General features: G+C 37.1%; 1 protein-coding gene across 3 annotated transcripts; it reads left to right on the top strand.

Annotated features, from left to right (window-relative positions):
• Positions 1–13,711: 13,711 nt before the first annotated feature.
• LOC100759383 (protein PPP4R3C) lies at positions 13,712–69,386 on the top strand. 3 transcript variants are annotated; one of them, XM_027432706.2, is made up of 6 exons: positions 13,712–20,098; positions 40,473–40,570; positions 41,835–42,035; positions 61,592–61,631; positions 64,002–67,751; positions 68,289–69,386. In XM_027432706.2, the coding sequence occupies exon 5, from the start codon at positions 64,060–64,062 to the stop codon at positions 66,433–66,435; it is 2,376 nt and encodes a 791-aa protein (XP_027288507.1). In that variant the 5' UTR covers positions 13,712–20,098; positions 40,473–40,570; positions 41,835–42,035; positions 61,592–61,631; positions 64,002–64,059; the 3' UTR covers positions 66,436–67,751; positions 68,289–69,386. The 3 variants fall into 3 exon arrangements, with proteins under 3 accessions (XP_027288507.1, XP_035305875.1, XP_027288508.1); XM_035449984.1 differs by lacking the exon at positions 13,712–20,098 and adding an exon at positions 22,818–23,825; XM_027432707.2 differs by lacking the exon at positions 13,712–20,098 and having other exon boundaries at positions 38,659–40,570; positions 41,910–42,035.
• The last annotated feature ends 2,703 nt before the right edge of the window (positions 69,387–72,089 follow it).

Raw genomic sequence — 72,089 nt, 5'->3', positions numbered from 1 at the left:
TTAGTTTTAATAAATCACTCTGTATTTTTCCTTCATTAGGCATGCTTAACTATGTAGCCCTTGCCTTTGATATGCTTCATAAATTATTCGAGTCTTTTGTAAAGACATTGAAATATATTATAAATCATACATGTACTAGAAGGAAACCTCAGTTTTAAATAAAACTATTAGCTGAAGTGAAAACAAAACAGAAAGGAAGTTGCTTAAACTCATGCTTAAAGCAAAGATTCCTAGAGGCTTGTAAAACTTAACTAAGTGGACTATATAATCAGTTTGTTTAGCATTATTCCTGGAAGGAATACTAGTCACTTGGTGATCCACTGCAACTATCAATGTTTTAAAAAAGCATTTCTCTCATCATTCCTTAGTTGTCTGAACTTCTTTGTTTAGAATGGAGGCTTCCTGAACTTTCCCATGTTGGAGTTAGCATATGTGTTGTTGTCTTTGTTTAACTCATGTTTTTTTTTTTTTTTTTTCAGGGCTGAGGACCGAACCCAGGGCCTTTCACTTGCTAGGCAAGTGCTCAGCCACTGAGCTAAATCCCCAAGCCCTGTTTAGCTCATGTTTAAGAAGACATGTTTGTTTGACTTTATGGGTGTAGCTTAAAAACCAGTAGGAGACACAGACCCACAGTCAACTCAGCGATCCTCTGAATCTTAGAACATTTCCACCATCTTTTCCTCTGTGATTCCTAAGCTTTAGTTGTGGGAGTTGTTTTGTAATTCATCCACTGAGACTGAGCTCCACAACTCTGAATTTGATTGCTTGTGTTTTTTTTCTTTTTTGTAATAATGAAACAAAAGGCCATGAATTTGTTTTTTTGATATTTTTTATTTGAATTAGAAACAGGATTGTTTTACATGACAATCCCAGTTCCCTTCTCCATCCTGTCCTCCCCTACCCCCATCCTCCCAACTAAAACCCTACCTATCACATATCCTTTCTGCTCCCCCTGGATGGTGAGGCCTTCCATAGGGTGTCATCAGATTCTATCATATCCTTTGGGATAGGGCTTAGGCCCACCCCTGTGTGTCTTGGCTCAGGGAGTATTCCTCTATATGGAATGGGCTCACAAAATCCACACCTATGCTAGGGATAAGTACTGAACTACTACAGGAGGTCCTGTAGATTTCCGAGGTTTCCTCAATGAAACACATGTTCCTGAGGTCTGGATCAGTCCCATGCTGGTATCTCAGCTATCAGTCTGGAGAGCAAGAATTCCCCGATGTTCAGGTCAGCTGTTTCTGTGGGTTTCACCAGCCTGGTCTGGACCCCTCTGCTCTAAACTCATCCTTCTCAGCATCTGGGTTCCAGTTCAGTTCGGTGATTAGTTGTGGGTGTCTGCTTCTACTTCCACCATCTGCTGGATGAGGGATATTGGGTGACATATAAAAGAGTCATCAATCTCATTATCCGGGGAAGGCATCTAAGGTAGCCTCTCCTCTGTTGCTTAGATTGTTAGTCGGTGTCATCTTTGTAGCTCTCCAGACCTTTTCCTAGTGCCTGAGTTCTCTGTAAGCCAAAAATATCTCCCTCTATTATGGTATCTCCATTCATGTTATCATCTATTCTTCCCCTGATTCAACCTTTCTGCTCCCTCATGTCCTCTGCATCTCTCCTCTTCTCCCCTTCTCATTCTCCTAGATCCCTCCCCCTCTTCCCATGCTCCCAATTAGCTCAGGGGATCTTGAATTTTTCCCCTTCTCCAGGGGACCATGTATGTCTCACTTAGGGTCATACTTGTTTACTAGCTTCTCTGGAAGTGTGGATTGTTGGCTGGTAATCTAAAATCTGCATATGAGTGAGTACATACCATGTTTCTTTTTTTGTGATTGGGTTACCTCGCTCAGAATGTTTTTTTTTCTAGTTCCATCCATTTTCCTGAAAATTTCAAGATTCCACTGTTTTTTTTTCGTTGAGTAGTACTCCATTGTGCAAATGTACCATATTTCTCTATCCATTGTTCAGTTGAGGGGCATCTAGGATACTTCCAGTTTCTGGCTATTACAAATAGTGCTGCTATGAACATCGTTGAACAAATGTCCTTGTTGTATGAATGTGCTTCTTTTGGGTATATGCCTAGGAGTGGAATATCTGGATCTTGTGGTAGACTCATTCCCATTTACTTGAGTAGTCATCATACTGATTTCCAAAGTGGCTGTACAAGTTGGCACTCCCACCAGCAGTGGAGAAGTGTTCTCCTTTCTCCACATCCTCTCCAGCATAAACTGTCATTGGTGTTTTTGATTTTGGCCATTGTGACAGGAGTAAGATGGTATCTCAGAGTTGTTTAGATTTTCATTTCCCTGATTGCTAAGGATGTTGAACATTTTCTTATGTGTCTTTCAGCCATTTTAGATTCCTCTATTGAGAATTGTCTATTTAGTTTTGTAACCCACTTTTCAATTGGATTGATTGGTGTTTTGGAGACTAGCTTCTTGAGTTCTCTGTATATTTTGGAGATCATCCCTCTGTCTGATGTGGGATTGGTGAATATCTTTTCCCAGTCTGCGTGCTGACATTTTTCCTTGCAAACTGTGTCCTTTGCCTTACAGAAGCTTCTCAGTTTCATGGGGTCCCATTTATCAATTGTTGATCTCAGTGTTTGTGCTACTGGTGTAATGTTCAGGAAGCGGTCTCCTCTACCAATTAATTCAAGGGTATTTCCCACTTTGTCTTCTAATAGGTTCAGTGTAGCTGGGTTTATGTTGAGATCTTTGATCCATTTTGAGTTAAGATTTGTGCAAGTCTATAGGCTTGGGTCTATCTGCAGTCTTCTACATGTCCACAAACAGTTATGCCAGCATCATTTGTTGAAGATATTCTCTTTGTTCCATGGTATAAATTTGGATTATTTGTCAAAAATCAGGTGTTCATAGGTGTGTGGGTTAATATCAGGGTTTTCAACTCTATTCCATTTTTGTGCTGATACCTAGCTGTTTTCAGGACTATAGCTCTGTAATAGAGCTTGAGAGTCAGGGATGGTGATGCCTCCAGAAGTTCCTTTATTGTACAGGGTTGTTTTGGCTATCCTGGGTCTTTTGTTTCTCCATATAAAGTTGAGAATTGTTCTTTCAAGGTCTGTGAAGAATTGTGTTGGGATTTTGATGGGGATTGCACTGAATCTGTAAATTGCTTTTTGCAAGATTGTCATTTTTATTATGTTGATCCTACCTGTCCAAGAGCATGGGAGATGTTTTCATTTTCTGGTATCTTCTTTAATTTCTTTCTTTAGAGACTCAAATTTCTTATGGTACAGTTCTTTCACTTTTTTGGTTACTGTTACCTCAAGGTATTTTATGTTGTTTGTGGCAATTGTAAAGGGTGATGTTTCTCTGATTTCATTCTCCACCAATATGTCATCAGTATATAGTAGGGCTACAGATTTTTTTAGTTAATCTTGTATCCTAAGGCCATGAATTTGAAAGAGTACAAGAAGGGAGGAATGGGAATGGGGAAAGTTTTATAATTCCATTATAATCCTAAAAAATAGAACAAAATAATTTAAAAAGCTTCATCATTTAAAAATATCCTACCCTGTCTGGGGAGTGGTAGCTGGATGGGGTAGGGGGTAGGTTTGTGGTGGGGAGGAGAGAGGGGTGAGGGGAAGGAGAGGGAGAAGGGACTTACATGTGAAACAAGCTTATTCCCTAACTTGAACTAATAAAAAAAATCATTGCTGTACTTAAGGCCAGATAATGTTGATTTTAAAGTTTGTTGTTTATTGGCCTTATAAAAAAGATAATGTGTTACAAAATGTGTTTTGTAGGACCTTAATGAAGTACCTAAAAGCATGTGGGTGTGTGATCATTCTTTATCATTCCTTTTTTGATTGCTGATATTTTGTTTCACCATATTACTTAATCCTATTGATTTTACTAAAAATATCTTCCATGTGTCCTATTTGTCCCCTTCTCACCTCTTTCAGTCTAATTTAATGTATCATCAACTTTAAAGTAACTGCCACAATGAATTTAAATAAGGCTTCTCTGCAGTATATCTTCTGTACTAGAAACAGCAGTTTTAAAATGCAAATTTGATATTGTTCTTCTAAAAACATCCTAATAGTTTTCCATGAAAATTCTTACAGAATATAGACTACATATCTTAACATGTTTCATATGACCTTTCACAGTTTCATCTTGGCTATATATGCATCATTTACTCCACTTCTCTCTAAGTTTCACTGTTACTATCTTTTTATTAGTTTTTAAAATGCATTAAACTGGATGTCTTGCATTCTTTCTTTCTTGCTTGCTCATTCTAGCTAACTCCTTCTTCTGTCATCTATCATATCACTTTATTCAACTCTTCAGAATGTATAATACTTCTTATTATATCACTTTGTAGCATATACATAATTTATAATTTTCATATTTTTTATGTGATGGTATAATTAAGATCTGCGATATCATATTAATTGTGGATATAGATTAGAAATGAATACTAGTTTTTTGATTATCACATCTAATAAACATGAAACAATATCTGTAATATTTCAAGTTCATATAAATATTGGCTTAATAGAGTAATATTTCTAAATCTTAAAGTGACTTTGAGGGTATATAAAATTTAGGATATATGTCATCATTAGATAAAAATGACAAATGGTAAACTATTTTCCTGGAATATTATTCAATCACTACAAAGCTAAAATTATTGCAAAATTTTTAAATCTTAATTTCTCCAAGTTGTCTGTCCAAGGTATGTGATTTCTTTAGCAGTAAGGTTTTAACTTTCTAGTTCTAGAAGGAAGACATGGACAAAGGCAATATACTATATTCTTTTTGGAGTCTCTTGGACTCTTCTGTTCAATAAGTAAAAGGGAGGTTTCCCATGTTTGATTCAGAGAGGGAGCATTATCATCACAAGTGGAATAACTTCATTTAAATATGTATACACATGTACTTATTTATTACATATATTTTTAAATAGCATAAAATTATGTGCTTATCTATGGCTTTTTCAAACATCCTTTAGTGTTCTTTGGCTTCCATTCCAATTGGTCATCACATAACACATGTTCATGCTATCAACAGTAAAGTAGATTCATCAACTTGTATGTATCTATGATGGGGAATGTACTGTGTATGTTTATCTTATTGGTTGTTAAATAAAATACTGTTTGGCCAATGAGACAGCAAGTAGACAGTCAAAGAGGATTCTGGGAAATGTAGTAGAGAAGTGCTGATCCAGGCAGGAAGTGACATAGCAAGAAGACTCATATTTAAGTGAATGAGAAACAGGAAGGGCCCTCTTTTCCCCTTCCTCCTCCAGCGGCAGAATGTGAGCCACCAGCAAAGAGGGACGACAATAAGGTGTCCGATAAGATAAGTCTTATAAAATATATAAATTTATGATAATTAAGACTACGCTGACAGATGAGAAGTCCTAGTCATTGGCCAAACAGCTTTAAAACTAATACAATTTTCTGTATATTCATTTGGACCTAAATCAGGCGGGCGGCTGGCTTAAAGCTCACATGTGGCGGTGGGACTCAGTCGTCTTTTGGTGGAAAGATTTATCATAACACATCTACATATACATGTGTGTATGTATGTGTAAGAATAATAATTTATGAAAATGTAATGCAGTCAAAAGTTAGTAGGCAGAAATGGAGGAGTCAGAGGGAAGAAAGTGTAGGTTGAAATGTTGTAAATAGACTACTCATATATGAATTATTAAAAAGAATACAATTTATAAATCTCACCTATTTATTGATAACCACTATGCTCCAAATCTTAAATCAATATGAATAATTGACATATTTACTTCTAATTTCATTGTTTGTTAAGTGTGGAATAAAAAAAAATCAATCTGCAAATGAACATTTCCTTAATAGCCTCAAGGTCAGTTAAGGCTGTACATTGAATGTGCATTTGCTTGTCTGATAGAAAGACAATTAAATGCTTAAGTATTGCTTTAAGGCACAATAGAAATGCAAAGTTAGTTTAAAATTATCAGTATGCTATCCCACAAGAAATTAATGCAACGTTTTAAAAGACAGATTATATTGTAAGGAACAAGAAAATGTCTAAATATGTGACATTAATCCAATACTGAAATCTGTCTTCAAATGAACCAAATGTATGATTGTAAGTTCTTATAGTAAAATGGGATGAGTTTGCTCAGCATTTGACTCTAGAATTAAAACTTAAATGACTTCAGGTTCTAGAAGTTAGGATATTAAAGTAATTTTGTTGGGATTAAATAATGCATTTTTGTTGTTTTATGTGTGTGTTTACCTGCATGTATGCATGTGTTCCATATGTGTGTATAGTGCCTATGTAAGTCCAAAAAGAGTGTTACAGCCCTTGAAACAGGTGTAATAGACAATAATCCTTCATATGGGAACTGGGTACAAATCCTGGTTTATCTATAAGAGTGAGAAGTGCTCTGAACTTCTAAGCCATCTCTCCAGGTCCATCTTCTTTGGTTTGGCTTTTTGTTTGGTTGTTTGCAGTTGCCTCTGTTTGTTTGTGCTCCATAATGAGGGTCCATCTGTGGGAACCTGTTTTTTGACTCGCCGTAGTCAAATCCAGCCGACTTGCCTGGTTCATACCTGAGAGGGGGAGTGTGGATTGATAAGTGGAAGGTAAAGATACTAAGGAGAAGACAGAGACACGGAATAGAATGAGGAGGGCAAGCCAGTGAATACTGAACATCCTACGTTTACTCTTCAACATTCTAATATACCCAAACCAAAAAAGGAAAAATGACAAAAGACTTAAGCCTGATACAAGGAATAAAAAGAGTTTCTTCTTTAACTCTCAAACATTTAGTAACAGCACCTTAGATTAAATCTCTCATTTATCTGATCCTGAGAGTTAACAGTAACTACACATTAGACCAAGTCTATTGTTATTTAGATAAGAAATTCAGACCTTAGTTCAAACATCCTACAGTAGCCACACCTTAGACCTTTAGATCTTATGACTTAAACCTTGGAAAAGTCAGGATAGTTTTGAACTCTCTGACCTTAAGCCAAGATGAAGTGAAGCCATTTTTTATGGACCGTGACATTTGCTTTGTTTTGTTTTTTACAGCGCAGTTTAGAGTTATAATGATTGCAACTTTGTGATGTCTATTTTTCATTAAACAGCAAGATTGGGGAATTGTTACTTTGTTTTCATTGTATATTGTTGTCCTTAAGGAATAGAAATTCAAATCCTGCATTAAAATAAATATAAAAAGTGTAACATCAATATTTTCTGTTATTCTTATTTTTTTGTAATTTGAAAAGAATTATTAAATGAGAAGCATTTAATAACAAATAAATATAGAGATTAATATACTACAGTGAATGACTTAGTTTCTACATATTACTTTTCAAAATGATGTGCATCATGAGATTAGTAGTAATCTCATATTAAATGTACATGTTTTTAACATGTCCACACATATTCCCTAAAATTGAAGAAAGCATAGTGAATACATAAGGTAGCAATTTTATTTTAAACATTACTTATAACAAATACCACAGAATAATCTACATTTAGCAGAGTCATATTATCCTACTAGCTTTGTGACTTCCCAGCCTCTGGCCTAAATTGTTCAAATCAGTGATCTTTTGATTATTCTTTTGCTTGATCTCTTGCTAACAGAGGCCATAGCATTCTATATTTTCAATCTTTCCAATCAGTTTAAGCTGAGTGGACATTACCTTTGAGTCACATTCATTGTTTAAGCTGAGAGGATGTTACCTTTGAGTCAAATCCCTTGATCATACATTAATGTTGCATTTTTTTCTGTCCAGTATATTGTACTGGCTAGTTTTTTTTAAAGGAAATGTCTGTTTTATTTTACTTTTTTGGTTTTTTTGAGACAGGGTTTATCTGTGTAGCTTTGGAGCCTATCCTGGCACTCTCCCTGGAGACCAGGCTGGCCTCGAACTCACAGAGATCTGCCTGCTTCTGCCTCCCGAGTGCTGGGATTAAAGGCATGTGCCACCAACGCCCTGCTGGAAATATCTTTTTTTATAGACCTAATTGACTTTTATTTGCAATTCATGAATAGAGGAGTCTCCATTAAACAAAACAGAATAAGATCTCCCTGGTAACAAGAGGACAGAAGTCTTTGTATGAAGAAAACAAAGAAACAAAGAAATGGGAGAAAAGAAAAACAGAAAAAGAAAAAACATTCTGATGCAGGTTGACTGGAATTTTGTATTTTCAGGAAAAAATAGTTTTCTTTGCAGGGGTCTGTATGCATTCTTAAAATTTGTGTTTAATTGGTATATAGCATGAAGAAGTCCATTATTGTTTTTTATATGTATATTCAAATTCTTGGTTTTTTTTGAGTGGAAATGTCTTTTTTTTAAGATTTATTTATTTAAACAGTGTTCTACCTGCATATTAGCCTGCATGCCCGAAGAGAGCACCAGATCTCATAGACAGTTGTGAGTCACCATGTGGTTGCTGGGAATTGAACTCAAGACCTCTGGAAGAACAGCCAGTGCTCTTCACCTTTGAACCATCTCCAGCCTACACAGGCTAGTTTTTATTGTCAACTTAACACAGCTAGAGACACCATGGAAGAGAGAATCCCAATAGACTAATTGCACAGATCAAAGCAAACTGTGGTCATGTCTGTGAAAAATCATAATGATTAATGAATAATGTAGGAAGCCTCAACCCATTGTGATACTATCCTTAGGCGGGTGTGTATGCCATATATAAGAAAACTAGTTGAGCATGTGGCAGAGACTGAGAAAGCACCAGAAGATCTCCATAGTTTCTGTTCTAGTTTCTTGCTTTGAGTTCCTGCCCTGACTTTCCTCAGTGATAGACTTTGAAATGTAGTTTCCTCCCAACAAGTTGCCCGGGTCATGGTGTTTGTCACAGCAACTTAATGCAAAATAGGAAATACATTCATTAAGTAACCATTGTCTAGCACTTTTAAAAACACTATAATACTTTTCCATTATTTGATTCTTGAAAATAACCTCCAAGTATCTTTATAAGTTGATATTTTTCGTGCTTTTGCATTTCATTTGTAATCCATGTCATGATTATACACTAAAATTTTCACTATACAAAATTAGCCATCAGTAAAATGTAATCTATGAATTATGCAAATCATATGAGAAAATTCTAAATATACCTACATCACTATTGTTAATGTTCCAGATGTTATTAAAAATGTACTTATTTTGAGAGGAGTCTAAAACCTTTGTATGTTTCTAAGTGAAGCCAATCCTACAGTCCTGAGATCATACTTTTCAAGTAAAATTTTCAATTCTAAACATTTATCAAACATAAAACAGCCTCAAAGCTAAAATCAAATAAATGCTATCAAAGTAATTACAACATTTAAACCACAGGGCAATAGTTACCAGTAAATAAATTACCTATGTATTCATGGAGTATAGGGTTTGGGGTGAGTTGTGTATATAATGCAAAATACAGAATGGTCTCCTAAATATTAATAGTGAGTCTAAAAATAAGTACTGCTCTTGAAGAAGACAAGAATTAAGTTTTCAGCATTCAAGTTGGGCAGCACACAAACAATTGTTGCAAGGTATCAATTGTGCTCACTTGGTCTCCAGAGGCAACTATACTCATGTCCACATAGCCCTTATAGACATGCATGCACAGATACATTTTTAATTTTTTATTTTAATTAGAAAGAAAATTATTTTACATGTAAATCCCAGGTCCCTCTCCCTCCCCTCCTCCACTGCCTGCCCCCAACTAACACCCTACCTATCCCATACTCTTCCTGTTCCCCAGAGAGGGAGAGGCCTTCCACAGGGGGGTCTTCAAAGTCTGTCATATTCTTTGAGATAGGGCCTAAGACAACCCCCTTGTGTCTCGGCTGAGAGAATATCCCTCTATATGGGATAGGCTCCCAAAGTCTATTCCTATGCTAGGAATAAGTATTGATCCACTACAAGAGGTCCCATAGATTTCCAAGGTCTCCTTACTGACACCCACATTCAGGGGGTCTGGATCTGACCCATGATGGTTTCCCAGCTATAAGTCTGGGGACGAAGAGCTCTCTCTTGCTCAGGGCAGCTGTTGCTGTGGGTTTCACCAGCCTGGTATGGACCCCTATGCTCTTCAGTCCTCCTTCTCTGCAACTGGATTTCAGTTCAGTTCAAGGTTTAGCTGTGGGTGTCTGCTTCTAATTCCACCAGCTGCTGAATGAAGGCTATAGGATGGCATATGAATTAGTCACCAATCTCATTATCAGGAGAGGGCATCTAAGGTAGCCTTTCCTCTGTTGCTTAGATTTTTAGTTGGTGTCATCTCTGTAGCTCTCCAGACATTTCCCTAGTGCCTGATTTCTCTTTAAATCTACAATGACTTCCTCTATTATATTATCTATTATCTTGCTCTCTTCTGTTCTTCACCCAAATCAATCTCCCTGCCCCATCATGTCATTCTCACCACTCCTCTTCTTCTCTTCTCATTCTCTTAGTTCCCTCTCCCCTCTCCCCATGCTCCCAATTTGCTCAAGAGATCTTGTCCCTTTCCCTTTCTCCAGAGGACCATGTATGTCTCTCTTAGGTTTCTTCCTTGTTTTCTAGCTTCTCTGGCAGTGTAGATTCTAGGCTGATTATCCTTTACTCTATGTCTAAAATCCACATATGAGTGAGTACATACCATGTTTGTCTTTTTGTGACTGGGTTACCTTGCTCAGAATGGTTTCTTCTAGTTCCATCCATTTGCCTGTGAATTTCAAGATTCCACCCCCCTCCCCCCCGCTGAGTAGTACTCTATTGTGTAAATGTACTACATTTTCTCTATCCATTCTTCAGTTGAGGGGTATCTAGGTTGTTTACAGGTTCTGACTATTACAAATAATGTTGTGATGAACATCACTAAACAGATGTCCTTGTTGTACTAATGTGCTTCTTTTGGGTATATGCCTAAGAGTGGAATTGCTGGAATTTGTGGTAGACTGATTCCCATTTTCCTGAGGAATTATCATATTGATTTCCAAAGTGGCTGTATGACTTGGCACTCCCACCAGAAGTGGAGGACTGTTTCCCTTTCTCCACATCCTTTCCAGCATAAACTGCCATTGGTGTTTTTGATTTTAGCCATTCTGACAGGTGTAAGATGGTATCTCAGATTTGTTTTGATTTGCATTTCCTTGATGGCTAAGGATGTTGAACACTTTCTTATGTGTCTTTCATCCATATTAGATTCCTCTATTGAGAATTGTCTATTTAGTTCTGTATCCCTCTTTTTAACTGGATTATTTGATGTTTTGGAGATGAGCTTCTTGAGTTCTTTTTAAATTTCGGAGATCAGTCCTCTGTCAGCTGTGGGGTTGGTGAATATATTTTCACAATCCATGGGCTGTCATTTTGTCTTGTTGACTGTGTCTTTTGCCTTACAGAAGCTTCTCCATTTCAGGAGGTCCAAGTTATTAATTGTTGATCTCAGTGTCTGTGCTACTGGTGTTATATCCAGGAAGCAGTCTCCTGTACCAATTCGTTCAAGGGTATTTTCCTTCTTTCTTTCTTTTTCCTTTCTTTCTTTCTTTCTTTCTTTCTTTCTTTCTTTCTTTCTTTCTTCTCCTTCTCCTTCTCCTTCTCCTTCTCCTTCTCCTTCTCCTTCTCCTTCTCCTTCTTCTTCTTCTTCTTCTTCTTCTTCTTCTTCTTCTTCTTCTTCTTCTTCTGCTTCTTCTTCATCAGTTCAAATTAGGAACAAGCTTGTTTCACATGTCAATCCCTTCTCCCTCTCACTCCCCTCATCCGCACCCCTCCCACCCCACCCTGACCTACCCCCCACCCCATCCACCTTCATTCCCCATGCAAGGTAGGGCCCTCCACAGGGACTCTGCAAAGTCCACCACATCATCCTGGGTTGGGCCTAGGCCCTTCCCCATGTGTCCAGAGCAAGAGTGCTTCCCTTCACTTGGGATGGGCTCTCAAAGTCCCTTCTTACACCAGGGAAAAATACTAATCCACCACCAGGGGCCCCCTAGAGTGCAGAGGCCTCCTCATTGACATCCATGTTCAGGGGTCTGGATCAGTCCTGTACTGGCCTCGCAGACCTCATCTGGGGTTGATTTGTTCCCCTTGTTCAGGCCAGCTCTTTCTGTTGGTTTCCCTAGTCTGGTACCGACCCCTTTGCTCTTCATTCCTCCCTCTCTGCAACTAAGTTCCAGAGTTCAGTTCAATGTATATCTGTGGATGTCTGTTTCTGCTTCCATTAGCTGCTGGATGAAGGCTCTAGGATGGCATAAAAAAGTAGTCATCAATCTCATTTTAGGGGAAGGGCGTTTTGGTTATCCTCTCCACCATTGCCTGGATTGTCCATTTGTGTCATCCTTATAGGTCTCTGGAAATCTCCCTAGTGCCAAATCTCTCCTTGGACCTAAAATAGCTCCCTCTAATATGGTATCTCTCATCCTGCTTTCCTCTGTTCTTCCCCCAATTCAATATTTTTGCTCCTCCATTTCCTCCTCTCCTCTCCTCTTCTCCTGCTCTCATTCTGGCAGCTCCATTTAAGGGTATTTTCTACTTTCTCTTCTAATAAGTTCAGTGTTGCTGGGTTTAAGTTGAGGCCTTTGATCTGTTTGGACTTAAGTTTTGTGCATGGCAATAGACATGAATCAATCTGCAGTCTTCTACATGCCACCATCCATTTATTGCAGCACCATTTGTTGAAGATGCTTTCTTTATTCCATTGTATAGCTTTAGCTACTTTGTTCAAAATCAGGTATTTATAGGTGTGGAGGTTAATATCAGGGTTTTCAAATCTATTCCATTGGTCTACCTGTCTATTTGTGTGCTAATACCAAGCCATTTTCATGACTATATCTCTATAATAGAGCTTGATGCACAGACACATTTAAAACTAAAAATAATAGTTAAAGGAAAACAGTTGTGGAGAAATGGAATATCAATATAGAAAATAATGATTATAAGGCTAAGGCCCAATAGTAAAATAAATGCTTAACTTGTGTGGAACCTGAGTTCAATGTATACTTGACTTTTATTTTATTTTTTATTTTTTAAAAATTTTTTGCAGATTTTTTTTATTTGAGTTAGAAACAAGATTGTTTTACATGTCAATCCCAGTTACTTATCCCTCCCTCCTCCCCTTCCCCCCCAACTAAAACCCTACCTATCACATATCCTTTCTGCTCCCCAAGGAGGGTGACACCTTCCATAGGGGGTCATCAGAGTCTATCATATACTTTGGGATAGAGCCTAGGCCCACCCCCATGTTTCTTGGCTCAGGGAGTATCCCTTTATGTGGAATGGGCTCCCAAAGTCCACACCTATGCTAGGGATAAGTCCTATTCTACTACAGGAGGCCCCATAGATTTCCGAGTTCTCCTCACTGAAACCCGTGTTCCTGGGGTCTGGATCAGTCCCATGCTGGTTTCCCAGCTATCAGTCTGGGGATAAAGAACTCCTTGATGTTCAGGTCAGCTATTTCTGTGGTTTCACCAGTTGGGTCTGGACCTCTTTTCTAATCTCTCATCCTTCTCTGCAACTGGATTCCAGTTCAATGAGAATGCGGTCACAACATACCCAGACTTATGGGACACTCTGAAAACAGTGCTAAGAGGAAAGTTCATAGTGCTAAGTGCTCACATGTTGAAACAGGAGAATAATGACAGTAGAGAATTAACAGCACAACTGAAAGCTCTAGAACACAAAGAAGCCAATACTCCCTGTAGGAGTAGACACCAGGAAATAATCAAATTGAGGGCTGAAATTAATAAGGTGGAAACTAGGAGAACAATACAAAAAATCAATATAATGAAGAGTTGGTTCTTCAAGAAAATCAACAAGATAGACAAACCTTTATACAAACTTACCAAACTGCAGAGAGTGAACATACAAATTAATAATATCAGGAATGAAATTGGGGACATGACTATTTGAATTTTTTATTTAACAAAGTATGATATTGAACCATTGAAACATTCATTTTAAATTTCATATTAAAGACCTAACCAAATGAATTTGTTTTTAATGACTTTTTTGATATGCAGATATCTTACTATATATTCATTATATATGTTTGCCAGTATAGCTAACAAAGATTGTTCAATATATATGAGGCATGCAAGAAAATATGTAAATATATAAATAACACAGTGATAAAATGGAAGATTGGTAACTTGTATCATATATATGTTATTGCTTCATATTACTTTTAGAATTTCTCCCCTCTATTTCGCATAATATACTGAGTGCACCTAACTGAATATCAAAATGTTAGGTCGAGAAAGTTGTCTTTTCACCTTACTGTGAGATATTCCCTTTATCAGAGTGACCTTGTCAGGCAAAGACTTACTTTCACAGATGCAAAACTTGCCTTTGGAGTCTTAAGAATAATGCCATTCTGTTTTTTTCAACCACTGTGTCACCTAGATTAAAAGGTTTTACACATATGCCTGATGAAGTTCTCATTTTCCTTAAAATTTTCTCTTGAGTATATTGGGATATTTGTTTACAACAAAACAATTTCTGGAGTCCATTCCACATGAGTTGGTTCAGACTTTCCAGGTAAGGTTGGAAATCTGTGCTGCTCTTCTGACACAAGTATCTTGTGAGGTGCAGAATGAGATTTATTTTAAACTGCAATTCCTTGAATGTAACAAATTTTGTGAATGATAACAAAAGGCACATTTTGTAGTTATATGTATAATCATAAATATTTGTTTATTTCATTGTATGTTTGTGGAATCTTCAACATTTATAATCTCACCATAAACTTAATGAAAATTGGCAATTATTAAATACATACACTGCAACTGAATTTGCAGTTCATATAATCTTAATTAGTTGTTATCTACACTGAATAAATTTACTTGAAATTTATATACTGATTTCAGTTTATTTCAACTGCCTCATTTATGCTATTCATGTTTTTATTAAAATCTATTTGATTATAAATTCCTAGATTCATGTGCATGGAAATTGATAAATATGCACCTGATGGTATTAATATTTAAGTTTATTTATCTAATTTGTAAAGTCAATGCTTATTGCTTACAAAGAGCATGTGCATTTTTAATATAGAAGCGGAGATTTTAAAGACTAAATTACTTTATAATTCTAATGCCATTAAAGTGTATTTTAATTTCCAGAAAAAAATTGTTCTCAATCCAGTATTGTATGAACTCGTATACTGTTTATTTTATGCAATGTTTGACATATTTGGTCATTGTGAGTGTAAGTATGAAAACAAATTCAATTTTCACTTTTATCTTAGATAATTTATCTTCTTAAATGCTTGCATTATATAAGGCTAGAGAATTCAAAGACTTGCTTCCCCAAATGACTTTAGTAAATAACAATCTTAAATTTATACAATGACAAGGGGACAATATATACACTAGAAACAGGAGATTCTTGACATCTATGTTAGCTGATTTAAAGATACAAAATGGTATGGCAATCAATGGACTCTTTGGTAAAGAGATTCAGAAATCCAACTCTTTAATTCTTTATATTTTCTTGATTAGCTTTTGTCTGGAAACATTTTTCTTTTCATCTTGTTTTTAATAATTTACAGCACTAGATACTAAGCAAATCAACCTTAAAAGCAATGATGAAGATATTTGTGAGCATTATTAATGAAAATTCAGATTCGTTTTATTAAACATCCAAACTAAATATATTTTCATGATTTGAAATACAATTCAGATATTATGTCTTAGAGATTTTTGGTAGTTTTCTGTCATATTTTTCAGAAAGTGCTTCAATATATCCAAAGTTCAAAATTATTAAAGTCATAGAATCTGTATCTAAAAAGTGAAATCCACAAATATAAAAGCATTTATGATTTAAATTTTGGTAGGAAAAGAGAGTACTAAATTACTTATCTAAAATAATTACAAACAGCATAATGCACAGCTTAAGAACTATGTTTACCATGTATGTTATTAAGTATTACTGATTATTCTTTTCCATAAAATCTCTTCCACTTGCATGTGTAATACTAGGCTTTCTCAATTCTCTCCTGGATTCCTTAGATAAAGGCAATATAAAGATGAGAGACACTGAATACAGGGAAAGGGAGAACATGTTCAAATGTAAGGCAATCAGACTCCTGCAGACACACTATCAAAAAATAACCCAGAGCCATTCATTTAAAGAATTTAAGATTCACTGTTATGTACTTCTGTGAAGACTCTCTCAGATCAAAGACAAGAATGATACATTAAAAGGCGAAATCCAAAAGGGTTTTCAAGGAAAAAAGGCTGGTAATTTATATAAATCATTGGCATTTATCAAACCCTTACTGCTGAGCTTCAAATCTATGTGTTGAATGGAGATAAGATAGTCACCAGCTCACAGAAAATGCTTTGCTTTTAAGAATAGTTCACCTTTCTACTAAGGTCTTAAATGTTTGCTTTATGAAACTTTCTGAATTTGGAGCATGTAGCAGTAAAATCCCTGTCTTTGTTCAAGGCTCAGTGCAAATTTCCAGAAGTCAATTCATATTACCACCTTTCAGAGAAAGGAGCACGTCCAAGTCTGTTTTCCTTCTTTTAAAAACTCTTCCCAGAAGTACAAATAATCCTTCTTTATGTAGCCCAATTGTCATGTCTTAAGTAGATCACCAGTCCTGGCTGGAAATTAAACTGGGATGTTGCCTCACTATTTAAAAATGAATTAATTAAATCAAGTTGTTTTTTTGTTTGTTTTTTTTTTTTTGAGACAGGGCTTCTCTAAATCAAGTTTTTGTGAGAGACGAAGGTGTAAATCATCATAAGTGTGAAAATTCAGTTTCTTCTATGAGTTCATATAAAAACAATTATATTGCCAATCAATCAGAGTTCATTTATTATTTCATGGATGTGGCACTGTAGACATAATGAGGCTTTTTGATCTTTAAGTGTGTCTCAATAAGATATTTAGTGATGCTATATTATCAGATTTAACACAAAACTATTTAATATCTGTTTCTGAAGAGCATAAAGGAAGACAAATTTTAAATCATGGACAAAATGGAAATACTGCATTTTTTTTTTTTTACAAAACCTGGTTTTCCATCAGCCAACTAATACTACTAATTATGGAAATGTTTAAAAGTCTGTACTTGAATTCAGGTGTGTGGCTTATGCACCTGGGAGGTTAAAGCAGGAAGATTGCTGTTAGTTGAAGTCCAGCATGAGCTATAAGAGTTCCAATCTAGCCTAGGATACAGGATAAAGCCCTGCCTCAATGCAGCAAACCAAACCAAACCAAACAAAGCAAAACCCGAGAAAGTACAAACAAATATCTATATGTGAATGCATTATTTTGTTAACTTTTACAAATATCCATGTTCCTTTATTTTCAGGCACATGGTGATGTAGAAGCTTTGGGTAAATACACAATTTATTTGGCAAAAAACATAAGAGAAGCAGTGTTGGTGAGCAATATTATTAGGTTTCTGTTTCTTACAGTTCCTAGAGCAACACATGAGGAATTACGCCTGCTTCAGCATGAATCCTTGAGTGCATATTCTCTACAGTGAACATGCAATGTGATCAATAAGGAACCACGATACTGTGTTGCTAACTTTGGTTGTTGGTTGTGATTACAAGATCACCAAGGCTTTAGCCTCTGATTTTCTTTCTCAGAGTAAATTGGGTTAATGTATCCCAAATCATTCTATTTTCTCTTCTCAAATTAGTCTTATTATATGTAAATTAGCTTATGTGTGCTACTAAAATATGATAGGAATTGTTATCATTCTAAATGATCCTATCTCTAAATTATAAAATAGATGATAGGATTTGTAGTCATTGAAAATTTTGCTGTGTGAAAATACAAAGCAGATACATAAGCAAGAACAGGTAACAAGTTTTTATTCTAGTCAGTTCCAGAGAAATTAGATGGCAGAGATTAGCATAAAGCCAGGTTTTACCCCAAATTATAGATTATTCAAGAAAGGAGCTTTCTGAAAATAATTTTTAAAGTATAATTTGTTCTTTTTTATTAGTAGTATTTAGTTATGTGGTCATTCAATGACTACACATTTGGTGCCATCTGAGCCACCCTTTATTACAGGAAAAACATAACATAACCATGAATAGGACCACTCACAGCCCTGGCCTTGCATACTCCATTACCAAGTAGAAGGAAAACACTACTCAGCTGTGTTAATGTCTGCTACTGTACAAACCATCATAGATTTGACATGATACCCTATATGGGAAAGGGTTTGATGAGTTAATAGAGGAACTGCTATTTAGTAAACTGAATTTAATAGAAAGGAGACAATTAGTAAGTAAGATGGTCATGTACTGTGCTCTTTTTGCCCACATTGTACTCTGTTGCTTTCACTTATTACATGAAAATTGGGATTTAAAGATATATGACAGCTTGATTTTCAGACAGTTAAGGGATCAGAAGTTTCCTACTAAGACAGGAAACAACATGAAAGGGGAAATAGCAGAAGCAACTGAGATAAGAAGGAAGGAAGATAAGAAGACAGGAAGTATAAAACTTTCATGTGGTCCTAGTATGGTTTTCTCTTGCTGTACTAGGTAAAATACTCTAAGCAAAAGCAACTTGGGAAGGAAAAGGTTTATTTAAACTTCCAGTAAGCATTCATCAAAGTGAAAACTCAAGAAGTAAAGCAGAAACCAAAGAGGAACATCGTTTACTTGTAAGCTCTCTGTCTTTCTGGTTTTCTTTCTGCTTTCTTATATGCCCAGGAACACCTGTGGAGGAATCGTGACATACAGTGTTCTGGGAACTCCCCTATCAATCATCAATCAAAACAATTCATCAGGGACAAAGTCGCAGGCCATTCTGATCTAGGCCATTCTTCAGTTGAGGTTCCCTCTTCCTTGGTGGCCCTCTTTTGTGTCATGTTAATAATAAAAACTAACCAAAGCACATGCGGAATCTAGATTAAGAGGATGACAGAAGAATGTAAATGCAGGCTGATGCTCAGTTGCAGTGGCTCTCATTCTGTTTTTTAAGCATTTCTCACAGATCTACAGTTTACATCATAAAGTATGCTTGGAGGCTTCATTGTTTATTATTTTATCTGAGTGGATTGATGAAGAGCCCAACAGAAATACTTCTATGAATGCTAATCTCTACTAACATATTACTGGTATGATTTGATTATTGTTTGGATGTGACCTCTCCAAACTTCACTTACTGGAATATAGGTCCTTAAGTGATGCTGGGGGATAGTAGATCACTTAGGAGATTTGGTGTCAAGGAATGAAGTCTTTGGTATAACTGCCGTGAGATTTGATATAGACTGCTTTTGTTTATTTTTCTTTTGAGAGTGTGTTGCTATAAAAGAACAAGACTGATCCCTTAAATCTTTTGGCACCGATCTCTCTACTTGTAATTTCCATTACAAGTATCCCCACACGTAATCATGAGATCTTCCTTAGAAACTAAGCAAATAGTCTCAAATTTTCAAGCGCACTGTAAGTGAAGCAAATAGTTTCTTTCAATTTATTTCCTAGCCTCAAATTTTTTAGAAGACTGAAAATAGAATTGTATACCCACAGAAAGGTGGATTCCAGCAAAACCTTCATTCTACTATACAGAATAACTAATGTCTATTGCAGCTAAGTTAACTGCAGGAAATCACAGCCCAGGTTTATATGCTACTTGTAAGCTTGACCTTCTTGTTATATATTAGGGATTCTTAATGTTTTAAAAGTATCATCAACTTCATTTGCAGTTTCTGGAAATCTGAGACTTCTAAATGCATAAAATATGTAAGGAATATAGGGAAACTAATATTGAAATATGTACTTCATTAGCAAAATTAATAAGATGATTAAATTTGAGGCCTACAAATTAATAAAGTTTGACACTGATGATGACCAGGAATATTATTGCAAGTTATCTTCAACAAATAAATTTTGATGTAAAAATTTGATATAAATATAAAGTTTGATATATTCTTTAGCCACAAAGTTAATCATAATGATTAAGAAATACTGTATTGATACTGAATATCAGTGAAAATAAAGAAGGACATTTCCCTATTCAAACTCAACAGTCCTATTATTGGGCTCCAGATTAAATGGAAAGTTCTTGTACTATTCTTCAGCATTTCAGAGGAATCACAGTGGGAAATTCAGCACAAGTACTGTTGTTATTGCCTTCACTGTGGTCATAGTCTACGAATTCCTGGATTTCTAGAATATGGTATGATTTAAAATTTTTGTCTTCTCATACTGTTTCTCATGAAATTTCTTATTGTTATTGTTGTATATCAACAAAAATCTCTGATTGTGCTTTTTATAAACAAGATGAGTTCATTGCTTATTTTGTAGTCTTAATAATACCAATCAGGAAAAAAGTAGCATTTTTTAAGGTAAATTATTTTCCAAATAATTTTGTGACTTTGAAATAGTCCTTATAGTAAATGATAGGCTTTATAAACACATCAATACAAAAACCCTAAGTTCTCAAGCTTTTCCTTACTTTACTTTTAGTTAGTAGCAGTCACTATTAATTCAGTTCCATGGTTTCCAGCATTGTCTGCGGTGGGAATAGCAGCTTTTTTTTTTTAAATTAACTTTCTTTTTATTTATTCTTTGTGTTTTTTACATTGTACATCTCAATTCCACGATTTTCCCTGTTCATTCATATTCATCCTCTGTCCTTGCAGTCCCCCACAAAATAAAATTTAAGAGAAAAATATTGGGAAAAATCAATCTCATAATGGAAGCTGTAGTGTGACATAGTTAATCATGCAGTAAACACTTTTATTCATCTATCTTTACTTACAAGTAATCATTGCAGAGAGTCATTGGTCTGGTTTGAGGCCCCTAGTTTCTGCTACACTCTATATGCTTTGCCCTCACTGGAACTTCTCTTGGATATCCTGTTGTTGTGTTGTTGTGGAGATCCTGCAGTTTTGGGTCTGCTGGACCAGCCCATTCATGTGCTCCAGCAGGTAACAGATGGGGTGAATGTTGGCACTGGGCCTGGATAGTTGCAGGCTTGGTCAGCCTGGCAGCTCTCCCTTGCTCTCACCTCCATGGTGAGCTTTCCAGGACTGCCCTGGTTAGTTCACCCCTTGCAGCAATGAGGAAGTAATGGGACCAGTTCTCCTGCATTCATGATCTTAGAGTTGGCATTCCCACACCTATACTGTCAGGGCCAGTATTACTGTGTTGCCTAGGTAAGGTGCTGCAGATGGCAAAGGGTAGGAACAACTCTCCCACCCATATGACCTTAGGGCCAGCTCTCCCACCTGCCATAGGTGGCCAGGGCAGGGGGAGAGTGGGAGGAGGGCAACTCACCCCTGCCCACACCACCATTTGGCAGATGAGGGGCGGGGCCAGATCTCCCCCAACCCTTAAAGGGTCAGCTCTACTGTGATGCCAAGGCCAGGTGCAGGACCTACATTCCTGAGTGCTATGGCTGGTAAGGGGGAGGATTATCTCCCTAGTTCACAACAGGTGGTAGAGGCAAGAGCTGAGGCACATTTTGTTTAATAGAACTTAAAGAACATTTTTTAGGTTTACAGGGGAAAAAAGGAGAAGTGCAGAAATCCCATGCACTCTTTGTGCTCAGAAAAGCACAGCATGTACTAGTATCCACATCCTGCACCACAGACATACATTTATCACAACTGGTGGAACTATAGTGAAGCATATTTATCATCTGGAGACAATAGTTTACTTCAAGAATTTCTTTTGTTTTTGTAAAGTCATTCCATTTGGGTTTTGATAAATATATAGTGATAGGTTTCAACTGCTATAATAACTCTGCTCTTTCATTTCTAAAATGTCACAGAATTGGAGTCATGTGTTACGATAAATCTTTCTGCCAAAAGCAGCTGAGCCCCACCGCCATGTGTGAGCTTTACGCCAGCCGCCCGCCTGAGTTAGGCCCAAATAAATACATAGAAACTTGTATTAGTTTTAAAGCTGCTTGGCCAATGACTAGGATTCCTCATCTGTTAGCTCAGTCTTAACTGTTATAAGACTTATCTTATCGAACGCCTTATTGGCGTCCCTCCTTGTCGGTGGATAACATCCTGCTGCTGGAGGAGGAAGGGAAAAAAGGGACCCTTCCTGTTTCTCCTTCGCTTAAATATGAGTCTCCTTGCTATGTCACTTCCTGCCTGGATCAGCACTTCTCTACTACATTTCCCAGAATCCTCTTCGACTCCTGGTTCCGTCTAACTTGCTATCTCATTGGCCAAACAGTATTTTATTTAACAATCAATAAGATAAACATACACAGTAGTACATTCCCCATCATCTCCTCTTTTCTGTGTAAATAAAAAGAAGGATAACTTATCTTTTATAATAACTGAAGAAAACTATAACTGTAACTATTTGTCTTCAACTCTATCAAAGGCCACAGAAGGATAATATATAAACTCTAGAATTGACAGAGACATGTTGCTACCTGGACAGTCACCCAAAGTTCCTTTGTAACGTTGGGACATCCATCTTCAGCCCATAGGCCACAGTGTGTCTGGCACACTTCTCCATTTTAACAGGAACCCTTCAGTACTGTCTTGTTTTGTAAGTTCAGTAGTCACTTTCTTGTGGATCCTGTATGTCCAGTTTATACAGCAACAAACAGGCAGGAAGTGACATAGCAAGGAGACTCATATTTAAGCAAAGGAGAAACAGGAAGGGTCCCTTTTTCCCCTTCCTCCTCCAGCAGAAGAATGTTATCCACTGACAAGGAGGGATGCCAATAAGGCGTCCGATAAGATAAGTCTTATAAGATATATAGATTTATGATAGTTAAGACTGAGCTAAAAGATGAGGAATCCTAGTCATTGGCCAAGCAGCTTTGAACCTAATACAAGTTTCTGTGTATTCATTTGGGCCTAACTCAGGCAGGCGGCTGGCATAAAGCTCATACATGGCAGTGGGGCTCAGCTGCTTTTGGCAGAAAGATTTATCGTAACAGTCATGGACTGGGTATTGTTTGCAGGTTGATTCCTTACAATTCTCTGGCTTTAAGTTTCTTGTATATATGTCTTTCTCTGATTTGATAGCCTTTTGTTAGCAATCATAAATATATGGTAAGAACCTATTGCTGAAGACACTGCTCATTTTAGTCACATGAATATCAAATTGACTGAGAGAGACATTATCCTGTTGCTGGCTACCTTTCACATTACAAGCCACTGGGAAAGAAAAGTCCCAATTGATGGTTTTAATTAGCCAAGCACATTACACTAGAGTGTCATTATCAAAAGATGTCAATGGAAAGATATATAAATAAATATTATATTAATAATTTTTCTCATTGTGATGACAAAATACCCAAAAGAAATTGTTAATGAAAGAAAAGTTTATTGTGGCTCATGGTTTCAGAATGATTTTAGTTCTTTAAGCTGGAAGATGCCATAGATCCATTATATCTGTGGTGAAGGCACAAGTGGCCACATAATGCTAATCAAAAGGAAGAAGGGCAATCACAGTTTTGAAACAGACCAAAAAAAGCCTTCAAAAGTCTGTGCCTAACTCCTGTGGCTGTTAAGTGTTAACCTGAAGAATCCATATCCTTTAAAATAGTTCCATAAGCTGTGGAGTATTTAAAAGAGGAGTATGAGTAGGACATTTCAGTTCAAACTATAACAAATTTGTAGTTCTTTTCTATCCCCTGTAAGTTTTGCCTCCCTTACAAATGCTGAAATGTCCAATTATGTTCTCTACGACAATGACAATGTTACATCAAATCTAAAATTAGTTATCAAAGTCAAGTGTGTTTTATGATATGGAAAAATGTTATTCAAACTAACAGCCAAAAAGTCTATGAACAGAAGTGCAGAATAATTGACATGATATTACCTTTTAAGTAATGTGATTTTACAATATGCTATTTACAAAAACCAAACAGGAAATGAATATTTTTGTGGAAAAGATTTCTTTACATGGAAATAATCAACTCAGAGGTAAGGAAAAATTTGCTTTGTAATAAAGTGTTTGATTTTGTCTTTAAAAGATTGTTATTAAGCAAACAACATCTACCAGTTGACAACTTGTTAGGCATAGTGATGAGCAATGCTAATGGAAAAGTAATTTGTCTAATGTGATGAGTTCTGAATATATACCACCTTTCAAGGTAGGTAAATTCTTCAATTCTTTTCAGGTATGTAACCAATAATGCTAACAAAGTCTCATTTTAAGGTTTCAAAAAAGAAAAAATATGTAAAGATCATAAACTTATTGAAGAGAAGTTTTCAAAACAGGAAATTCTAGAACATTTTTCAGAGGAATATTTACTCAGCTCTAATTGGAGACCATTTGCTTCTGAGTCAGTGAATTCTGGTATTATTAATATTGTTAGATAATTTGGATTTCTAATTATTATTATAAAGTAAAAATTCTTGGAGCCTCCTGAGGCCTGGGGACTGTGAACTGGGGAACCCAAACCAGCAGTCCAGTCCAACCAGAGACTGTCAGCATCCTTCTGTGCATCCACCCATGGGAGGAGGTAGGTATGGGCCTGTTTCAGGCCCACCTTCCTATGCCCTGTTCAGAGCCTTCTGAGGCCTGGGGACTGCATACTGGGAAACCTGTCCCAGCAGGACAGCCCATCCAGGGTCTTACAACATCCTGGTACTAGTCCCACCTCCACCCACTGGAAGAGGAGAGCTATCAGAGTATTGGACCTGCTTGCACCCACTGGAAGGGAACCTAGGACATGTACCCACCAGGATAGGAAGAAACTCCACCTGCACCCACTAGAAGAAGGGATGGGAAGAAGACAATAAAAATCACATTCAACTACAGAAAAACCAATATGACACCACCAGAGTCTAGGGACTCTACACCAGCAAGACCTGAACATCCCAACGCAGATGAACCAGAAGAAAATGACCTTAAAATCATCTTCAAGAAAATTATAGAGGCTCTCAAAGAGGATATGAGAAAATCTCTTAAAGAAATGGAAAAAAATCAAGCCAAAAAATACAAGAAATCAACAAACCTCTTAAAGAAAGTCAAGAAAAAACAAAACAAAACAAAACAGATGAAAGAAACAAATCAGACAGTTCAAGACTTGAAAACTGAAATAGAGAAAATAAAGAAAACATACACTTAGGGAATGATGGAAATAGAAAAGCAGGGTAAACAATCAGGAAGTAGAGATGCAAGCATAACTACAAAATACAAGAGATGGAAGAGAGAATCTCAAGCATTGAAGATATACTGGGAGAAACAGATTCATCCACCAAAGAAAATTTTAATTGTAACAAATCCCAAACACAAAATATCCAGGAAATATGGGACACCGTGAAAATGGCAAACCTAAGAATAATAATTATAGAAGAAGGTGAAGAAATACAGTTCAAAGGTACAGAAAACATATTCAACAATATCATAGAAGAAAACTTACTGAATCTAAGGAAAGACATGAGAATGAAAGTAAAAGAAGTTTATAGAACAATAAATAGAGTAGACAACAAAAAAGTCCCTCAACACATAATAATCAAAACACCAAATATACAGAATAATGAAAGAATATTAAGTGCAGCAAAGAAAAAAATTGCCAAGTAACATATGAAAGCTAACATATCATAATTATACCTGACTTCTCCATGGAAACTCTAAAAGCCAGAAGGTCCTGGATAGATGTTCTGCCAACACTAAGAGCCTAGATATGCCAGGACAGCAAAACTCTCAATCACTATAGATGGAGAAAAAAAGATATTCCATGACAAAACTAGACTTAAACAATACATATCCACTAATCCAGCCCTACAGAGAGTTCTGGAAGGAAAACTTCAACCCACAGAAATGTAGGCAATAGATAATCCCACTTTACCAACAGCCAAAAGAAAAAGGATTGGAAATCGACACACAATACCACCACCTCCGCCAAATCCAAATCAAACTAGAATGAGCAAACAATGGTCATTAATATACCTCAATATTAATGGTCTTAACTTGCCTATAAAAAGCCATAGGCTAACAGAATGGATACAAAGACAGAAGGAGGTCATTTCATATTCATCACAGGAGAAATGCATCAGGATGAAATCTCAATTCTGAATATCTATTCACCAAATACAAAGGCATCCACATTCATAAAATAAACATTACTAAAGCTCAAATAACACATAAAACCTCGCACACTTATAGTGAAAGACTTCAACACCTCACTCTCAGCACAAGAAAGAACCAACAGACAGAAACTTATCAAAGAAACAAAGGATCTAATAGAATTTTTGACCAAATTGGGTTTAACAGACATCTGTAGAACATTCCATCCAAACACAAAAGAATATAACTTCTCAGCACCACATGGAACCTTCTCTAAAACTGACCACATACTTGGCAACATAGCAAACCTCAACGAGTAAAAAAAAAATGAAATAACACCCTGTATCTTATCAGACCACCATATTTTAATGTTAGAATTCAACAACACAGAATGCAAAAACCCTACAAACCCATGGAAATTGAACAATGCTCAATTGCACCATTCCTGGGTAAAAGAAGAAATACAAGAAGAAATTATAGACTTCCAAGAATTCAATGAGAATGAAGACACATTTCTGGGACACTTTGAAACAGTGCTAAGAAGAAAGTTCATAGCACTACATACTCACATGAAGAAACTGGAGAATAGTCACATTAGTCATCCTAAAGGAAATGGACACTTTTCTGTATAGATTTCACTTACCAAATTTAAACCATGAAGAGATAAGAAACTTAAATAGACCTATAAATCTTAAAGAAATAGAAGCAGTCATTAAAAGTCTCCTAACCAAAAAAAAGCACAGGGCCAGATGGCTTCAGTGCAGAATTCTACCAGAAATTGAAAGAACATCTAATACCAATTCTCCTCAATGTATTTCACACAATAGAAGCAGAAAGGCCATTGCCAAACTCTTGGTTTCAATAACCTTGGTACCCAGGCCACACAAAGATACAACTAAGAAAGAGAACTGCAGACCAATATCCCTCATGATCATTGATGGAAAAATACTCAATAAAATACTGTCAAATGGAATCCAAGAACATGTCAGAGAAATCATCCACCATGATCAAGTAGGCTTCATCCCAGGGTTGCAGGGATTTTTCAATATACAAAAATCCATCATTGTAATCCACCACATAAACAAACTGAAAATGAAAAATTACATGATCACCCCACTGGATGCTGGAAAATTCTTTGACAAAATCCAACACACCTTTATGGTAAAGGTCTTGGATAGCATAAGACATAACAGGAACATACCTAAACATAATAAAAGCAATATTCACAAAACAACAGCCAACATCAAACTAAATGGAGAGAAACTCAATGTGATTCCTCTAAAATCAGGAACAAGACAAGGCTGTCCACTCTCTCCATACCTCTTCAATATTGTCCTTGAAGTTCTAGCTAGAGCAATAAGAAAAGAAAAGGTGATCAAAGGGATACAAAATGGAAAGGAAGAAGTCAAACTTTCACTATTTGCAGATGATATGAAAGTCTATGTAAGTGACCCGAAAACTCTACCATGAACTCCTACAGCTAATAAACAACTTCAGCAAAGTAGCAGGGTACAAAATTAACTAAAAAAACATCAGTAGCCCTACTATATACAGATGATAAATCTAATGAGAAAGAAATCAGAGAAACATGACTCTTCACAATATCCACAAGCAACATAAAATATCTTTGGGTAAAACTAAACAAAAAAGTGAAAGACCTGTACAGTAAGAACTTTGAGTTTTTAAAAAAAGAAATTGAAAAAGATACCAGAAAATGGAAAGATCTCCCATGCTCTTGGATAGGTAGGATCAACATAGTAAAAATGGCAATGTTGCCAAAAGCAATCTGTAGATTCAGTGCAATCCCCATCTAAATGCCAGCACAATTCTGCACAGACCTTGAAAGAACAATACTCAACTTAACATGTAAAAAATAAAAAACCTAGGATAGTTTCTGTTGTGTGGAACAATTAGAGGAGTATTTGTCTTAGCCCTTCTTTGAATTTCTGGTTGTATTCTGCACTGAAACCATCTGGCCCTGGGCTTTTATTGGTTGGGAGACTTTTGATGACTGCTTCTATTTCACTAGGTCTTATAGGTCTAATTAAATTGGTTATCTGTTCTTGATGACTACCTTATATGCTATCCTAGAACCTTCATCCAGTAGTTGATGGAAGCAGAAGTAGACACCCACAGCTAAACACTGAGATGGACTCCCAAAATCCAGTTGCAGAGAGGGAGGAGTGATGAGCAAAAGTGTCAAAACCAGGCTGGAGAGATCCTCAGAAACAGCTGACTTGAACAAGTAGGAGCTTATGGACCCCAGACTTATAGCTGGAAGCCAGCATAGACTGTTTGATACCCCCTGAATGTGGATGTCAGTTCGGAGGTATGGGCAATCTATGGGACTTCTGGCAGTATATCAGTATTTATCCCTAGTACATGAATGCACTTTGGGTGACCCCTCTACATAGAATGATACTCTGTCAGTCTAGACACATGGGGGAGAGTCTAGGTCCTCATGCAAATGATATGACAGACTTTGATGATCCTCCATGGAAGGCCTCACCCTAATTGGGGTGCAGAAAGGGGACAGGATAGGAGATAGGTAGGGGGCCGGGGAGAAGGGGAGGGAGAGGCAACTGGGATTGACATGTAAAACAAGCTTGTTTCTAATTTAAGTAAAAAGAAAACATCGTGTAATAGTGGAAATCCAGCAATATCCTGAGAAAAATTAAGTATGAAAATTAAAAAAGTAAAAATTCATGATTTTCTTAAAGTTGAAATTAGAATACCCTGAATCTGATATGGTTATTATTACACTAGCTATTTTCATCTTGTTTTTGTTTGTTGTTGTCAAGTATTGTCTATGCCATCATTTATCCTTTGTATTTCTTTCTTTTTTTTATTGAGACAAGGTTTCTCTGTGGCTTTGGAGGCTGTCCTGGAACTAGCTCTTGTAGACCAGGCTGGTTTGAACTCACAGAGATCCGCGCTTGCCCCTGCCTCCCAAGTGCTGGGATTAAAGGCGTGCGCCACCAACTCCCAGCCTGTCCTTTGTATTTTAATACAATATTTAACATGGATTTGTTTCAATTTCTATGAATAATCTGAGTGGGATATTGATTGGGATTGCTTTGAATATGTAAATTGTGTTTGGTTGATGTTTGTTTTCAACGTATTTATGGTAACAATCCATAATCATGGGAGATCTTTGCATCTTCTATCATGATGTTTAATTTCTTTTTTTAATCTTAATGTTTTTGCTATATTACTCTTTTACTGCCTTATTTAGATTCATTCAAAGACATTTGAAATTTTGAGGCTATTTTTTCCATTTTTTAATTTGAATTAGAAACAAGATTGTTTTGCATGTCAATCCCAGTTCCCTCTCCCTCCCCTCCTCCCCTACCGCTCCCCCCAAACTAAAACCCTACCTATCACATAACCTTTCTGCTCCCCAGGGATGGTGAAGCCTTCCATAGGGGGTCTTCAGGGTTTGCCATATCCTTTGGGATAGGGTCTAGGCCTACCCCCATGTGTCTTGGCTCAGGGAGTATCTCTCCATTTGAAATGGGCTCCCAAAGTCCATACCTATGCTAGGGATAAGTACTGATCTACTACAGGAGGCCCCATGGATTTATGAGGTCTCCTCACTGACACCCACATTCGTAGAGTCTGGATTATTCCCATTCTGGTTTCCCAGCTATCAGTCTGGGGACCAAGAGCTCCCCATTGTTCAGGTCAGCTGTTTCTGTATGTACCCCACTTTTTAACTGGATTATTTAGTGTTTTGGTGACTAGCTTCATTATTTCTTTGTATATTTTAGAAATCATACCTTTGTGTGAAATGGGGTTGGCGAATATCTTTTCCATTTCTGTGGGCTTCTGCTTTGTCTTGTCGACTGTGTCCTTTGTCTTACAGAATGTTCTCTATTTCAGGAGGTCCCATTTCTTTTTATTTATTTATTTATTTATTTATTTATTTATTTATTTCATTTGAATTAGAAACAAGATTGTTTTACATGTCAATCCCAGCTTCTACTCCCTCCCCTCCTCCCCTACTACCCCTCCTCCAACTAAACCCTACCTATCACATATCCTTTCTGCTCCCTATGGAGGGCCAAGTTGTACAGCCACTTTGGAAATCAGTATGGTGACTCCTCAAGAAAATGGGAATCAGTCTACCACAAGATCCAGCAATTCCACTCTTAGGCATATACCCAAAAGAAGCACATTCATACAACAAGGACATCTGTTCAATGATATTCATAGCAGCACTATTTGTAATAGCCAGAAACTGGAAGCAATGTAGATAACCCTCAACTGACGAATGGATAGAGAAAATGTGGTCCATTTACACCATGGAGTACTACTCAGCAGAAAAAAAAAAAACCAAAGAAATCTTGAAATTTTCTGGAAAATGGATGGAACTAGAAGACACCATTCTGAGCAAGGTAACCCAATCACAAAAAGACAAACATGGTATGTACTCATTCATATGTGGATTTTAGACATAGAGTAAAGGAATACCAGCTTACAATCCACACTGTCAGAGAAGATAGTAAACTAGGAGAACCCTAAAAGACATACATGGTCCCATGGAGAAGGGGAAAGGGACAAGATCTCTTGAGCAAATTGGGAGCAAGGGAGGAGGGGGAAGGGAGCTAGGAGAATGACAAGGGGAGAAGAGGAGGAGTGAGGAGGACATGAGGGAGCAGAAAGTTTGAGTCAGGGAAAGAATAGAAAAAAACAAGAAAGGAGATACCATAACAGAAGGAGACATTTTAGGTTTATAGAAAAATCAGGCACTAGGGAAAGGTCTGGAGATCTACAAAAATGACAGCAACTAACAATCTATGCAACAGAGGAGAGGCTACCTTAAATGCCCTCCCCTGATAATGAGATTGATGACTCTTTTATATGCCATCCTATAGCCTTCATCCAGCAACTGGTGGAAGTAGAAGCAGATACCCACAACTAATCACTGAACTCAACTGGAATCCAGTTGCAGAGAATGAGTGATGGGCAAAGATGTCCAGACCAGGCTGGTAAAACCCACAGAAACAGCTGACCTGAACAACGGGGAGCTCTTGGTCCCCAGACTGATAGCTGGGATATCAGCATGGGACAGATCCAGACCCCTGGAATGTGGATTTCCATGAGGAGACCTCAGAAATCTACAGGACCTACTGTAGTAGTTCAGTACTTATACCTAGCATAGGTGTGGACTTTGGGAGCCCAATCCACATACAGGGATACTCCCTGAACCAAGACACACAGGGGTGGGCCTAGGCCCTATCCCAAGGATATGAGAGCCTTTTTTAAGGCCAATTTGAATGGGATTGTTTGCTGACTTTTTTCTCAGTATGTTACTCATTTGTCTATAAGAAGGCTAATGATTTATGTATGATAATTTTGTGTCCTTCTAGTTTTTAAAATGTATTCTCTGATATATGAGTTTTTAGTGCAATCTTTAGGTCTTTGTTTCTTTTTTTACTTTTTATTTATTCTTCTCTCTTATAATATTTCCTGAGCACAGTTTCACTTCCCTTTATACCCTCAGCACCACCCCCCATCTTTTCTATCCCCTATTTCCACTGCTCCTCCATTTCCCTTAAGAAAAATGCAGGCTTCATAGGGCTATCCACCAAACATGAAATAATGAGATACAATAAGGCTAGGCACAAATCCTCACATTAAGACTGGCCTAGGCATTCCAGTACGGAGAAAAGTATCCCAAGAGCAGGCCAAAGTCTCATAGTTCGCCCCATCCCACTGTTAATTTTTGGAGTCCCACAAAAATACTAAGATAACAACCATAACATATTTGCAGAGGACCTACCCCAGATCCATGCATACTCCATGACTGACACTTTAGTCTCTGTGAAACCTGAGGAACCCTACTTAGTTGATTATGTTCTTTTGTCCTCCTGGTGTCCTTGAACCCTGGGGTTCTAACAATTCTTCCTCCAATATTCCTCACAATTTCTGAGCTCTAAGTGTGGGGGGAGCCCATGGAGATCTCTAGTTTGTGTTCCCTGTCCGCCTTATTTTTATCTGTGGGTCTCTACATTAGCTCCCATCAGTTGTGTGAGGAAGCCTCTCAGATGACAATTGGGCACCAATTTATGAGCATGGCAAAATATCACTATATGCCATCTTATTAACTTTTTAAAATGTTTTTTTCTATCCTCGCACACTGGCTGTCTGGCCTTTCATTCCTGGTCATCCAGGCAGTATCAAATATGGGTTCCTTCGTGAGGCAAGGGCCCCAGATTAGACCAGTAATTGGGCCACTAGCACAAGTTCTGTGCCTCCATTATCCCAGTACATCTTGCAGGCAGGATGTATTATAGGTCAAAGGTTTTGTGGCTTTGGTAACCCAGTCCCACCACTGTAAGTTTCTTGGTTACAGAAGACAGTTCAGCCTGTGTATCTACATTACTGGAAATCCTCAATAGGGTCACTTTCATACATTCCAGGGAGTTTCTACTGCACTAGTTTTCCACATTGTCCTCCAAATGCACTCAAGTTCCAGTCCTCTCTTCCCATACTCTCTTCCTCTATCACTCCCCATACCACCTGTTCCTCTAGTTCCCACCCCCAATCCACACACAAAATGTATTAGATTTCCCTTTCCCATTGAGATCTATATATCCCCCTTAGAGCTCTCTTTGTTACTTAACATTTCTGGATCTCTGGATTACAGTATGATTATCATTTACTTAACAGCTAATATCTACTTATAAGTGAGTACATATCATGTTTGTCTTTCTGCATGTGGGTTTTACCTAAATCAAGATGATTTTTATCTACGCCCATTATTTGAGTACAAATTTAATGATGACATTGTTTTTAAGAGCTGAATAATACTCTGTTGTGTAAATGTACCACATTTTGTATATCCAAACTTCAGTCGAGGGACATCTAGGTTGTTTTAAATTTCTGCATATTATGAATACAGCTGCCATGAACATAGTTGAGCAAGTGTCCTTGTAGTGTGATTGAGCATCTTTTGGGAAATACCATGCTCAGGAGTGGTATTTCTCACTCTTGAGGTAGATTGATTCCTAATTTTCTGAGGAACAACCATATTGATTTCCAAAGTGAGAAAAAGGCAAAAAAATTATACAAACTGAAGAGAAACTAGAGTGTGATTTTCAAAGTGGCTGTACAAGTTTGTGCTCACACCAGGAGTGTTCCCTTTGTTTTACATCCTCTCTAGTATGTGTTTTTTGTCTTAGACAATCCATAGAACCAGAAATGTTAAGTAAAATGGAGGATTCTAATGGAGACATATAGATCTCCATGGGAAAGGGAAATAAAATAGATTTTGTGTGTGGATTAGTGGTGGGAACTGGGGTATCTGGGGGAACAGGTGGGAGGGAGAGTGATAGAGGAAGAGAGTATGGGAAGAGAAGATTGGAACTGGAGTGCTTTTGGGGGACAATGTGGAAAACTAGTGCAGTAGAAAGAAATTTCCTGGTATCTATGAGAGTGACTCTAGAGAGGACTCCTAATAATGGAAGATATGCAGGCTGAACTGACTGTCTTCTGTTACCAGACAACTTCAAAACCTCTCCAACCTCAAAACCTTTGACCTACAATATGTGCTGCCTGCAAGTTGTGCTGGGGTAATGAGGCACAAAACTTGCACGAGTAGCCAACCAATTACTGGTCTAATCTAAGGCCCATGCTTAAAAATCTAGCCCATGCTTGACATTGTGTGGATGAACAGGAACCAGAGGCTGGGTAGCCCAGAACCCTAGGACAGAACCCAACATGACTGGCAAAAGAGTCAATGAAATGATTCCTAACGATTTTCTCCTGCCCAGGTAGTTCAGAGCCTAGCATAATTGTCAATACACAAGCTGAATCTAATAACTGATAGTATCAGATGCAGCAACCCACAACCAAAATTTTAGTAGAGCTTGAGGAATTCTGCAGAAACAGGGAGGAAGGTTTGTAGGAGTCAAGGGATTAAGAATACCACAAGAAAACCCAAAAAATCAACTAAGTAGGGGACATAGGGCCTGCGTGGGTCTGAGCTAAGTCCTCTGCTTATGTTATGTTTATACTCCTTGGTCTTACTAGGGTCCTCCTAACAGTGGGAATAGGGCTTTTTCTGACTCTTTCTTCTTACTGGGTTGCCTTGTCAACTTTTAATATGAGGTGATGTCCCTAGTCTTATTGCAATCTGATATGCCATGTTTGATTGACATCCTTGCTTGCCATGCCATTTTCTGAATGGAAATGAAGAGGAGTGGTTCTGGGGCAGAGGGGATGTGTGAGGGTACTGGCAGGAGAGGAGGGAGGGGAAACTGTGGCCAGAATATAATATATGAGAGAAGAATAAATAAATAAAATATAAAAAATACAAAACCAAAAGTATCTTCTATCTCAATTATAATTTATACTCTTTTATGTTTTTTGACAGGTCCAGCCATTGCATAACCAGAAAATATCCATTAAATCTCATGTATTCATATTAATTTGTGTCAGTGTTGAAATTTGCTGGTTCTTGGGTTTTCTGATTAAATATCTAACTGGAAGTAGTCATTGTTCATTTGTTTGCTAATTAAGCACTGTCCCTTCCCCCAGGCTGCTCTTCTGCTGTACTGATTATGAAAGAATAAAACTTTTCATCACCCAATAAACATTGATCAGTTTCTCCTCATTAACCCCTTTCACAAGATCCTGAGAAGCATTTACGTGCTTTTGCCTCCATGTATTTTCCCATCCTCCGTACTTCATATTGATGGAACTATACAATTTAGTTTTGAACATTATAGTTAATAGAATAGTCTTAATGTTGAGCCCTACAATATTTTAGTGTTTTCAAATTAATAGAAGTGGTTGGTCATTGGTGCAAGATTGCTGAATGAGTATAGGGTTTTATGTATGTTATGGTGATAAGAGTATTCTGTAATTTTGGAATTGTGTAACTTTTTGAATACTCTCAATGCCACAGAAGTGTATATTTTCAAATGGCTTAAAAAGGTTTTTTTTTTTTTTTCGTGTGTGCACTGGAAACTTATTCTTTTTTTCCTTTTTTATTTGAATTAGGAACAAGATTGTTTTACATGTCAAACCCAGTCACCACACCCTCCTCTCCTCCCATAATACCTCCCCAACTAACACCCTACCTATCACATATCCTTTCTGCTCCTCAGGGAGGATGAAGTCTTCCATAGGGGTGTCACAAGAGTCTATCATATATTTTGGGATAGGGCCTAGGCCCACCCCTGTGTATCTTAGCTCAGAGAGTATCCCTCTATGTGGATTGGGCTCCCAAGGTCCACACCTATGCTAGGGATAAGTTCTGAATTGCTACAGGAGGTCTTGTAGATTTCTGAGGTTTCCCCACTGAAACCCATGTTCCTGGGGTCTGAATCAGTCCCATGCCGGTATCTCAGCTATCAATCTGGGGAGCAAGAGCTCCCTGATGTTCAGGTCAGCTGTTTCTGTGGGTTTCACCAGCCTGGTCTTGACCCCTTTGCCCATCACTCATTCTTCTCTGCAACTGGATTCCAGTTCAGTTCAGTGATTAGTTGTGGGTGTCTGCTTCTACTTCCACCAGCTGCTGGATGAGGGCTATCGGGTGACATATAAGTTAGTCATTAATCTCATTATCAGGGGAAGGCATTTAAGGTAGCCTCTCCTCTGTTGCTTAGATTGTTAGCTGGTGTCATATGTTTAGATCTCCAGACATTTCCCTAGTGCCTGATTTCTCTGTAAACCTAAAATATCTCCCTCTGTTATGATATCTCCATTCTTGTTATATTCTATTCTTTTCCTGACTCAACCTTTCTGCTCTCTCATGTCCTCTGCGTCCCTCCTCTTATTCCCTTCTCATTCTCCTAGCTCCCTCTCCCCTCTTCCAATGCTCTTAATTTGCTCAGTGGATATTGACCCTTTCCCCTTCTCCAGGGGACAATGTTTCTCTCTTTTAGGGTCCTCCTTGTTTACTAGTTTCTCTGGCAGTGTGGATTGAATGCTGGTAATCCTTTACTGTATGTCTAAATTTCACATATGAGTGAGTACATATCATGTTTGTCTTTTTGTGATTGGGTTACTTTGCTCAGAATGTTCCTTGGATCAAAGACCTCAACATAAATCCTGCTACACTGAACCTATTAGAAGACAAAGTGGGAAATACTTTTGAATTAATTGCTACAGGAGATGGTCCTGAACATTACACCTGTAGCACAGACACTGAGATCAACAATTGATAAATGGGACCTCCTGAAACTGAGAAGCTTCTGTAAGACAAAGGACACAGTCAGCAAAAGGGCAGCCCACAGACTGGGAAAATATATTCACCAACCCCACATCTGACAGAGGTATGATCTCCAAAATATACAAAGAACTCAAAAGGCTAGTCTCCAAAACACCAAACAATCCAATTAAAAAGTGGGGTACAGAATTAAATAGACAATTCTCAATAGAGGAATCTAAAATGGCTGAAAGACACATAAGAAAATGTTCAACATCCTTAGCCATCAGGGCAATGCAAATCAAAACAACTCTGAGATACCATCTTATTCCTGTCAGAATGGCCAAAATCAAAAGCACCAATGACAGTTCATGCTGGAGAGGATGTGAAGAAATGGGAACTCTTCTCCACTGCTCGTGGGAGTGCTAACTTGTAATCCACTTTGGCAATCAGTATGGCAACTCCTCAAGAAAATGGGAATGAGTCTACCACAAGATCCAGCAATTCCACTTCTGGGCATATACCCAAAAGAATCACATTCATACAACAAGGACATCTGTTCAACGATGGTCATAGCAGCACTATTTGTAATAGCCAGAAATTGGAAGCAGCCTAGATGCCCCTCAACCAAAGAATGGATAGAGAAAATATGGTACATTTACACAATGGAGTATTATTCATGGGGAAAAACAATGGAATCTTGAAATTTCCAAGAAAATGAATGTAACTAGAAGAAACCATTCTGATCGAGGTAACCCAATCTCAAAAAGAGAAACATGGTATGTACTCACTCGTATGCAGATTTTAGACATAGAGTAAAGGATTAGCAGCCTGCAATCCACACTGCCAAGGAAGCTAGTAAACAAGGAGAACCCTAAGTGAGACATACATGATCCTGGAGAAGGGGAAAGGGTCAAGATTCCCTGAGTAAATTGGGAGCATGGGAAGAGAGGGAGGGAGCTAGGAGTATGAGAAGGGGAGAAGAGGATGGATGTAGAGGACATGAGGGAGCAGAAAGGTTGAGTCAGGGGAAGAATAGATGATAACAAGAATGGAGATACCATAACAGATGGAGACATTTTAGGTTTACAGAGAAATCAGGCACTAGGGAAATGTCTGGTTAGCTACAAAGATGACACCAGCCAACAATCTAAACAACAGAGGAGAGGCTACCTTAAATGCCCTCCCCTGATAATGAGATTGATTACTAACTTATATGCCATCCTATAGCCTTCATCCAGCAGCTGGTGGAAGTAGAAGCAGACACCCACAACTAATCACCGAACTGAACTGGAACCCAGATGTAGAGAAAGACAAATGAAGAACAATGGGGTCCAGACCAGGCTGCTGAAATCGACAGAAACAGCTGACCTGAACATCGGGGAACTCTTGCTCCCCAGACTGATAGCTGATTCCAACATGGAAGTGTTCCAGACCCTAGGCACATGGGTTTCTGTGTGAAAAACTCAAAAATCTATGGGACCTCCTGTAGTAGTTCAGTACTTATCCCTAGCATAGGTGTGGACTTTGGGATCCTATTCTATTTGGAGGAGTACTTCCTGAGCCAAGACACATGGGGGTGGGCCTAGGTCCTATCCCAAAGGATATGATAGACTCTGATGACACCATTTGAAAGGCCTCACCATCCAGGGGGTGCTGAAAGGTTATGTGATAGATAGGGTTTTAGTTGGGGGGCTAGTAGGGGAGGACAGGATGGAGAACGGAACCAGGATTGTCATGTAAAAGTATCCTGTTTATCATTCAAATAAAAAAGAAGAAAAACATGTCATTTCAAGAAATAGAACTTAAGTTTATCGTGTTAAGTGAAATGAACAACTCCACACAAACAAATATCACATGTTTTCTCTCAATTGTTCAAGTTGGAGGGTGGGGAATAACAAGAAAAGAAATGAGGAAGTGTAGAGAATGTAGAAGTTGGGAACAAAAAGGAAGAATTAGAAGGAAATAAAGAATGATGGGGGAAATATAAATTAAATACTATGATGCATACATGGAGCTTTCATAATGTAGCACATTACATTATCTTAATCAATGCATGCTAATAAAACTAGATTTCAGAAATATATTATGTATTGGGGGATTTCTCGGTGTATCAAGTAATTGCAGCAGAATCACTAAGACCTAAATATGTCTCCCTAAAACACACATAGAACTTAGCACAGTGCCTCCCACTGGTAACCTCAGTCGTAGACAAAGGGAGACAAAGTTCCCTGGGGCTTGCTGGCCAGCCAGTAAAGTCAAAACAGCATGATCCAACTTCAATGAGAGATCACATCTCAGAAAATAATGTAAAGAGCAACAAAGAAATTTACCCAATATTGCTCTATGACCACAAAAAATGGGTTCATATGTATACTGACGTATTCACACACATACTCCACACTATACACCTGTGTGTGTGTGTGTGTGTGTGTGTGTGTGTGTGTGTGTGTGTGTGTGTGTGTATGTATCTCTGTCTCTGTTTCTCTGTATATCTGTCTCTCTGTTGCTCTCTGTTTCACACACATACAAACTTTTTGTGTTTTGTTTGTTTGTTTGCTTGTTTTTGAGGTAGTGTCTTCTTGGCTGTCCTGGAAATCACTCTGTAGACCAGAGATCCACCTTCCTCTGCCTCCTAAGTGCTGGGATTAAAGGCCTCTGCCACTAACTCCTGGCACACACAAACATCTTATTTTATTATTTGTGTTATAGGTCTGTGGTAGAATGGTTGTTGACCATGCTTGAGGCCCTGGTTCCAATCCCTAGTACTTTGAAATTGTCTTAATTTTTTTAGTTACAACAAACATGTTTCAAAATTTTATGATGCCTCTGTTATGTTGTATATCTTTACATAATAACTGATTTCACTTTTGCTTTTTAAAAGCACATAGTATTATAAGTTATATTTAATTCACGTGTTAGTCTGAAAAACTATTTAGTTTATTGACACTAAAAATTGATTAAAAGAAATGAAGCTAGTTTTCAAATGTATTGAATTAACATATATCACATTAATTCTGTTTATATACCACCCCTCCAAAAATGAAATTCTAGAGTATAAAATAATGAGATTTTTAAGAATCTCATCTAGTCTTATGTTGGAATCATTGTATCCCAGCACTTTGTTATTGCTTTGCTGTTACTATGGTTTAGTGAGAAATTTTATTTTCCTACTTTATCAGTTAATATCTGACAACAAACATTTATTTATTGCCAACTTTGTACTAAGTATTGTAATACTGTATACAAATTTAAATAACTATCTCAGTCTTTAAGTTGCTAACAATGAATTTATCCTTAAGTATAAGCAAAGATATATACTAGTTTTGGAGAAATGCTATTGTGAATGAACAGAGAAATATGGGAGCAAACTGAAGATATCCTGCTTTTGCTGTGGCTTTCTATGTATTAGTTCCCAATTTTACAGCTTGAAAATCATATAATGATTATTTGGTTGTCTCTGTGATTTGCAACTCCAGACATAATTTGAATAGATAAAACAAAACTGTTTAAAGTCTCAATTTGTCAATGAGAGAGAGATGGACACCATTCATCTACAAAGCTCTATTCAGAAAAGAAAAGGCAGAAGAAACAAATGAACATTGATATTGCAGTATTGATTAAAAGATTTTTTTCATTTCTACTAGATGGACATAATTTCTGAGGAATCAGGACACTAAGTACACAAAGTAAAATGCAGCTTTAGCCCTATGGGTTCAAAGTTCAGGTTTCTAAACAGACATAGTGGTTTTGTCACTTCTTTCATAAAAGCCCTTGTTCCCAGAAGAGTAGATGATTTACTGATGTGCTAAAATGTATTTATTTCAGGCATTCATTTCCTTGGCATACACAATTAATGATAGTAATATAAGTGTTTATATTGGGGATTAACAGAGAGATAGGACTAATGCTGTATTGATGGGTAGTGCTTTTATATGTATGTGGTGTGTCCCCCACAGTACTTTATTCTGGAAACTTCTTCATCAGCACTGCTATGTTGACATGCTAGGGGCTTTAAAGAAATGGACATAGTTAGGGGCTGGAAACAATTTCTTGTAACTCCAGCTTAAGGATATCCAACACATTTTAATTGTCTGTGGACATTGCATTCACATGTGCACAATCACTCCCCACCACATATACACGTATAATTAAAATTCGATCTTCAGAAAAAAAAATGGACCTAATGAAAAGTTCTTAGAGAATTATGGGTGCAACTCTCAGAAGAGTACACTGGTCTCCTAGTATGGGTTCTCAAGAGAGAAAACTGCTATGAATACCTGAGTCTGAACGTAGTCTGTTATTGGATTGTTTATTCTCTCTGATGTTCCCATGCTTTCACTCTTTCGCACTTGCGAACTTACTGTTTGAGATTCTATCCTTTGGTTCCAAGCAGGTTACTACCATGACAACAGGAAATGATGCAACAATGCTTTAAGTGTTCTTACCAGAACAGAGTATATGTTGGTGCCATGTACTTGAGCCTCCAGTACGGTGAGTAAAACAAACTGTCTCATAAGAATACTGCTTCAGGCATAACAATAAAATCTATACATATGATTGATAGATAGATAGATATAGATAGATGATAGACAGATATCAGAAGAACTTGTCATATAACTATGAAGACTAATAAATTCCACAGTTGGCCAAATGAAAGATTGAGGCCTTTGAATACTGACAGCATGGCTGTTGAAATCAGAGGCTTAGTTAGACCAGTAAAATCAGTAATGTAGCACTCAGTCCCAAGCTGTAAGCCTGAAAACCTGGTAGGAAGGTACTGTAGTACAAAGGCCAGAAAACCTTGTGTTCTGACAGTTACAAGCAGGAGAAGGCTATCCCAGCTCTGTGACAGGGGTTGGAGGTGAGGGAAGGAAAGTATTTTCCTATTCTTATTTTATCTGGCCTCTTCGACTCATTGAATATTATTCACATTGAGGCAATATTTTTCCACTCAGTAAACTAACTCAAATGCTAATCCTTTCTGGAAACATTGTCATAGAAAGACCCAGAAAATTTACTGTATTAGTCAAATGGATGCCCAAAATTAACCATCAGAGTGGTCCAACAACATTGGATTCATATATAAATTTGATTTAATGTTTGCTAGTTTCACTAAACACTTTTCTGTCACTAGATTATAAATGTTAAATAGGTGTAAACAATGATACATTTAGTTTTCCTACTAAGAAAACACATCTCCAAATAATTTTCACATGATAAATCCAAGTATAGGTTTTGTTTTGTTACTGGTGGATTTTAATACACTAAAATTGCTCTGCCTTCACTATGTAAGTTCCTTCACACTTAGAATTTTATTTATATGTAATCTGAATAACTTCTTTCATATAAACTATTTGAATCAATTCATGAATCTCCAATTTATGATATTACTAAATATCCTTCCTCAAATTCCAAGGTTTATCTTTAGTATTGATATACAAATCTTCTTTTTTTAAATCTTTTGCTACTATTTTATGCAGTAGTACTAACATTTGTAAGTCAAAATTCTATCTTCACATTTTTTAGCTTAAAGAGTGCAAGCCCAACAGACTTTTAACATCTAGTCTTTCTGTCAGTAACAACCCTTAGTGAATTTTTTTCTTTGATTTCACAATGATTTATGGAAGGTTCACAGAACCTGATAGGAGTTTTCATAGCAAGAGACATATATGCTTGGAACTATTCTACTCAATGAACTCACTTGCTTCCTAGGCTTTTCTCACTATAGTTGACTGCCTTTTGATATTTTCCACAGGGAATGAATGTGCTGGTCTGGTTGAACTGACTCTCTAGTCAGGTGGACATTCGATTTCTCATGGTAAATTAACAGGTCGGTGTTCAGGTGTACTCGGAAACATCCTGGGAATTTCATACATGGACTAACATCTCTGAATCTGACGGCAGGGAAACGGAAAATATTGAGTTTCCAGATCTGCATCATGATCAATATCCCTAGGTGAGAGCCCTTTGCAAGCCATACGTCTAGTAATGTATGTATATATAAGAATGTAATTTATCATTTTTATAATTTTCTACAAAATATCCACAGCTGGGCAGGAGTCAGGCGGTAGCAGAGGGGACACTCATCTCAGCAGAGGTCAGGGTGGGTGGTGGAGTGGGAAGGAAGAGTGAGGTGTTTCTGGAGTCAGGGAGAACCTCCCTGTCTGGGCAGGTCCATTCTATGCCAGGTTCCTGCCAGAAAGATCCAAGGGGTGATGTGCTGTTTTTGTATTGTTGATTGTTGATATTTACTATGATGAAATTTGTGAGTTATATATTTTTCCTTAACCTACATATTTCTTTATACCAAAATATTTGCCTTTCAAAATGCACACAAAATTAAGTGAGCAGTTTTTTTTAGCATATTATCTCAAGTATCATAAGCATCAAAGAGCTCTCACTGGCAAGGGACACTTTATCCATCCCTGATTCCTGAAACACAGCATCTGTTCCTATGTGTGTTCCTTAGATAAATGTACCTATTTGCTAATATGGTTTTAAAGTTCAAGAGTTACTGAAAATGTAAACACTTAGATTCACTGAAGTCTGGAGATTGACTGGTTTTCAACCATGTTCTGTCTTCTGGCATCAAAGATTCAATTTAAATATTTTAATGAATGTTTCTGAGTAACAAATCCCTGTGCCCTGCACATGCTTTCCCAATCATGAAAGACACCTGTTTTTTATTTACAAACATGTAAATTGAAATTTTGTCTGAATCTGTGTCTTGCTGTTCTGTGTTGACTTAATCTCATGTCTGTGACTCTGTAAGAATGGTTTTATATGTCTTAGTCAGGACACTTTTTTTTTTCTCATCAAAATATTCGTGGATAGACAGAGACAATAATAATATGACTGGAACAACAAGAAAATTCACAGCAAATAGTCCTTGCCCTGTGTGTGTGTGTGTGTGTGTGTGTGTGTGTGTGTGTGTGTGTGTACTTATAAATCTGATTTTTCATTTTCATACATTTTAAAAAAAGGGAAATCAATATAAATACCAATCTCAGTTTTTAGAACAAAAGTTAAATAGTTTTATATTAATATTTTCTGATGGTGAATATGTATTTGTGGTTACACTTACATAACTTAGAATATTTCTTCCAAAGAGTTGAATCCATAGGAACCAAAACTTTATTTCTTTTCTTTTTTTTCTTTTATTTTATTAGTTCAAATTAGGAACAAGCTTGCTTCACATGTCAATCCCTTCTCTCTTTCCCTCCCCTACCCCCAACCCTCCTCTAATCCCCCAACTGCCCACTACCCCATCCACCCTCCACTCCACAGGCAGGGTAGGGCCCTTGACGGTGGCTCCCCAAAGTCCACCACATGATCCTGGGTCAGGCCTAGGCCCTCCCCAATGTGTACAGGCCAAGAGTGCATCCCTTCATGTGTGATGGGCTCTTAAAGTCCCTTCCTACACCAGGGAAAAATACTAATCCACTACTACAGGCCCCTAGAGTACATAGGCCACCTAATTGACATCCATGTTCAGGGGTCTGCATCAGTCCTGTTCTGGCCTCCCAGACAGAAGGTTCCATGTGGTGCTGAGAAGAAGGTATATTCTTTTGTGTTTGGATGGAATGTTCTATATACAGCTGTTAAGTACAGTTGGGTCATAACTTCTGTTAGATGCTTTGTTTCTTTGTTAATTTTCTGTCTGGTGGTCCTGTCTAGTGGTGAAAGGGGGGGGGTGTTGAAGTCTCCTACTATCAGTGTGTGTGGTTTTATGTGTGGTTTGAGCTTTAGCAATGTTTCTTTAACAAATGTGGTTGCCTTCCTATTTGGGTCATAGATGTTCAGGGTTGAGACTTCATCTTGATACACTTTTCCTGTGATGAGTATGAAATGCCCTTTTTCATTACTTTTGATTGATTTTAGTTTGAAGTCTAATTTGTTAGATATTAGGATTGCTACACCAGCTTGTTTCTTGGGTTCTTTTGATTGGAAAATCTTTTCCCAACCCTTTACTCTGAGGTAATGCCTGTCTTTGAAGTTGAGATGTGTTTCTTGAACGCAGCAGAAGGATGGAAGTAACATTTGAATAAATATGGTTGCAATAAAACAGTAGACATCCTCCCTTCCAACCTGTTGAATTAGTTGCCACTTCACAACTTTTTGTTTGATAGTACTCTAGTGTGACTCTTCTTTCTAGTTTTATGTCATAAAAATGTATGCTTGCCATCCCCACCTTTTTCTTCAAATTGTATGCATCATTGTATATTTGTGAACTGCTACCTAGAAAATAATCTCTAAAGTTGTGGTGAGAAAGGAGTTTCTGAAAATATAGACTTCTGAAAGAAATTGCAGGGACTCTGTTATTTAATAGTCTCTATACAAAGTGCTGAATCTATTTTAGGATAAACTTCATAAAATTAACAGTGGCATATAATGGTTGAATCTTGGCAATAACCTAAAATATATTGTACTTTAATCCTAATGACTGACATGATAATGATAATTTTCTTACATGTTTCATAAATGTGAGGCTTTGGAACTCCAAATATCTTACCAAAGGCAATTCACATTATAAGAAAGGAAAAAAGTATACAAGCAAGTTTTGTCATTTTTAAAGACTCATCTTGCATTTTCTTTATGCATGTGTCAATATCTGTTTACATTTCAAGCCATACAACTTTTATCTTACATATGTTCGGGAAGGCTTACTTCTATTTTAAGCATGATTTTACATTCACCAGAATTGAACAGCTAAACCTCTGCTTGCAATTACAGTCCTATATCCCCACACGCATTTTATGTGGTGCTGCCAATCTAACCTAGAGATTGCTGAAAGCTAGGCAAGCATTGTACTAACTGAGGTACAACCACATCCCCAATTTGAATTTATACCACAGTGGTTAATAATTGGTGCTTAATTAATAGATAATGAATTGAATTGGTGTCCAGACAACAAAATTACTGAAAGGAGATGTTAAAATTTAACATCCATGTATTTAAGTTCCAAATGCTTAAGGGCTGGTAACAGAAAAATTAGGAACTAAATGCAAACTAGTTAATGTGTTTTGATACTAGATTTATATAGTTCTTAAATATATTAAAATGTCATGAAAACATTTCAATATAAAACCTAGTTTCTACCTCTCATAACTGAGTTTCAGGGTTTAGAAAGTATTTTGATATTTATTTTGCAGATGTCAGTATGTATTATGGACAGTTGTGTGTCATGGCACAGATGTGAAGGTCAGAGCATGAGAGAGGTGGTTCACCCACTGAGCTATCTTGTTAGTCTGAGTCAAATCTGAGACACAGTGCTATAAGGAAAACCTAGGTATATAGTACAAGTACTCTAAAATGACAGCTTACTAACTTAGGTTATTCACTTTTTAAAACATTTATTTAAAGGCAAACTTCTAGTTCACATCATGATTTAAGGTTTAGTAACTCTAAAAGAGGTTATGGCAGAAGTATATAATTTTTTTAAGACATTGAAGCTTGACTTCTAAAAGAAAAGAAATTTTTTGAAAAACATACCAAGGTGATTACTTCTTGGATTTTTCTGCTCCTGGTTTTGATATAAATTTTAGTTTCAAAGAAAGTTTTCTGCTATAAAGAAAGATATTTTCAGGGGTAGCTATTTTTACAACACACAAAGTAGACTTGAAATAAAAAAATACTATCTACAGAAACAAGAAAGTTTATGATACAAAAATAAAAAATAAATTCAACAAGATAGGATAATTATGAATATATACTCCACATAAGAACACTTAAATATATAAACAATTACAGGCTGATCTGATGACAGGAATTAACAGCGCTAAGTTAATAGTGTAGAATTTAAATATGTCTCCTATACCATAACAAACAGACCTGTTAGGCAGAAAAAAACAGTTGATTGGAATAACATTATAGAAGAGATGCATCTATTTCACATATCCAAAACTTTCTAAAATGCACAAGAAATATTCTCAAATATATATCACCAGTTGGGTCACAATATATGTTTTAACAAATATCAGAAGACCACATCATTCTACATGTCTTTTCTGACAACAATAAGATGGAACTAGAAAATTTTATCTGTTATAACAATAGAAATACAAAAGCATATGAAAACTAACCAATACATTATTGAACAACCATAGAATCATATATGAAATCTAAAGAAAACTTAAAGTATCACAAGATAAAGGAAATGGAAACATGGTAAAATAAAAATCATGGGATTCAGTAAAAAGCATTATCCAAATGGGAAATTATAATGATAAATGTCTACCTCGATTCATTCATAGGTGGATATGAGATGTTAAGTAAGTGATAATCAAGCTACAATCGACAGCCTGAGAGATGTTAGGTAAAGAGGAGGGCTCTAGGGGGTAACACATGGATCTCCTTGCCAAGGGGAAATAGAAGAGACTTTGATGGGGGTGGACAGGAGTGAGAAGGATCAAGTGGAGGGTGAAGGGACTGAGACAGACAGTTCATGGAGAGATCACTGGAATTGGGGTGGAGAGGTGCTTGGGAAGGTTTAGAAACCTACTGCAATGGAAACTTCCTGGAATCTATGAGGGTGACCCTAGTGAGGACTCCTAGTAATGGAAAATATGGAGTCTGAACTGGCCAACCTTAGGTAGCCAAGCAAAGCTTCTAGTGGTAGGACAGGGCTGCATTCAATTGAGAGTTGACTTACCCTGTTCAGATCCCTAAACAACCCAGGCTGATGCTAGGACAGAGGGTCACTCTCATAAAACCGAGAGCAGAGAGCTGCACAACTCTTAGTACTTAGGTGGAGCGGCTGCCTGCATGGAGCCTTCACCCCTATGCCCTATATTCTAGTCTCTTTGGTATGGGAAGGTACTCTATAGTCTACAGAAAGAGTAACCTGGACACCAACACAGCCACAAAACCGTTGAACTAAAATCTGTCTTGCCTGCAAGGTGTACTGGGACAAAGGTGGCAAAGAACTTGTGGGAGTGGCTATCTAATGGTGGTTTAATTTGAGGTTCATACCACAAGAAGGAGCCCATTCCCTACACTGCTTGTGTGGCCAGGAAGTGGAGACTGAATAAAGAGAGACTTAGGACAGAACCAAACATGTCTGGCCAAAACCTACCAAAAAAAAAAAAAAAAAAAAAACAAACAAACAAACAAAAAAAACCAAACCAAACCAAACAAAAAACAAAAACAAAAACAAAAACAAAAACAAAAAACAAAATAAATGTTTCCTAATGACATTCTGCTAATTTTTACTGTGCCATGTCCATTTATTATCAGAGAGATTTCCTCTGGCAGCTGAAATTATGCAGAAAAAGAGTATAAATAAGAGATCTCCCCTTGGAGTTTAGGGAAACCAGCAGGAAGAGGGAGTGGGAAAGACTGTAAGAGTCAGAGGGGATGGAGAATACCCAAAGAACACAGGCTGGCTCTCAGAATCAACTAAGTAAGATTAACTCACAGAGCCTGCAGCTGTAGGCACGGGGCTTGCATGCCTCTGCATGAGGTCCTCTGTATGTGTTATGGCTGTTAACAGTGGGAGTTAGTGTGTCTCTGACTCTTTTGCATTGTCTTGGGACTTTTCTACTCCTATTGGGTTCCCTCGTCCATCCTTGATATGAGGGTTTTAGCCTTGTCTTATTGTATTTTCTTTTGTTATGTTTAGTTATGTCTTTCGGAGGCCTTCTCTTTTCTGAATGGAAAGAGAACAGGAATGGATATGGGGGAGACAAGTAGTGGGCAACCGCTAGGAGGAGTGGAGGGAGGGGAGGCTGTGGTCCAGATGTATTATATGAGAGAAGAATCTGTTATTTAGGAACAAATTGATAAAATAGAAAAGATGGAAAAAAAGAAAAAAATAACCAACCAGACTTTACATCTCAAAAGACTAATAAAAAATCATACTAAGTGCAGTATTTGGAGATTGAATAAAATAATTAAATGCAGTAAACAAAGATATTAGGAAAAGGTCAATAAAACTAAAAGTTGGTTTCTTAAAACTCTAACAAGAAAATTAGCAACCCCAGAGTGATGATGGTTCTTGAGACAACTTAAGGACAAAATAGAGAAGAATCAAATAAAATGAGAAATAAAAGAGTAAAAATTTAATGTATGTTTCAAAAATGGAAGAATTGAAGCAGACATGTGGCTCCCTATGTAAAGACACTTGAGTGACATACCTCATACTAAATTAAATCCTGGCATCCACACTGTAGAAGGACAGAAGAGACTCCACAATATGCCTTCTGAAATACACATCATGGACCAAGCTCTATCACACACATGCAAAATACAAACACACATAAGTGACTACTGATAAAACCAAAAACATGTAAAGAAGAAAAGAAAAGTGAAATAATATAAAAACATACATGCCAATTACTTGATAACTTGTACAATTGTTTTAATAATGAAAACATTCAACCTACTAAGCTTGAATCAAGAAATAATAAAAAACAAATAAATTAGATTTGATAACCTATCCAATATCAAAAAACAGAGAAAGATACAAAGCAAGATGGTTTAATAACAGAGCTTTCAAAATAATTGGCCAATTCATTTTAAATGATTGACATCCTAATAGAATAGAATAAAAGGCATCATTCAAACAGACTTTGATGATCCCCTGTGGGAGGCCGTACCCTCCTTGAGTAGTATATGGAGGTTGGGATGGGGAGATGGTGGGGGGAATGGAAGGATGAGAGGGAGAGGAAACTGTGATTGGTATGTAATAAATTAAAATAAAAAACCCAAATCTCATTCTATCAGTTCAGTATTATCAGTAACCAAACACAGTGAAATACTAAAAAAGAAAATAAAACTACAGATCCATATCCATGATAATAATAAAAGTAATAATCCTTAATAAAATACCAGTCAATGACTGTGTCATTTGCCTTATAGAAGCTTCTCAGCTTCAGGAGGTCCCATTTATTGTCAATCTCAGTGTCTATGCTACAGGTGTTATGTTCTGGAAGCAGTCTGCTGTACCAATTCTTTCCAGGGCACCTCCTATTTTCTCTTCTAAGAGTTTCAGTGTAGCTGAATTTATGCTGAAGTTTTTGATCCATTTAGACTTAAATTTTGTACATGGCAATAGATGTGGATCTATCTGAAGTCTTCTACACACCAGCATCCAGTTATGCCAGCATCATTTTTTTGAAGATGCTTTCTTTTTTTCATTGTATAATTTTAGCTTGTCAAAAACCAGGTGTTCATAGGTGTGTGGGTTAATACCAGGGTTAGCAATTTGATTCCATTGGTCTACCTATCTATTTTTGTATCAATACCAAGCTGTTTTCAGGACTATAACTCCATAATAGAACTTAAAATCAGGAATGGTGATGCCTCCTGAAGTTCCTTTATAGTACAGGGTTGTTTTGGCTATCCTGGGTCTTTTGTTTTTCCATATACAGTTCAGTATAATTCTTTCTAGTTCTGTGAAGAATTGTTCCAGTATGTTGATGGGGATTTCATTGAATATGTTGATTGTCGTTGGCAATACTGCCATTTTTACTATGTTGATCCTACCTATCCAAGAGCATGGGAGATCTTTCCATTTTATGGTATGTTCTTTAATTTCTTTCTTTAAAGAGTCAAAGTCCTTGCTATACAGGTCTTTCCCTTGTTTGGTTAGCATGACCCCATGATATTTTATGTTGTTTGTGGCTATTATGTAGGGTGACGTTTCTCTAATTTCTTTCTCAGTGCGTTTATCATCTGTATATAATAGGGATACTGACTTTTTTTTGGTTAATCTTGTATCCTGCCATTTTGCTGAAGGTGTTTGTCATCTGTAGGAGTTTCCTGGTAGTGTTTTTTGGATCGCATATGTAAACTATCAAATCATCTGCAAATAGTGAAAGTTTAAATTCTTCCATTCCAATTCGTACCCCCTTAATCTCCTTTTGTTTTCTTATTGCTCTAGCTAGAATTGTCGCCTTGTCTTGTTCCTGATTTTAGAGTTTCTTTCCATTTAGTTTGATGTTGGCTTTTGGTTTACTATATATTGCTTTTATTATATTTAGTTATGTTCCTGTTATCCCTGATGTCTCCAAGACCATTATCATGAAGGGGTGTTGGATTTTGTCAAAGGCTTTTTCAGCATCTAGTGAGATGATAATGTGGTTTTTCTTTTGCAGGTTTTTATATTGCAGATTACATTGATAGCTTTTCAGATGCTGAAAGATCCCTGCATCCCTGGGTAAAGCCTACTTGATCATAGTGGGAGATTTCTCTGATGTCTTCTTGGATTTGATTTGCAAGTAGTTTTTTTTTTTTGTGTTTTTTAGAGACAGGGTTTCTCTATATTGCTTTCAGGTTGTCTTGTAACTTGTGCTGTAGAGCAGCTGGCCTCGATCTCACAGAGGTCCACTTGCCTCTGTCTTCTGAGTGCTGGGATTAAAGGTGTGTGCCACCAGTGCCCGGCTATTTGCCAGTATTTTATTGAATATATTTGCATCAATGCTCCTGAGGGATATTGGTCTGTTGTTATCTTTCGTATTTGTGTCTTTGTGTTGCTTGGTTGCCAAGGTAATTTTAGCCTCGTAAAAATATTTCAGTAATGTCCCTTCTGCTTCTATTGTGTGCAACAATTTGAGGAGTTTTGGTAATAGCACTTCTTTAAATTCTTGTAGAGTCCCACACTGAAACCTTCTTGTCCTGGGCTTGTTTTTGTTGGGAGCCTTTTGATGACTGCTTCTATTTTGTTAGGGGTTATAGATCTGCTTAAATTGCTTATTCCTTCTGGATTTAACCTTGGTAAGTGATGTCTATCCAGAAAAATTGTCTATTTCCTTTAATTTTTTAATGTTATGGAGTACAGGTTTTGAAAGTATGACCTGAAGATTCTCTGGGTTTCCTCAGTGTTCATTGTTATGTTCCGCTTTTCATTTCTGATTTTGTTAATTTGAATGTTCTCTCTGTCTTTTGGTTAGTTTGGATAAAGATTTGTGTATCTTGTTGACTTTGTGGAAGAACCAATTCTGATTCTTTGTATTGTTTTGTGGAAGAACCTGCTCTCTGATTCTTTGTATTGTTTTGTTTGTTTCTATTTTATTGATTTCAGCCCTCAATTTGATTACTTCCCGCCATCTACTCCTCCTGGGTGAGTTTGCTTCTTTTTGGTCTAGAGCTTTTAGTTGTGCTGTTAATTCTCTAGTGTGAGTATTCTCCAGTTTCTTTATGTGGGTACTTAATGCTATGAAATTTCCTCTTAGTACTGCTTTCAAAGTGTCCCATAAGTTTGGGTATGCTATGTCTTCATCCTCATTGAAATCTAGGAAGTCTTTAATTTATTTCTTTATTTTTTCCTTGACCAAGGTATGGTACAATTGAGCATTGATCAATTTCCAAGTGTTTGTAGGGTTTTTGCAATTTGCATTGTTGTTAATTTCAAACTTTAAAGCATGGAGTGTCTGATAAGATAGAGTGGGTTATTAATTTTTTTGTTTCTGTTGAGGTTTGCTTTGTTGCTGAGTATGTGGTCAATTATAGAGAAGGTTCCATGTGGCACCAAGAAGACGGTGTATTCTTTTGTGTTTGGATGGAATGTTCTATAGATGTTTGTTAAACCCAATTAGGTCATAATTTCTGTGAGTACTTTTGCTTGTTTTTAAGTTTCTGTCTGTTGGTACTGTCTATTGGTGAGAGTGTGATGTTCTATTCTCCTTCTATAAGTGTTTTTTGTGTGATTTCAGTTTTAGTAATGTTTCTTTTATGGATGTGATGGTTGCCATTATATTTTGGGCATACATGTTCAGAAGTGAGACTTCATCCTGATGGAATGAATTTTCTTGTGATGAAGATGAAATGACCTTCTTCATCTCTACTCATTGATTTTCATTTGAAGCCTAATTTTTTAGATATTAGGATAACTACACCAGCTTGTTTCTTGGGTCCATTTGATTGAAAATTCTTATCCCAACCCTTTACTGTGAGGTAACCCATCTTTGAAGGTGAGATGTGTTTCTTGTATGCAGCAGAATGATGGATTCTATCTTTGTATTTATTCTGTTTTCTCATGTCTTTTTATAGGCATGTTAAGACCATTAATATTGAAGGAAATTAAGGATCATTGATTGTTCATTCTTGTTTGTTTTGGATTTGTTGTTGTTGGTGGTATTGTGTGTGGATTTACCATGCTTTTTCTTTTGGCTTTTGGTAAAGTGGGATTATATAGGTCTTTCTGGTTGTAGTTAACTTCCATAGGTTGGAGTTTTCTTTCCAATACTTTCTGTAGTGCTGGATTAGTGGATATGTATTGTTTAAATCTGGTTTTGTAATGGAATATCTTGTTTTCTCCATCTATAGTTATTGAAAGCTTTGCTGGGTATAGTAGTCTGGCCTGGCATTCATGGTTTCTTACTGTTTGTAGAATATTTATACAGGACCTTCAGTCTTTCGGAATTTCCATGGAGAAGTCAGGTATAATACTGAGAGGTTTGCCTCTTATTTGTTACTTGGCCTTTTTCCTTTGCTGCTCTTAATACTCTTCTTTTATTCTGTATGTTTGGTGTTTTGATTATTATTATGTGGCGAGGGGCCTTTTTTGTGGTCCACTGTATTTGGTGTTCTGTAAGCTTCTTATACTTTCATTGGCAAGCCTTTCTTTAGGTTGGGAAAGTTTACTTCTATGATATTGTTTAATATGTTGTCTGTATCTTTGAAGTGGGTTTCTTCACATTCTTCTATACCTATTATTCTTTGGTTTGGCCTTTTCGTAGTTTCCCATATACCCTGGATATTTTGTGATAGGTATTTGTTGGACTTAAGATTTTCTTTGGTTGATAAATCTATTTCTCCTAGTGCATCTTCAATGCTTGAGATTCTCTCTTCCATCTCTTGTATTATGTTGGTTCTGATTGTTTACCCAGCTTTTCTAATTCCAACATTCTCGAAGATTGTGCTTTTTATTGTCTCTATTTCAGCTTTCAAACTTTGCACTATTTGAATTGTTTCTTGCAATTTTTGGTTTGTCTTTTCCACCATTTCTTAATTTTTTTTTTTGCTTTTGTCTTCCATTTCTTTAAAGGAATTTCTCATTTCCTCTTTTATGGTCTCTATCATCTTCATGAAGTGTTTTTTAAGGTTGTTCTCTTCTGCTTCATATTTTTGGGGATGTTCAGGTCCTGCTGGTGTAGAGTCCCTAGACTCGGGTGACATCATATTGTTTTTTCTGTTGGAGAATATGTTCTTATATTGCCATCTCCTGGTGGGTACAGCTCCACTGTTCTCTTCTGTTGGGTGCAAGCAGGTTCAGTGTTTGGATGGTTCTCACGATGGGTGCAGGTGAGTCTGAGACACTCCCTCTCCACGTGGGTGGAGGCACGATGTTAGCAGACATTGGATTGCTTGATTCGCCTGGGGCGAGTTGACTTGCAAGTAGTCCGCAGGCCAAGAGATCCCAAAGAGGTCAAGTAGAAGTCCTAGTTTTACTTGTTTATATGCTGGTGGTTTGTCAGTAATTATATAAAAACAAACCTGAAAATAGAAAACAAACAATGCTGCAATACAACTAGAATGTCATGCCTGGTAAAATTAAGCTCAACATTTTAGTTGTGCTTCTTCAGTACTCTGCACTGAAATTTCTCTTTAGCATTGAGAATAACCTTGAACTTTTCTGTAGGAGCAGCACTATGACATGAAAGGACTCAGTTCATCATTGCTAAAGCCCCTTCCTACTTTCTAAAGAACTTCATTGTGTTACACCCATATAAATAGAAACTAAAGATTAAATAGTCATTGTATCATACCATAACCCTGCTGTTATTATCTCACTGCCTTCTAAGTGCCGCTTCAATTTGTCCAAACTAAATTAATCTTTTCTCCCCTAAACATTCCCTCCTTTATAATGAAAAGACATCAGTATCTCCCAAGTTGGTAGTTATTTTTTTATTGTCTCTCAACTTGCTTGGCTCGCCATTACTCTAATCAACCAGGGAGCTCTGTTAATTAAATCCTTAAATATCTCTTGATTTTATCTTCTTATTTTCACTGCTGACATTGCAGTTCAGATCACAGCCATGTCTTGCTAAGGTATTTGCAGAATCCCTTGTTAAGAGCCCAGGCTTCTTCTCAATCTCAAGATAGTTCTGTAACAAGGAGGAAGCTGAAACATTCATCCTTTCAAGTTTACTTAGTTATATAAATTTTAAAATTGGCACAGACATATCACATGGGAACAGCAAAAGTCATAAGGCCATCACATCTGTTTTGCAAAGATCCAGCAAAGCTGAGCCACATGATGGCTGTGGTGCCACCTTTGGTTTTCATCTCTACCTATTGAATACTTGGGAGACTTAATATTTGTACAATTTAGGGATATTGGATTGATGGAAATTTTCTTATGAATCATTTATTTCTTCCCCTTTGAGTATTGCTTCTGACCCCTTCCCTGGGAAAGTTCTGAACATACTACTCCTCCCACTTTTAGGGATATCCTTTTCTACTTGAAAGTCTTCCTTAAGCCTTAGAGGTTGTGACACACACAAAGAAGCCAGAGGTCTTTTTTGTGAGGCTATGAAACACTCTTGAAACTGTCTCAGCCCTTACACAGGCACAAGATATTCAAAACAAAGTAAACTAAAAAGATCACTAATATCAAGTGAGCTCGAGGAGTTCGCCACAGTTCATATCGAAAGCCTGCACGGCAATAAAAATTAGATTAGCTGAAGTTACCTCTGTCCTACAGAGAGACTTATACTGATGGGGAAATAATGACATAGAAAGATGACAAGAGTATTCTATAAAGATATAAAATATGAACATTGTATTATAACAGAATTTGAATAATAACTGCATCAGCCTTGGTCTGAGGATATTTTTGGGCACTTTGATCATGACGAGTTAATAATATGATGATATCTGTTTAGATATTAAGGATGCTCTATGTTGTTAGATCTTCATGGAATCAATTTTCTTGTAATTTCAGCATTTAAATGGCAAAATTTAGGTGCAAAACACTGTTAACTATGTTTTGGTGAAATAGCAAAAGAAGAGCAGGTAGGGCTGGAGAGAATGGTTTAGCAGTTAAGAGCATTGGCTGCTCTTCCAGAGGTCCTGAGTTCAATCCCAGCAACCATATGGTGGCTCAAAACCATCTATAATCAGAACTGATGCCCTTTTCTGGCATGTAGTTTCTGTATGAAATAGAGTACCATATACGTAAAATAAGTAAACATTTGAAAAAAGAAGAGCAGGTAACCAATTAATATTTGCTTCCTTGCTTATTAAAACAATAGGTAATACTTCATCACATCACAATAGGAACTGAAGCAGAAGGTGATTAAAGTTTAGTCATTAACGTTGTCTGACAAGATTACCTAGAGCATGAAAAGCTGTTGAAGTGAAGGCCAGCTATACATTACAGGGCACTCAGAACTCACTCCAATAGTCACCCGAGACAATCCCATTTTCAAAAGCATCTCAGACACAAGTCAGTCAAAAGAGTCCATTCTTTGTGATTCTCGTTTGCTGCCTTCACCTCATCCAGTCTGAGTCCCAGGACTTAAGGGGAGAAACTCTGTTTCTTGTCTAACTCCCTCAGGTATCTAGACCATTCAAAGGCACATTAAGCTTCCTTCCATCAGTATGCATATAACATCTATTTCCTTGAAGCAATAATGACAAAATTTTTTAAAATTTATTTTTATTTAAATTAGAAACAAGCCTGCTTCACATGTCAGTCCCTGCTCCCTCTCCCTTCCCTCCCTCCCACCCCCCAGTAACTCCCCAACTCCCTACCCCATCACCCTCTGCTCCCCAGGGAGGGTGAATCCCCAAAGTCTATCCTATCATATGGGGCATGGCCTCCCTCATGTGTCCAGGCTGAGAGAGCATCTCTCCACGTGGAATGGACTCCCAATGTTCATTTGAGTGCCAGGGGTAAATACTGATGATCTACTACCCGAGATCCTATAGATTGCCAAGGCCTCCTCACTGACACCCATGTTCAGGGGGTCTGGATCTGTTCCATGCTGGCCTCTCAGCCATCAGTCTGGGGTCCATGTGGTCATGACAAAAATTTTTAATGTTCTTGTTCTTATTTATTCCCCTTTGAAGGGAATGAATTATGCTTTAAAAAAGATTTTAAAACAGACTGATGTGTCCATTGTGCATGTGTTTCAATCTTATAACAAGGAAGGAAAGTATAAAATGGTTTTACTTAAATGAGATTTGCATTGATACCCAAATATTCTAGGTATTTTGGCCATGACACCCGACTAATGCCTGGCAAAACTTGGATTTCAACTTGAGATATCTATTTTCATGTTTCAACCCTTTACCATTAAGTGTCCTTCCTTTCAGTTACACTTTCAGATAAAGGCAGAAACATGGATCTAGAAATGCACATATATATGACTGAATATAAATATGGATGCAAATGTTGGTATATCTGAATATGCTTATATGCTAATTACAGTATTTAAATATGAAATAGTGATTATATGCTATGTCAATTTCAAACTGTGCTCTTTTTTTCTTGCCTTTATAAACTTTATTCCTTCAGTATCTTGCATCACCAACTAGGTTTATTCCTGTCTTGAACTATTTTCTGCACGAGGATAATTGCTTCTTATACCATGGGCAACCAACACTTCCCTGAAATTACTGAAAAGACCCAAGGGACAGATTTGTACCCAGAAGCCTTAGGTGTTAAAACACACTTGGGACTTCAATTGAGGTTGCACATTAGAGCCCTATGGGATGGATATGTCTTATCAGTTCTCCTTGCTTTCCTTTCCTGCTTATTTTTAATAAACAGCAGTAAGTATATGCCCAGAGAAACTTCAAAAATATTGCAAAAGAGAGGTATATTCTTAACCTTGTATTTTCATTGTTAAAGTGAAAATACAAGCTGAAATTGCCAAGGACATCATACATACCTATAACACAAAGATTGCATAATTAGGTATATGTAATTTTAGACTAATGGACAATTCCTTTATGTATGTGAATGATATTTTTCTTTGAGTTATGTTACAGGAGAATTAAAGATAAGATGCAGAAGAAAATCATATTAATTATCAGTTACAGGAGAAATAATGATTTTAACACTTAGGTCAGATGTGTTTGGCATGAGAAGATTGGCCCGCATTTTTGTATGAAAGAAGCAACTCAGTCTATGTAGGATCTCATTCACTGTCTTGGTCACTGGAAAGAAAATAGAAAGAAATTAAAACAGGGAGTTTACTCCAAAGAAAAGGCACTAAAAGTTTCCAATGGGGCAAGTTAAATGATGTTAGAAAATATTCCACATGGACTTTGTTACTTTTCCCTACCTTGTGGTCTTTAAAATCACAGCAAAAAGAATATCTGCTGAGAGTAGCAATACTTATTTAAAAAACTCAGTTTTTGCTATGACATAAATCATTTTTATGATCTTATGTGACTAAAAATTTAAAGGGTTTCTTCCCATACAAAAGCTTAGGCGATGCAAGTAAGTGTCAGGCTCATATAAGTAATTATTTCAAAGAATGAACTTACTTGAAAATATAATGAAAGAGCTATATTGCCCATGTCTACAAAAGCAATTTCGGAGTCAAAGTGTAAAACAGGGAAAGAAAAGCACGCGTAGAAAGAAAATGCTATAAAAATTAAAAGGAACAAGATATTGCTGTTTTTAAGTTCAATGATTATATAGCTGTAAAACTAGTTAGTGTTTCTGATGAACTTTAGTTCAACCACTATGAACAAAAAAAGGAAATAAGTTCCAAATAGTTTTACTTGCATTTGAAGAAAAATATTGAAATTTCTGAAACTATTTCTATTTGGAGGACGAAATATTTACAAGAGAGATGAAGAAATAGATTCACTTGCTATCTAATTGTCACCTGTTTTTCAATAGTGAGAGAAAGATGGGGGTGAGGAATATTAAAAGGTATTTGGAAACTTATAATATACATATCTACGCTGGCTTTAGCACCCATATAATGTGAAGATAAAGATTGTAGTACCATGTATAAATTATTGAGCTAACAAGGTTGAAATCTAAGGTCAGAATATTTGCTTACTATAAACTAGCACATGTTTTTCTAACCCCATAATGCTGATCTAATAGAGTTGAAAAGGTTTAGGGAAGAATTTGCAAAACCAGAACTGATTAGTAAAATCAGATACTAATTTAACATATTTTAATGAAATGAAGGGAATTTTAATTCTTTTTATACTGTAACACTTCCAAAATAATAAAGAGTGTCTTTGCAGGTTAATTCATGTATATTCATGCCATCTTATGAATATCTATTTTCTGAGTAAATCCATATAGAGGAGAATAATGCTAGGCAGGATCCTTATTTACCTTTGAGGGAGTTGAAGGGACAGCAGCAGCAGAATTACAGAACAAAAAGGACACAAGAAATCAATACTCCTACTCACTGTAAATCCTATGAATAATGAGACCAGCATGTCAAGCTATAATCAAGAACATAATAGTAGCACGTATAGGTTGGGGATAAACATCAGCAATCTAATTTAATGTAAGCCCACTTAATAAGAGAGAATTCATGCCTGGTGCTACACCCAGAGCTGGTGAGGTCACAGGACCCTACACAGAACTGGTCAAAATATAGAGACCAACTTATCATGGAATGCCCAGCCCAAACTGATTTATCTGCAACACATCTTCTACACCTAAGGCCAAAAGAATATTGCATAAGAGCATGGAGAAAGACAGTAAAATCCATAGGACCAGGATATGTGCTGTGAAATAGTATTTTCTGTTTATAACAGGGAAGCTGACTCCATAAAATATAAAAAATATGTTTCCATAAACAAGACCTAAACATTGAGATCACCAGCTGACATGTCAATGTAGATGGGGACAATATTCTAAGGCTAAGGCTCTATCCTTACATGAAGAACTATAGTCATTTGATAGCTGAGAAAGGAAGAATCAGTCTTCTAGGAGAGCCCCCTTTCCAATTCCAAGTAGTCAGCCCTAAACACATATGTATGCAAGCAACACTATATGGACTCAGAAGGCTGTATTTATGCATACATGAATAATGTGTATATATACATAGATAATATTGTATATATTTTATGTAGCATATATGTATATATTATATAGAGGTTATATACACTATGTTTCAGATATATTACATAAATTTATATATAATCTCTCTTTCTCTCTCTCTCTCTCTCTCTCTCTCTCTCTGTGTGTGTGTGTGTGTGTGTGTGTGTGTGTGTGTATGTGTATGTGTATGTGTATTTACTTGCTGGAACAATCAAACATGAAAAATTACCTATAGACAAAGAAAAATAGAATGGTATTAGTGAGAGAAGAAAGGGATACTGTCTCACATTATGTGAGAAGTATTTTCAAAGGACTGACATTTCAGGCAAACTGTAAGATACCATATTATCTGAAATATAGAGTGTTAGCGAGTTCTGGTGAAGGTGAGTAGCAGAACAGAAGGTTAGATGAACCAGTATTATGCAACAAGTCCAGTGAGCTGGAGCAACATGGACAGAGGAGAGTTGGAGATGAGCATTAAGAAGTGAATCCTGGGCAGTAAGGTATTATAAATAGTTCTGGATGCTACAGTTAAAGTACTGCAGAAGAACTAAAATGGGATAGCTAAAGTAGCAACTTTTCTTAACTATTTCCAGGATAGGACCTAATAATAAATGCCACTTGCTGTTTTACAGTGAAAGTGCTGAAATTCTAGTTAAATGAAATTTGGCATGACCAAATTTAAAATAGTCTCATTTATGGTGTCAGACATGTGAACAGAAGCACTGAATATGTGCTTGATTTTTTTTTCTTTATTTTTTGAGACAGGGTTTCTCTGTGGCTTTGGAGACTGTCCTGGAACTAGCTCTTCTAGACCAGGCTGGTCTCGAATTCACAGAGATCCACCTGCCTCTGCCTCCCAAGTGCTGGGATTAAAGGCGTGCGCCACCAATGCCTGGCTAATTTGTCTTGGTTTTAATTCTTTTTTTTTCTTTTATAAATTTTATTTAAATTAGAAACAATCTTATTTTATAAGAACTGGTATTTTAATTATTTTTGATTGCCAGTAGTTATTCTCAATTTGAAATCCACCCAACCTTTGGATATGAGTCAGTATTAGTTGTTACAACAAAGGAATGGGGCTTTACTAGTGTTCTAGACATTAAACGTATTTATTGTATTTCAATATGCTTGATAATAATCTAACCAACTAATCTATCAAACAAAGCTTGTCATTGGAGGTGTTTGATGGAAACGATATTTATTAAAATTCACTTTGTAGTGTCTCTCCATATAACACCTATGAGGTGCCTAATATATATATATATATATATATATATATATATATATATATATATACAGCCATTATATTTAAAAGTAAGATATTTAATTTTTGTTTAACATGATAGTCTAACTGGCATTTGGTAAATTTTTTAATGGATGTTAACATATTTGGAGGTAACTTTGTAATTACAGGGGGTATCTTTCTGAATTAATTTTTGTAGAAATTAAAATTAAATTTCTGGACTGATACGATTTTTCAGCAGGTGGAAGCACTTTCAGGCAAGCTAGATGACCTGAATTTCATGAATAGAATACACATAGTGGAAGGAAAGGACCACCAATTGTCTTCTGACCTCCACATATGCACCATGGCACATGTATTTCTTCCATCTATCACAAACACAGAAAATGATAAAAAATGTACTGAAACTTTATGAATACATTGCTTACTGTCACGTCATATCCTGCTGTAGTATATAATGATATATTAGGTCAATTAAATTATCATTGTTCAGCACACACAAGCACTGATATACACTCACACACACCAATAGGAATGAGTCGAATCTTCAAAGGTAGTAATGAAATTAGATCATCATTAATCAACTGTTAGACTCGTTTCCAAAGACATAATGAATGAAATGTGAATGGACAGAAAGTGTCAACTGTTATGGAGAAAACACATTAGGAAACATGGATGGTCTTATATTTTCAAAGAAATGGAAAGAGTGAGCCTCTGAAAACAAAAGGAGAATTCAAATAAATTTTTGAAGAAAATGAGTGTTTGAGACAAGTCCTTACTGAGAAACAGTAAATTCCTGGTTATAAAAACAGTTACAAAGGGAAAACATGTGTACAAAGAACCTTAGATTCAAGTGTATCTGATCTATTTTAGGCATAGCTAGTAGATTCTGTGACTGAAACAGGATAAATGAGAGAGACGCTATTAGGTAAAGAATTTAGGTTGGTTAAGGGCAAAAAGAAAGATTAGGCTATAAAGTCAATAATTAGAACTATGGTTTTTATTATAAGTGATGTCTAAAAACATTAATTTTGTCTATGAAGTAGTGTTTCACATTCAGAAGACAAAAGAGGCAAATTGAAAGTGTATGTGGCTTGGCTTCTTAAAGTCTTGATAAGAATTTTGTAAGAACTTATACCAAATTCTTGATGAAATTTTGAATTTGGAATGTTTTTGACCTCTACTTCAGCAGTAATATTCTCTTTTGGCTGTGACAGTATGATGGTTAATTTAAAAAATAAGAGGAAAATCTACTACAACATGCTAGTTGTTTACATAATTTCTTTATTCGCAGGAAAACAGCAAGGACCATACCAGTGACATAATAGCCTTGGGTATGTATAATTAATAAAGCAAAGTGGAATATTATTTTCTCAAGAAAGAAACTAAAGGAAACTGTTGCAACAATAGCAATAACAATGTGCTTAAATGCTCTTTTAAATTGTAAAGAAACTCATTTGTTAATCTTATTAAAATAAAGGGAATAAAAGAAATTCCAAGAGGTAAAACTGTGAGAATACCTGCATTTGTGCTGGATGCTTTTCATAATATGATGCCTGAGGGCATGTTCAGAGAAGTGGTGGTATTATAATTATTATGATGCAGATTTAGTATAAAAAAAGCAGAGATAAAAATTTGGTGACTAAAATAAATGTTGTTTTTGTATTTCTAATTGTTTCTTATTAAAATGAAGTATTTTACCTATACATGTTCTTTACCTACATACATACATGTTCTTTACATATACATGTTCTTTACCTATACATGTTCTTATGATAGATATTTCTTGTTATATTTACACAGTTCATAATTATTTTTTCTAAACTTATGGTATTCTACAACCAATTGGATTTTTTCTTAAATGATTATCATTTACATACAGCATCTGTAGTGCCCAAGCTGTCCTTTCCTGATGAGTAATCAAGAGTATAGTCTGTTGAATGTCACGTTTCAAGAGAAGCATATCGAAATCTTTCTGTGCCCTACATAACTGTCACACATTGCCAGTGCCATGGAAAATGATGTGATTACTACAAATAAGAGTTTTCAAGTTTAAATAGGCTTAATATATTCAATTGTCACTTTTTATCTTGAAATAACATGATTACTATTTGGGAGAAATATTTCTTGAAAAAGAAATCTTAAGTTTGCTGTCACGTCAAAAATCAACTTAGACACTATCAAAATTATATTTAACAGAGTTTCCATATCCAACCTTTATTTTTCTGTGGTCTATATAGACATGTGGATATAAAGGAGGAAATGTGTGATTTTCAACTTGTCTTGACTATTTTGATTACAAATTATATAGATGGGGGGAATGTGAAACAGAGTGTAATGAAATCCAAGAAAAGAAGGCAATAGCAGTTCAATTCTACAGTTAACCAATTTTGGAATTAGAACGACATGTACAAATTAGAACTCCACAATTTATTAAATATGTGAACTCTGACAATTTATTTGATGTTTTTGTCTGTTTCCTGACCCCAAAGGTATTCTTATATTAATACACCTGTATTGCTAGATTATTATGAGAATTAGGCAAAAATGTAAGCCCTTGTCATACGTTTTTAAATGTAGTAAATATTGAAGTATGATATTTGAACGATTATATTAACACCTTTCTATTTAACAAGTACTCACTGAAATTTTAGCAGCTGTGAGGCTATTCTTATTATCTTCATCATCATGACTAGATACAGGCTAGAAATATAGGTTAGTTTTAGAGTCATTCCATAGCAAGTCCAAGACACTCAGAAATGGCCATACCATGTTCAAGGCCCAATAGATTCACAAAATTGAAAAAAAAAGAATGCAATAATTTAGAGTGTCAATTCCCAATAATGACAAATTTTCACTCACTTGCCTTTTGGCCCACTTCTTCTCAGTAACAGTGTGCATGCTTACCCAAAGGAAACATTTGAAGAAATGTTTCATCCACTGTATTGAAAGGTGAAACTTCAGTCTGAACTAAATGGAGCTACCAGCCAACAAATTTCTTTTCAGAACAAGATCTTGCCTTAATAGGTAGAAATGCGATAGATCACATCTTGTGGAGAAACAAAATCATAGTTTTGTGATTCTGGGGAAGGCAATTTGTCTGTAGATGGTGTATTCTTTCTTCTTTGTAGTTCCAGGCTTTCATTAACATATAGTGTGAAGTGTAGATTTGGCCAAAACATTGGTAATTTTTGTGCCTAAGCCACACACTTCTGATGAGTGAAAATACTTCTGAGAAACAAATCCCAAAGCAGTGTTTTGTGAATTTTTTTTTTTTTTTTTGAGACGGGGTTTCTCTGCATTGCTTTGGAGCTTGTCCTGGAACTCACTCTGTAGACCAGGCTGGCCTCAAACTCACAGAGATCCACCTGCCTCTGCCTCCCGAGTGCTGGGATTAAAGGTGTGTGCCACCATCGCCCTTCGGACTTCCATTTTTAAGGTTGGGGAAGCAGGTCCCTTTAACAGTATCTGTTACGTAAGCACATTCTTTTTAGGAAGACTTTTGGGTAAATCAAAAGATTCTTACCAAAACAAAAGCAGTCTCCGAGAGTGAAGTACAAAGGAGCGAGGTTAGTTGGGGATTGTTCAGTAATGCAGCATTTAGAAGTATCAGGGCCTTCCTCCCCAATTATTCTAATGACCTTGGGTCCTCTCTTAACCTCTGCCAATCTGTTAACGCCCACTAATCTCTCATGATTTTTCAGAATTGCGACCTCAGCGATGGTCCTGGCCAGAGTACACTAAGCTGAGGTCCGCTCAACGATGTGGCCTAGAAAGTCAAGGTCACAAACCCGCCCACGTGATAGATTTCACAGGGTGAAAGTCTATATCCTGAAGGATGATGAAAAATGGGAACATCTAGGCTCAGGACGAATTTCAACTAAATACATTGGACGCCTGCAGGGCGTTTGCCTGATTGTTCACTCAAAATCAAACGACTCACTGATAATGGAGAGCATAATATATCCTGATGTGTCATATAGAAAAGTAAAAAGGAATTTAATTATTTGGACTGAACCTAATAACCGTACCATGGCAATTCGCTTCCGAAACCCAGAGGGTTGTCAAGATACCTGGGGAGATATCTGCCAAGTTCAAGGTAAAGATCCAAGTGTACGAATCACACAAGAACTTACAGATTTAGACGTTTTTCAACTGCCCGAGATCCAGAATCTGTGTGAGATGCGAACCTGTGAAAACAGCACTCTTGAAAACATTGCACATTTATTTAATTTTGTTCAGGATTCGCCAAGCTACAAGGAAAGGCTGGCTTTTCTTTTGGAAAAGGAAGATTACATTAAAAACTTGCTGCAGATCTTCCACATTTGTGAAGACCAGCAGAACATTGAAGGCTTATATTTTTTATATTTCATTATTAAAGGAATCTTATTTCTCAACAACATGCGTTTGTATGAGATCATGTTTTCTGACGAATGCATCATGGATGTCTTGGGCTGCCTTGAGTATGACCCTGTTTTGGCTCAGCCATATCGGTACAGGGAATTCTTGACTGAAAATGCAAAATTCAAGGAAGTTATGCCAATAACATGCTCTGAACTCAGGCAAAAAATAGACCAGACATACAGAATGCAATATATTCATGGCATTCTATTTCCTACACAGTCCAAATTGCAACAGCACCACCTTTCTGATCTTAAAGATTTTATTTTTTACAATAAAATTGAAATAGTTACCATGCTGCAGAAAGATGACAAGTTTTTGTTTGATGTATTTGCTCAGTTAAAAGATAATACTCTAGGTCATGAAAGACGGCTTGAGTTGTTATTGTTTTTCAAGGAATTCTGTGCATTTGCTAAGATATTAAATTCCCAAAAGAAAGAAAAATTACTGAAAACATTGATAAAGCTTGGACTCATGAGCGTGCTGAAATTTTCAGTACATATGCAAGACTACCAAACAAAAGAAGCTGCTATAGATATATTTACTTATCTAGTAGAATATAACCCACAAATCATTCGAGTGTATGTAATGGAAGAAGAGCAGATCAGTGAAAATGATGATGATCTTCTCATCAATATAATGATCAAACAAATAATCTGTGATCCAGATCCTGAATCTTCATATGTTTTAAGTTTGACCGCAGTTCTACGTGCTCTTCTTGATCCAGAACGGATGCGCATAACAGCGAATGGATCTGAAAAAAGCAAATTTATGAATTTCTTCTCTACTCATTGTATGAATATCTTGGCAGCACCAATTTTATCTATCATCGGACAAAGTGATAGTGATGATAATAGGGCCAACATCTGTCTTGATAATTACCAAAATGCACAATTGCTTGGAGTAGTTTTAGATTTACTCAGCTTTTGTGTAAAACACCACACAACTTACATTGGAAATTTTGTTTTGGACAACAACTTGCTCAGCAGAGTCCTGGTGCTGCTGAGTTCAAAGCACAAGTTTCTGGTTTTGTGTGCTATCAGGTTTATGAGACAGATGATTGGACTTAACGATGAAATATATAATTTTTACATAATAAGAAAAAATCTTTTTGAACCTGTTGTAAATGCTTTTTTACATAATGGGACACAAAATAATATGCTAAACTCAGCTATTATGGAGCTATTTGAATTTATAAGAGAGGAAAACATCAAGTCTCTTATTGTAAATATTGCAGAAAATTTTTTTATGGCTTTTGAATCAGTTGTGTGTGTCCAGACATTTAAAGGTTTGAAAGTTAATTTTGAAGAAGAGAAGGAAAGAGAAAGTGAAGTGAGAAGGAATTTACGTAATATAATAAACCAGACAATATACTGCAGACATATGAAAGCAATGGAGGTAAAAGTCAAGAAAGAAATATGTTCTGAAGAAAGTACTGCAGTTATTATACCAATGGGAAGTGATTTTCCAAATCGTTATGACGTGTTTATAAGAATTAAAGATGCAAGTGAAAATGAAGTAGAACTGCCAGAAAGAAAAGCATCTGAAGCATTTGAATGTTCTTCATCCAATTCTGATGCTTCTGCTAATAGGAAGAGTGAGCCACACTATAGCAACAAGTTTCCTTTAGTGGACTACTCAGATGATGACGATGAGAACAAGAAGAAGAATGAAGACTATCATGACATTGTTGAAGAGGAAGAACCTCCTCCCAAAAGACATAAACTTGGTTCATAAAATCAGACAAGGCCCTCAACTTTTGATTAAAATAAAATTCTATAAATATCATAAACTGAAAAATCTAATTAAAAAATCTTTCTCTTATGGACTTTTAGATATGGTATTATAAGTAGCAAAATGATGAATAAAAAGCAATTTTTATGAGGAATATCTACCATAACATAGATTCATAGCATAAAATAACTACCCCCGAGTGATAAATTCTTATCAGGAATATCCTATTTTGGCAGCAAGGTTTGGGAGGAGGAAACAGTCTGATAAAGTAATACAATTTTTCATTCTTGTCTTTATATTACAAACAACACAAAAGTTTTATTGCAAAGCCTATTTCAAACAAGGGTCTAGCAATAGCATTCTTTTCATAAATTGAAGTTTCGAAAGAACCTTTTGTATGTGTAGAAGAAAAAGTCAATATTACAGTAAAAATAAAGTGAAACTTCCAACTTTTTGTGAAGATTTAGCAAAGTCTTAGCATTTTGAATAACAGGAGGGAAGCGAATTTCACTAAAATTAAGTGCATACATTCATGAATGAAATAAACTGGATCCTAAATGAGCTGCTGTTAATGTACTTCTTTATAGATGAGAAATATCAAGTATCACTATCAGTACAGTACTTTTTCTAATAAGCATTCTCTAGTTCTTCTGGGAATGAAACAGGATGCACCAAATATTCGGATTATTAAAGATATTTCTTCATTCATTAATGAAGATTCGTTGTTTTCTTCAGAGTCATAGACACACAATAGGATATACATATTTTTTTCTGGTGAGGGAATACATTCATCCCAGTGGGGGATGATAGAAGAGTAGACTAGTCAATGGTGGGAGGAATCTAAAGCAGCATGTCACATTGCACCCACTATCAATAAGCAACTAAACAAATCCTGATGCTTACCTCAGTTTCTCTTTAGTCCAGGACATCAGTCCATCACACAGTGTCACACACATTCAAGCTATGTCTTTCATATTCACTAATTCCAATCTTTAAAAACTACTTCATAAATATGCCAAGAAATTTGTCTCCTAAGTATACATTCTATTAATTCTCACTAATTGACCCCTTGCTTATTTAACATATAACTTTTAAATCATAACTTTCGACATCTTGCCCCAAAAGGCTCATGCCATTTCATATGGCAAAATGTATTCAGTCTAACCCACAAACATGCCTGGGGCACCCTGCCCCTGGCACTGAGGAGATAATACAAACCTGCCCAGGCCCATTAAGACTGAGCAGGTGAAGGAGACACAGGAAGGCCTGCTCTGGGCACCAAGGAGAAAACATGGACTGGGCAGTTGGACGGTATTATGGTGAGCAAAAATATGGTGTGGTAGGGGGGAGAGAGAGACAGGCTGGTGAATGTCCTGTGCAGAGGCTGATCTTAAGGGGTAAAGACTGTGAGGCATGTGCTGAGGTGGGTGGCTTGCTTTCCACCCAGGGCCAAGGTGATTTTTGGGCCTGGGCTGTTGCCAAGGCCCATGCTTGTGTCCATAGCCATCCTACATCTGTGGTCTGTGTTGATGTCCATGGCTCCTGATAACACTGAAGGTCGAGAGGATAGGGCTGCATAGAATTGTCTGTGTGACTCACCAGCTGCAACAACAGGGAGAACTGGCCCTACCCCTTATTGGCTATAGAAATAAGGAGTGCAAGCCTTACACCTCACCTGGGGAGCACAGTAGAACTGACCCAGCTGGTGGGCATGAGTGTGGGAGAGATGGACTCAATACTTATCTGTCTGTGATGCAGAGCAGCATGGGTAAGGGAAAGATGCCCCCACCTTGCTTCTTGTTCTTCGTCTCCTGCTGCAGGCAAGGGAACTGACCCCTCTCCCTTATCATCTGCAGCACTGGAGAAAGCAGTCCCTGGCTGGACCTTGCCTTGGAAGCACAGTAGAGCTAACCCTATTGATTGGAGGGGCACATGTGAGGCAGCTCCCTGAAGAACATGAACAAGGGAGAACCGGCTCTACTCCTCATCTACCATACTGTGGACTGGGAAAAAGAGAGATGCCCACCACCTCTCTCAGCCTGTGACAGTGTGAAAGCTGGCCCTGAGGTCGTGAGATCATGAGAGCTGGACCTCATCCTCTCTAGCTGTAGCACTTCAGAAAGTGACTCCTGTACTTCACCTGGGCAACAAAGCAGAACTGGCCCTGGTGGTGTAAGTGTGGATGAGCCAGGCATAAGGGCATGAGAGCAAGAGAACAGGCCCCAGTCCCTTGATCCTTGCTGCAAGGGATGAACTAACCAGGGCAACATGGCAGACTGACCAATGCTACAAGTTCTCAGGTCCAGAACCAGTGCTATGGGGTGGCTCACCCCAATATCTAGGGGTTGGCTCACCCCAATATCTATCCCATCTGTGATCTGCTGTAGCACATGAAGGTCTGGTCCTGCAGATCCAAAGCTGGAGGATCTCCATGACACAAGGCAAGAACAGGATATCTAAGAGAAGTGCCAGTATGGGCCTGATATCAATAGTGTAGCAGAAACCAGAAGCCTGGAACAAGACCAATGACTTTTGGCAATGAACACTTACAGGTAAAGCTATATGGACTAAGGAATATACTGTGTGGATTGCTTTGTCACACTAAAGCTTCCATGATGAGATTCTCTCTCTCTCTCTCTCTCTCTCTCTCTCTCTCTCTCTCTCTCTCTCTCTCATGTTTTATTTTATTTTGTTGGAGAAGAGAAGTTGCAAGGGCAGGGAGTGGATATAAAAGGATGGGGAGATGAGTGGGATCAAGACACATGATATGAAAGCCACAAAGAATAAATAAAAAGTTAAAAAATATACATTTAGTCTAACTGCAAAACATTCCATAGTCTTTAATGGTTTCACCTTTGCTCAAAAGTATAAGGACAGAGTCTCTTCAGAGACTCAGATTCTCTTTAGCTGTGAGCTCTCATATCATAAAATTAAAAAATATACTGGTAACTTTTTGTGGTGGTCAAACACATGACTAAAATCATTTTATTGAAGTTAAAGAGATTGGTAAATATCTGAAGCACTGGTTGCTCTTCCAGAAGACTGGATTTGATTTCTGGCACCCACATGAGAGCTAAGAAACATGTATAAATCTAGTTCCATGAGACATGTTGTCCTCTTCTGGCCTCCATTTGCACTTATGAATGTGCTATACAGACATACTTACAGGCAAAACATCCATACATGTAAAAAGAAAATAAATACACTTTTAAAAATTGACTCTTGGGAAAAATAGTTCCTTTTGGCTTAAGGTTGCAGAAGGAAGAACCCATAAGTGGTGGGGGAAGCATGGCAGCAGATGTACAGAGAAGAAGGCGATGATTACATCTTTATCTGAACTCAAGAAGGGTAGAGAGAGTGAGAGAGAGAGAGAGAGCGAGACAGAGACAGAGACACAGAGAGACAGAAACAGAAACAGAGAGAGACAGAGACAGAAAGAGAGAGAGAGAGAGAGAGAGAGAGAGAGAGAGAGAGAGAGAGAGAGAGAGAGAGAGAGACACATTGAAAGTAAGGAGAATCTATAAACTTTCCAAGCCAACCCTCAGTTACCATCTAAAGATTCCATAACCTTCCCAAACAGTGCCACAAACCTTGGGTCAAGTGTTCAAATACTTAGGCCAATGGCAGGATATTTTAATTTAAACTATCATATACTGCCCCTTGCCAAATGCAGGCCTATAGCTATATCAAGATGCTGTTGTATCACAAATGTTTTCCTGAGGAAATGCAATATACATGTCTAGTCACTTCAGACAGAGAACCCACGGCAGACCAAATTCCAGATACCACCAAATTCCAGCTTGGTGAGCCAATGAGTTTTATTGGGGTTACGTGCAGGAATAAGGATTAGGTCTTAATATAAGAGTAGAAATGATTCAAAGACAGTTGCATCACCAAAGTCCAGCCCAGCAGGGGTGGCAGCTCACAATATACAGAAGCCTGGAGCACCCTACACAGCCTGCCTGAAACACAACTGGTTGGAGAGTGTCCTTTCCATGTGACTTGGTTGATCCAAACCACTTCCAGGCAACTCGGATGGTTTTTGCTTCTTCCAGGCTACAGACCTGGTTTCAGAGTCTTCTTTGCTGTTTGTCCTGTCTGAGAGTGACCCTTAGCAGCCTTCTATTGTTTAATCTTGGGAAGGAGAGGCTTAGTGAATCTCATCAGTTTCAAGGAACTTCTGAAGCTGTTTAGAGTTGTTTACCTCTTTCCTTAAAGCCCTATCATGCTGGAGGGAATATTTCAATCTCACAGGAAACTGCTACACAAAACTCTACCCCTTCCTCTGGCTGTAACATTTTTCTTCTCCCCCTTCTACAATGATCTCTGAGCCTTGGAAGGGGGTGGCTGTAGATGTTCACCTGTGGCTAAGGGTTAGCCCCCCATGACACAGCAACAGTAACTTGATATCTTAGGGTTATATTGCTATAATGAAATATCAAGGCCAAAAGCAAGGTGGTGAGGAAAGTGTTTATTTAGTGCATTCTTACACATCATAGCACAACCTTAAAGGAAGTCAGGGCAGAAACTCAAACAGGGTAGGAACCTGGAGGCAGGAACCAATGCAGAGGTGATAAAGTGGTGTAGCTTATTGGCTTTCTATCTATGTCTTGCTCAGTTGGAGTTCTAATACAACCCAGGACCACCAGCCCAGAGATTGTCCCACCCACAAGGGTCTGTGCCTTTCCACACCAATCTGAACTCCATCTTGTGGATCAAAAGTTAAATCCAATCAGAAGGCTTTTGGTCTTACCCACGATAGCTCAGACACCAATGCCCAAGCAGACACATCATGCCTGGTATGTCAGTATTTTAGCATGCAGTGTCCATGGATGAGCAAGAATGTTGGTGACAGTTCTGCACCAGAAGAAACCTGCATTGCATTATGGTACTATGGAAGCCTGACAGCAGAGTGGAGCTTTCAAGTTCAGTCTCAGCTTAATTTCTCCATGTCCTACAGCTAAAGCATGGCCTTCAGCAATAAAGTCTTATACTCTAGTTAGGATATGCAAGCAACAGCAGTAGCAATACTCTTTATGGTTTCTGAGGTCTCGAGGGCTTTCCTGGTCAACAACTCATTGGGAAGTAGCCTACCCTTGGCACTGGTGTTTTCTTTCAATAACCTTATGGCCTGTGAGGTATTCTTTTCAACCTATATAGGGTACATTTTGATTTGAACTCCTTAGCAATTGTTTCAACAACCCATTTTTCCTTTGAATTCACTTAGTTCTAGTAGGATTTTAAGGTAGATGGAAGTACCATTGTACCTGTTTTTCTCTCCAATGGCTGTTTTCCAAACGTGCAAAACACTCAGAGTTTAGCATTATATTATCTATATAACAAAGCCTTTTCCAGAGGATGGGCAGGACAAGACAACAACCTGAGACACCAGCCCATAGCAAATAGTGTGATTACAAAGATAACATTGGTGATGCATTCTGAAAGTCTATTGTCATCTGTTCTACCCAAATGTTAGGTGATCCCAGAAGTTTACAACTAAGACAAAACTAAAGTCTAACATAAGCAGGTCTAATACATCATAGAAATGTTCATCTATTTGTATCAATTGATTCCTGCATAGATCAAGGTTAGGTTCGAAGCATGATGGGAGGCACTAATATAATTATCTCCCTATATATCAGTCATTCTATTTGAGC

This window comes from Cricetulus griseus, chromosome X (assembly GCF_003668045.3).
Source record: "Cricetulus griseus strain 17A/GY chromosome X, alternate assembly CriGri-PICRH-1.0, whole genome shotgun sequence".
Classification (NCBI taxonomy): Eukaryota; Metazoa; Chordata; class Mammalia; order Rodentia; family Cricetidae; genus Cricetulus; species Cricetulus griseus.
Note: the sequence above shows the minus strand (reverse complement) of the source record. Positions and strands in the feature narration are given on the sequence as shown.

Coding starts and splice junctions, on each gene's coding strand:
- LOC100759383 (XM_027432706.2), top strand. CDS start 64,060: ATGTGGCCTAGAAAGTCAAGGTCACAAACCCGCCCACGTGATAGATTT.